General features: G+C 34.9%; 1 protein-coding gene across 1 annotated transcript; it reads right to left on the reverse strand.

Moving 5' to 3' along the window:
- Positions 1-31984: 31984 nt before the first annotated feature.
- LOC107863466 (clathrin heavy chain 1) lies at positions 31985-44623 on the reverse strand. Its single transcript, XM_016709399.2, has 30 exons — positions 44354-44623; positions 43895-44099; positions 42783-42871; positions 42605-42683; positions 42317-42444; positions 41608-41706; positions 41414-41522; positions 41209-41288; positions 40893-41120; positions 40711-40776; positions 40219-40335; positions 39871-40068; positions 39643-39759; positions 39446-39505; positions 39150-39236; positions 38887-38970; positions 38675-38809; positions 38537-38599; positions 38355-38459; positions 37478-37590; positions 37129-37381; positions 36910-37046; positions 36543-36821; positions 35453-36455; positions 34838-35323; positions 34560-34730; positions 34238-34423; positions 33574-33696; positions 32754-32864; positions 31985-32549 (listed from the first exon to the last, which is right to left on the reverse strand). Exons 1-30 carry the CDS (start codon positions 44396-44398, stop codon positions 32406-32408), a joined length of 5100 nt encoding a protein of 1699 aa, XP_016564885.2. The 5' UTR covers positions 44399-44623; the 3' UTR covers positions 31985-32405.
- Positions 44624-72089: the final 27466 nt, after the last annotated feature.

Consider the following 72089-nt stretch of genomic DNA (forward strand, 5'->3'; position numbering starts at 1 on the left):
AGGTTTAGACACTCAGGTTCCTAACCGCACTTAGCCGGATTCATCCAGCAATAGCAAATTTAGCAGTGAGTCCGTATCTATCAAGGATATACTTTTATTTCAGTACTTTAGCTTAGCAGTATTTTAGTAGATGGAGTTAGTTGGGGATTGTCCTATCAACTCCACTTTCAGACATATTCAGTTAGAGGCTTTTCAGACTAGATTTTCAGACATTATTCAGTTTTATAGTTGTTATATTTCATTAATATTTTTGATGTTTTGAACCTTATGGTATTTCAGCCCATTACTCTGCATTTATTTCAGTATTATTGTTCAGTACTCACTGTAGATATTATTCATGGGTTAGCTTGTGGTCCTTTAGGGTCACAAGAACAGTGTGACGACTAGAGGGTAGTCTCAGGTCATTAAAAATCTAGTATCAGAGCCTAAGGTTCAATAGAGTCCTAGGGAGTCTGAAAAGCTGCATCGTGTAGAGTCTTGTGAATGGGTGTATAGCACGCCACACTTATGGACAGGAGGCTATGAGATGTTTTTAGGAAAAGTTTCCATTCTTTCAGTATTCATGTTGTGCAAGTGAGCATGAGCTCAATTTAATCTCTCAGTCCAATCCGCTTCTTTCTTTCATTTACAGAACATGCATCCCAAAAGGACTAATGAAAAAAGAATCGAAAACTAGTCAGCCCTTCAGCCCGTTCAGGCAGATCCCCTAGATGAACATAGCTATCACACAGAATTCAAAGTTGCATTCACTACTCTAGCCAATTTAGTAGTAGCTCAGAATGAATGGCCATCTGCTGTTCCGGTCAACCCAGTGGCCAATACTGCTGCAACCAAAATTCAGGACTTCACCTGGATGAATCCTCCTTTTTTTCTAGGATCCAAGTCAGTAGAGGATCTACAGGAGTTTCTCAATCAGGTTTAGAAAGTCACAACTATCATGGGAGTGACTGCTAGTGAGAGTATTGACTTAGCTATCTATCAGCTACAAGATATAGCCCATACGTGGTTTAAGCAATGGAAAGTAGATAGGGGTATAGATGCAGAACCCATAGAGTGGGAATAGTTTTCTAATGCCTTTCTAGGTAGATTCTTTCCCTTAGAGCTGAGAGAATCCAAAGTGTTAGAGTTCATCAATCTCAGACAAGGTAGTATAAGCATAAAAGAGTATTCCCTCAAGTTTAATTAGTTAGACAGGTACGTTTCCCGTATAGTGGCAGACAATAGGTCCAGAATGAGCAACTTTATATCTGCTGTGTCAGGTAGTATGGTTAAGAAGTGTAGAACAGCGATGTTGATTAAAGAGATGAACATATCTAGGCTTATGGTCCATGCTCAACAGATTGAGGAGCAAAAGCTTGAGAAGAAGAAGAGAGAGAATAAGAGGGCCAGAATAGGTAGCTTTAATTTCAGTCATCCTAAGTCAGAAGGAGGTAACCACTCCCAATTTTATCCAAAGTCTTCAGTCCCAGCTCCGTCTTCAGCTAGTGTATCGATGACCCAGGATAGTGTAAGCAATGGTCGTACTAATTCATTTTACGGAGAGTGTGGTAGGAATCACAAAGGTGTGTACAGAGCTGGTAGTGATGTTTATTTTGAGTGTGGTATGCTAGGCCACAGAGTCAAAGATTGACCTCAGTCAGGTTCTCAGGGTTAGTATAGTCGTCCTTCAGCTCAGCCAGGTCACCCAAATAAACAAGGTGCCTCTTCTAGTGCCACCAGTAGGCAACGCCTAAATAGGTTTTATGCACTTCAGTCTAGACAAGATCAGGAAAGTTCTCCTGACATGGTCACTGGTATGTTATAGATCTCCTATTTACATATTTATGCCTTAATTTCAGATCCCAGATATTCTGTCATGATTTAGTTTGTAGGTGCCCCATGCATCGTCTCATGTTTTTCCTTAGTATCTCAGCCAAGTCAGCATTTTCAAGGGACATAGTATCCCAAGAGGGAGATGCCCTATAATCCCTGATCTATCATGATCCAAACCTTCTATTTTCTCTTCACGTAGCAAATCCAGTTAAAGTAATGGGTCCTTATAGTTGACCCTCAAGTCCCAATCTCAGTAGTATGACCATTCCCCTGTCATGAAACGTATCCAAGGAATCAGTTTAGTTCATGTATATTGATTCAAACTTAGTCATGTCCTCATGTTCCCATTCATGCATATTCAGTCACGTATTAATTAATCCATTCAGACATATACTCTTGCATTAGACATGCATGTTTAGAATATAAGTTCAGTCTATCATACCAGTCACATAATCATGCTTCATTTATGCATGTCTAGTTTATTACATAAACTCAGTCTGTCCGTACTCTCATCTTAACTAGCAACATTTGAGGACGAATATTTCCAAGGAGGAGATATTGTAATACCCCGTAATTCCCTAGCCTAGATTAACCCTCAGTACATAGGTCATACTAAATAAAATTTTTAGAAATACTCAGTTAATTTTCATATTTGAGCCTGCCATTGCATAGGATATTCAATTATCTCTCCAACAATATAAAATTTGCCTAAATCCAACAATCGGGTAAAAAGTTATGGCAATTTTAAGTTTCAGTCTTTAAACATCATTATTTAGGTCAGTACTGCATCACGGAGAGTGTCAAAATAGTAATTTTCAATTTCCAGTGTTGCTTGGTGATATTGGCACATCACACCATAGACCCAGTTCATAATTGTCAATTTCTAGTGTACCAACCCGATTCCACCGCCTCACAGTGCACTTCCAATTCACAACCAAATTGGCAATGCAATACCACCACTTCGCGCCACCATGACATTTCCTAGTTGTTATTTTCCAGTAGCCTGGCGCGATAGTGGCGCATTACCCCATCCAAATAGGGAAAATTTCACGAAAAATTTAAGTTGTGTCCAGGGTTAAAACAGTCTTTTCCCATAATTTTATTCCTCCCAGATGTGGGATTTAAGCCCTAAAAATGTGTAAATCCCTTCATTATTCACTTTTTCCCAAAATTAAAAGGTAGTTCTCTCTCAAGAAAATAAACCCTAGCTCTCAAGAATCAAGGTCAATCCCAAGAATTTCTCCAAGAACTCATCAAATGAAGGTATGTTAAATGTTCATTCATGGATCCTTACCTTCCATGGAGCCCAAGAATCCTTTTTAAATATACATTATGATTTCCATGTTTGAATTTGATAGAATTCATGTTCATGATGTTCTTTGAGTTTTAATCCATGATTTAGATTATGAGTTCCGAGAATTGATTCTAGTATGTGTTGAATTATATGGGATTCATAATAAACCCTTCAACTTGCAAGTTGATTGTTGTAACCATGTTAACCCTAAGTATTTATGATTTAATGACCCAAGTATGTTTCTTATGTGTTTGATAAATAGTCTATGAGAATGAAATAATGTCATTATAGCATGATAACATGTGTTCCCCATTCATATACTAGTTAATGCATTACAAGTGTTAGATGGAATGTCTCTATGAATGAATTATGACCAAGTGAACATTGTTATATTATTTAATATTATGCTTTTTACTTTACATGCTATTGAGTCCTGGGGGTATTTAATACCCAAAAATTTAGTTGCTTACCTAGAGCTAGTGTTAGTTACAGAATATTATCAATCATGTCATGATAAGTAGTACTCTCAGTCCATTATAGAACTCAGTAGGATTCAATCAATTACAGAACTTAGGAAAACTCAGTAATCTCAGTGAATTTAGTCTAGTTCAGTATAGTATGATAGTTTGGTGTCTTTCAGTTGGGAGTAGGATCAGCACCACGTAACCCAAGGATGGGGGCTCACCTGCCAGCAGAAGGTGTGATCCTTTGAAGAAATCCTTGCATTAAAGAACTGCGTAGCCAGCGTAGGGTGAGACATCGCACCTGCCAGTTGAGAGATGATGAGGTTCTCTACCTGCCAGTAAAGAGTACCACCATTCTCGTTTAGTGAACCTACCAGTAGAGGGTTACTCTTAAGCTTGTCTTTACCCATGGCACGGTACTGACACCCTTCCAATTGGGGTTATAGATTAGACCCCAGCTCATTATCTTATCTTATTTGGGGCATGTCGGTAAGATGATTACCTCCCAAAGTTTTAGTGTTGGTCTCAATCTTCTGAATAGATCTTAGTTTAGTTCTATAGAATCAGGACTGTCAGATATAGTCACTCAGTTAACAGTAATTCAGATTATCAGTGATCCTAGCTTATCAGTATATTTAGTTATCAGTTATTAGATTCAGTTTCAGTATACTCAGTCACAGTATGGACAGTATGTTCAGTAGTTACGGATCCTCCATGTATGCTAATCTAGCTCCTTCATATCATTCAGTTAGTTATTAATCATGCATATCAACCCATGCATTCAGCCTTAACTCATTTAGCATACTAGTACACTCCCACGTACTGACCACATACCCATTTTTTATGCTATGATGTTTCATATGATAGGTTCGGATGCTCAGGTTCCTTATCGCGCTTAGCCAGATTTGCACCAATAGTAGCAGATTTAGCAGTAAGTCCTCATCTATCAAGGATATGCTTTTATTTTAGTACTTCATCTTAGCAGTATTTTAGTAGGTGGAGTTAGTTGGGGATTGTCCCATAACTTCACTTTCAAACAGATTCAGTTAGAGGCTTTTCAGACTAGATTCAGTTGTACAGTTGTTATATTTCATCAATATTTTAGATGTTTTGAACCTTATGGAATTTCAACCCATTATTTCGTATTTATTTTAATATTATTGTTCAGTGTTCACAGCAGATATTATTCATGGGTTAGCTTTTGGTCCTTTAGGGTTGCAAGCACCGTGTGATGACTAGGGGGTAGTCTCGGGTCATTACAAACTTGATATCAGAGCCTAAGATTCAATAGAGTCCAAGGGAGTTTGAAAATCCACATTACGTAGAGTCTTATGCATGGGTGTGTAGCGTACCACACTTATGGACAGGAGGTTATGAGATGTTTTTAGGAAAAGTTTCCCTTCTTTTAGTATTCATGTCGTGTGAGTGAGCATGAGCTCAAGTTAATCTCTTAGTCTAATCTGTTTCTTCTTTTCATTTACAGAACATGCCTCCTATAAGGGCTAACGAAAGAAGAACCAAAAACCAGTCAGCCCCTCAGGCCATTCAAGCAGATCCCCTAGACGAACAAGTCTCTCATGCAGAATTCAGAGCTACATTCACTACTCTAGTCAATTTAGTAGTAGCTCAGAATGAATGGCCAGCTGTTGTTCTATCCAACCCAGTGGCCAATACTGCTATAACCAAAATTTAGGACTTCACCCGGATGAATCCTCCTTCCTTTATAGGATCTAAGTCAGAAGAGGGTCCACAGGAGTTCCTTGATCAGGTTCAAAAAGTCATAAATATCATAAGAGTGACTTCCAGTGAGAGTGCTAAGTTAGCCGCCTATCAGCTACAAGATGGACTATACGTGGTTTAAGCAGTGCAAGGTAGCTAGGTATATAGATGTAGAAACCATAGAGTTGGAAGAGTATCTACTACTTTCTTAGATATATTTTTTCCCTTAGAGCTTAGAGAAGCCAAAGTATTAGAGTTCATCAATCTCAGACAAGGTAGTATGAGCGTAAAAGAGTATTTCCTCAAGTTTACTTATTTAGCCAGGTATGCTCCCTATGTAGTGGTAGACAATAGGTCCAGAATGAGCAAGTACATATCTGGGGTGTCAGGTAGTGTGGTTAAGAAGTGCAGAACATCAATGTTGATTAAAGAGATGGGCATATCTAGGCTTATGGTCCATGCTCAACATATTAAGGAGTAGAAGCTTAAGAAGAAGAAGAGAGAGAATAAGAGGGCAAGAATAGGTAGCTTTAATTTCAGTCGGCCTAAGTTAGAAGGTGGTAACCATTCCTAGTTTTGTCCAAAGTCTTTAGTCGTAGCTCTGTCTTCAACAATTGTATCAATGACCTAGGATAGCGTAATCAATGGTTATACTAATCCATTTTGCATAAACTATTGTAAGAATTATAAGGGTGTGTACAAAGCTGGCAGTGATGTTTGTTTGGGTTGTGGTATGCCAGGTCACAAAGTCAGAGATTATCTTCAGTCGGGTTTTAGGGTCAGTATAGTCATCCTTCACCTCAGGTAGGTCGCCCGAATAAACAAGGTGCCACTTCTAGTACCACCAGTGGGCAACGGCTAAACAGGTTTTATGCACTTTAGTCCAGACAAGATGAGGAAAATTATCCTAATATGGTCACTGGTATGTTACAGATCTCCCATTTACATATTTATACCTCAATTTTAGATCCCAGATATTCAGTCATGATTTAGTTCATAGGTTCCCCGTGCATCGTCTTTTTTTTTCTTTAGTATCTCAGCCAAGTCAGCATTTTTTAGGGATATAGTGTCCCAAGGGGGAGATGCACTGTAATCCTTGAGCTATCATGATCCAAACCTTTCATTTTCTCTTTACGTAGCAAATCCAGTTGAAGTAATGGGTCTTTATAGTTGACCCTCAAGTCCCAATCTCAGTCGTATGACTGCTCCCTTATTATGACACGTATCCAAGGAATCAGTTCAGTTCATGTATCAAGATTTAGACTTAGTCATGTCCTTATGTTCCCATTCATGTATATTCAGATACGTATTCATTAATTCGTCCAGACATGTACTCATGCATTAGATATGCATGTTTATAATATAAGTTCAGTCTATCAGACCATTCACATAATCATACTTTAGTTGTGCATGTCTAGTTCAGTACGTAAATTTTATCTATCCGTACTCTCTCATATTAACTAGTCATATTTGAGGATGAATGTTCCCAAGGGGGAGAGGATGAATGTTCCCAAGGGGGAGATATTATAATACTTCGTATTTCCCTATCCTAGATTAACCCTCAGTACATAGGTCATCCTAAATGAAATTTTTATAAATACTCAGCAAATTTCATATTTGATCCTACAATTGCATAGGAAATTTAATTAGCTTTCTAACTATATAAAATTTGCCTAGAACCGACAACAGGGTAAGAAGTTATGGTAATTTTAAGTTTCAGTCGTTAAACATAGTCATTTAGGTCAGTAGCGCGTCGCAGAGTATGTCAAAATAGCAATCGTCAGTCTCTAGTGTTGCTCTATGATATTGGCGTGTCATGCCATAGACCCAGTTCATAATTGTCAATTTCCAGTGCACCAATGCATTCCACCGCATCACGATGCACTTCCAGTTCACAGCCAAATTGACGACGCAATACCACCACGTCGCACCATCATGGAATTTCCTAGTTGTCATTTTCCAGTGGCCTGGCGCAATAGTGTGCATCGCGCCTAGGGTCCAAATAGGGAAAATTTCATGAAAAATTTAAGCTGCGTCCAAGGTTAAAATAGTTTTTTCCCATAATTTTATTCCGCCCAGATGTAGGATTTAAGCCCTAAAAATGTGTAAAACCCTTCATTATTCACTTTTCCCCAAAATCAAAAGGTAGTTCTCTCTCAAGAAAACAAACCCTAGATCTCAAGAATCAAGGTCAATCGCAAGAATTTCTCTAAGAACTCATCAAATTAAGGTATGTTATATGTTCATTCATGAATCCTTACCTTCCATGGATCCTTAGAATCGTTTTTCAATATACAAGATTTATGATTTATGATTTCCATGTTTGAATTAGATTGAATTTATGTTCATGATGTTGTTTGAGGTTTAATCCATGATTTAGATTACGAGTTCCAAGAATTGATTCTAGTATGTGTTGACTTACATGGTATTCATGATAAACTCTTCAATTTGCAAGTTGATTGTTGTAACCATGTTAACCCGATGTGTTTATGATTTAATGAACCAAGTATGCTTCTTATGTGTTTGATATATGGTCTATGAGAATGAAATAATATCATTATAGCATGCTAACATGTATTCCCCATTCATGTACAAGTTAATGCATTACAAGTGTTTGATGGAATGTCTCTATGAATGAATCATGACCAAGTGAACATTTTTATGTTATTCAAGATTATATTTTTCTTTACTTTCATGCTATTAAGTCCTGGGGGTATTTAATACCCGAGATTTTAGCTTTTTACCTAGATCCAGTGTCATTTATAGAATATTATCAGTCATGTCATGATCAATAGTACTCTCAGTCCATTACAGAACTCAATAGGATTTAGTCAGTTACAGAACTTAGGAAAACTCAGTAATCTCAGTGAATTTAGTCCAGTTCAGTCCAGTGTAATAGTTTGGTGTTTTTAAGTTGGTTGTAGGATTCAGCATCGAGTGAACCCAAGGATGGGCTCTCACCTGCCAGCAGAGGGTGTAATCCTTAGAAGTAATCCTTGCGTTCCAGAACTACATAGCCAGTGTAGGGTGAAATATCATACCTACCAGTTGAGGGTTGATGAGGTAATCTACCTACCAATAAAGGGTACCCGCGTTCTTATTTAGGAAATTTACCAATAGAGGATTACTCTTCAGCTTATCTTTACCTATGGTATGATACTGATACCCTTCCAATTAGGGTTACAGATTGGACCCCATCTCAGTTATCTTATCTTATTTGGGGTATGTCCGTTAGATGATTACCTCCCACTATTTTAGTTTCGGTCTCAGTCTTCAGAATAGAACTCAATTTAGTTCTACAAAATTAGGACTGTCAGATACAGTCACTCAGCTAACAGTAATTCAGATTATTAATGATTCCACATTATTAGTATATTTAGTTATTAGTTATCAGGTTCAGTTCCAGTATACTCAGTCATAGTATGCACAGTATTTTTAGTAGTTACAGATCCTCCATGTATGTTAATCCAACTCTTGGATATCATTCAGTTAGTTATTGATCATACATATGAACCCATGCATTCAGCCTTACCACATTTAGTATACCAATATATTCCTACGTACTGAATGTATACCTATTTCTTGTACTATGATGTTTCATATCATAGGTTCGGACGCTTAGGTTCCTGACCGTGCTTAGCCAGATTCAGCCAGCAGCAACAGATTTAGTAGTGAGTCTTCATTTATAAAGGATATGCTTTTATTTTCTAGTCAATTTTAGACTTAGTTGTTTTATTTTGGATGTTTTATTACACCTATAAATATTCCACAAAATAGTTTTTATGTAACTTTTAACAACTTTTGGGGTAGTAACTTGTAAACTTTTTATTAGAGAAAGCTTGGAGCTATTGTGTAGGCCGGAGAGAATTGGTTTCTCCATCTTTATTTATTTTTCTTTGAGAATTCAAGATTCCAAATTTACTCTACTCAATTTGTAAGTTCATAATTGTTATTTTGTCTATGATTTTTAGTTGTGATTTTCAATCCATGAGTATCTAAGCCCACAAATAGGATTATAAGAACCATGATTGATTAACAAAGTAGAGGAAGTTCTAAGTCTTGCTCGATTGATGTTCTTGTGTGTATTGTGATTTTATTCGGTTTTATTGTTTTCTTAACAACTACAGATGTTAATAACTTGTCTGTATTTGACACTTACTTTAAAAGAGAGGTAGAAATTAGAAAAAGAAAATCACAACTATAATTTGAGGCTAACAACCCTCATCTAATTAGCTTGAGACTCAAAAGATAATAGTTAATTTGGGATTAGGACAAGGGTTAGTAAAGCAATACTGAGACTCAAAAGGTAATGAGTGAAATTCACCAAAGGAATTCAAAATACGGTTGGTGATACATAACTTGTAAGATTCTGCATGCAAGGCATTGAGAGAGTTTGACGAAGCACATAAGCCTGCGTAGTTAGGAAGTCAGGGGGAACATAGTCCTAGATAATCATTCTCATTGATTTTCTCAACGTAAACTAATATTTGTTTACTTTTTACTTCAATTTATGAACTATCAACTTGTTCTTTTTAATCTCTCTTTTTGAGAATAATTAATTAATATTCAAAATAACCGCATTGACCTAGGTCCTAATCATATTCCTCATGGGATTGACCTCAACCTATTTTTGTTTTATATTTGTTCGACGATCACTTTATACTTCCTTGCAAGGTGTAATTTTGGTGACATTGGTGGAGTAGGCCTAGAATAACTACGAATAGCCTTAATATTTATTGGGTCCACCAAACCATCCTTGGACACTACGTGCCCCAACAAAGCTACTAACTCAAGCCAGAACTCACACTTAACAACTTGGAACAAAGCCGATGATCTCTCAAAGTGTGGAGCAAAGTCATCAAATATTGCTCGTGCTCCTCCCTACTCCTTGAATATACAAGAATGTCATCAATAAATACTATCATGAAGCTGTGCAAATACTGCCTAAGTACATGGTTCATCAGATTCATAAAATTTGTTGGGCCATTGGTTAACCCAAGAGACATCACCAGGAACTCATAATGACTGTAACGAGTCCTGGAGGCTGTCTTACGAATGTTCATATCCCTAAATCTTAGATGATGGTAAACAAGCCATAAATCTATCTAAGAAAAGATTGGTGCACCCTAAGATGGGGTAAATAAATCATCGATACAAGGCATAGGATGCTTATTATTTACAATCACCTTATTCAACTACCTGTAGTCGATACACATATGCATAGAGACATTTTTTTCTTCACAAATAGAACTGGAGAACCCTATGGTGACACACTCGATCTAATAACTCATAATGACTGTAACGAGTCCTGGAGGCTGTCTTACGAATGTTCATATCCCTAAATCTTAGATGATGGTAAACAAGCCATAAATCTATCTAAGAAAAGATTGGTGCACCCTAAGATGGGGTAAATAAATCATCGATACAAGGCATAGGATGCTTATTATTTACAATCACCTTATTCAACTACCTGTAGTCGATACACATATGCATAGAGACATTTTTTTCTTCACAAATAGAACTGGAGAACCCTATGGTGACACACTCGATCTAATAAAACCCTTACCCAGAAGATCATAAACTTGACTATTTATTTTTTTACCTTACCAGGAGCCATAGAAATAAGTCGGGTTCCTAGATCAAGGTTAATAATAAAGTCTATATCGCACTCAGGATAAAAGTCAGGTAGGTTGGTTGGAAAAATATTAAGAAACTTCCGAACAACTGGACAGAGTCAAGTAGTGGACTCTCAGCACTGACATCCCAAACATAAAAAAGAAATGCCTTGTAACCCCTCAATATCAGTCTCCTAGCCCAAATAAAATAAATAATCCAAATCATCGCGCGGTTAAATAATACTCTACCACACTACCATGGGTATGCCATGCAGGGCTAAGGTAATAGTCTTTGAAAAATATTCCAAGATTGCATGGTAATGAGATAACCAATCTATGCCAAGAATCACATCAAAATCTACCATATCTAGGACAATGATATCAATCTGAGTATCAAACACCTAAACAGTTACCAAACAAGATCTATATACTGGATTTACTATTAAAGAATCACCCACAGGTATATCATACACAGTGGCACAAATAAGGACTTCATACATAAACCCAGCTACGATACAAAATAAGAAAAAACATATGAAAATATAGGATCGGGATCAAATAAAGCAGAAGCTGGCCGATGGTATATTTAAATCATACCTGTGATAACAACATTCAAAGCCTCATCCTCTAATCTACCTGATACAGCATGCAAATGGCCCTGTCCACTACTGCACTAGGTGTTTATCTGGCTACCTATCCTGCCTCTCTGCGGACCACCTCTAGAACCCAGGGGACCACCACAATAATAACATGCCCTGGGAACCCTGCTTTGTCTAGAAGATTTGAGGGATCTAGAATGACCATCCTGACTCGATGATCCTGATTAAACACCTCTCTGTGGCTGACTGCTGCTCTGACCACTGGAATTACTATAACTAGGTTGACCCCTATCTGTTATCTGAAGTGATGCCTTAACTGGCTAACTATATTGACCTTGATGCTGAGAAGGATGTTGTTGGGGATACCTACCATGAAATCCTCAACCTATGAATTATGATCCATGTGGCTCCCATGTAACTACCCTTATAATGAAGTTTCTTGTCGCTTCCCCCTTGGACCTCATGATCCATATCCTTTATAGAATAAGCATTCATTGTTATCTTAAAAAAAGACTTCCCTAAAGTCACCAAACATTGTATATCCCTATGAAGCAATAATCTCAATCCCTTAACAAAGTATCAAATTCGCTCACACTCCGTAGGTAGAATTATAGTGGTGTGTCTAGCTAACTCATAGAATCTTACCTCATTCTAAGCCACAGATATAGAACCCTATCTCAAAGCAGAAAACTCATCCTAAAGATTCGTATACATGCTACGAGGAATATACTTCCCTAAGAAAGTGTCACAGCCTAAAACAAGGCCTGGCCGTGATGGGTATCTCAAGTCCCATGTGGACCAAAGATTACCCCCTTCACCTATCCTAACCAATATATCAACTACAGGTAATGAATGAATTCTATCCAAATAATAAGATAGAGTAATATAAGACAAACAATAACTCATAAAATGTCTAAACCATTCTACACTACCACACACTAAACTATCACACCCGTGTCCACAGTAATCCACAAAGCCTCTACAATCCAAAGTCAATAAATTATTAGGATATACCCCCAATAATAGCCAAAATCTAAGTCTAACAATGCTTGTGACATAGAGTAAAAATACCATAAAATAAATGTCTTCTGAACTATGGAAGCTCACCACTTTAATGTCAAATCACGAGCCACTCAAACACCTGGTCACTGTATAGGAAAAGAAGAAAAAGCTCTGGTCCCTATATCATGTGGGGATACACTGCTCAGAGATGGATAGTGCTTGGAATGCTAGTATGTGACTCGAGGATAGAGGAATAAAGTAATGTCATTATTCAAAATTATGTCAAATCACCATGCATTCACATGTATACACACATATATATATATATAATTTCGGTAGAGGGAACGAGGCTTAGCATAAACTTTGAAAACATTAACCTGGGTTTTGTAGCAAAATGTTCATATAACAGGCACCCACGAGCTATATAGGCCCAACTTTCCTGAAACACCCTGGGTTCTAGTCCTTGGAGATTTCCTAGGTTTTAAGTTTCTGGACATCATATGACTTGAGAGTACTAGTCGTATGATAGGCTATGGTTTAGGAGGGGTCTTGGTCGTATGATAATTAGTGTGTTCTTGGTTGGTTTTTGTCCAAGGACGAATGGACATCAAACTAGTTATATGTTAGGGTATGAGAGGTATGATGCCAAACTGTATGCTATCCTATGTCTAGCCTAGATGATTCTATCTTGGGTATAGTTCTGAGGGTACTTATCGTATGGATGGATATGAGTTGTCCTTAGTGGTCATATGTTGGATATTGTTGGGGTCTAAAGATAGGATTGGGGTACGAGTGGTGGGTACCACTCATATGGTATAGTACAATTTGGGTGGTATGGAGTCGTACCCTCCTACGAAAAATTTATATAGTTTAAGTTGAAGGTAATATGGAAATTTCCTATCTTAACTCCTTAAGATCCTACGACTTAAAACACTATTGGGACTTTATTACCCTAGTATTCTCAATCTAAAACACTTTAAACACTCTCAAATCTCTCTTAAGGCTCTTGGTTCAAGGAAGGCTAAGGTTTCTTCCATACAATCAATCTGGGGCTTACAAGGATAGTTTTACTCCATCTTTTTCATAATATAAGACATTTTACTCAACTCTCATTATTAGTTCAAAATCAAGGCATGTTTTATGAATGGTTTTCATGGAATAAATTGTGATAATATTTGAGTTTTGAAATATATATGTCTTTTACTTATGGTTTTCATGTTATAATGGTGGATTGAACATGTGGTTGCATGGGTATGATTAATTAGTACTTGGTTTTGGTTTTGGAAACTATATTCTCTCGACATATTTGTTAAAATGCCTATGAGAATGGTTTTGTGATATAGTTGGACTTTCATTGAAAACTTTGCATGGTATAATATGGTAATGGAACCTAAACTGGTTTAAATGGTTAATTGGTAAAGCCTTGGTGTCCATGGCTTTATTTGGAAACCTTGTGGGGTACACGGGAATCCCCCAAGTAAACTTAATAGTGTAATGTATGGATACAAGTAAATCCTTAAAAGGTTAGCACAGGACATTGTTTGCAAGCTATAGTCAGTATAAAATACCACTTCTTGTAGCCATGGTTAATAATTAATAAAATTGGTGGTTTGTTTGTGTGTTAATTCTTTTAATTAGGCAATAATGGAGTGTTGTGATAGCTAACTGTGAAGGTGCAAATCTAATGGACGGATACTGGAAACTCATATTTACCGACATAAGGATTGGTCATGGTGACTATATACTTGCAGGACATACAGTAATCCCCTAAGTTATATCCATATATATGTATCATGGAGGGTGAAGGGTATACGGTAGTCACCTGCCCCTATGATATCTATGGTTCGTGCAACCCATGGGTGGTTCTAGGATGATTAAGCTACACATACCTAGTTTAATGATTTTAAAAGCATGCTAAACACCGGTTCCCCTTATCTACATGGATTATATATATATATGGATGTGTATGTGATGAGTGGTGAATTTACCACTCAATTATACTCAACAATCATGCACACTACTATGATTTAAAGATATAAGTGAGACAAATTGGTGATTAAATTTGCTAATTTCCATATTTTGTAGGCATACAGGTTAGGAGAAAGAAAGATGTGGATTTGAGCTGAAATGGACCAAAAAAAGAGAAAAAAGTGCAAATAGAGGACCTGGAGCAGGAACAATCCTCAGATACTGCGATTGTAGTCTGTAGGCCGCAATCGCAGTCAGTAAAGAAGGTCAAAAGACAACAATCATGGTGTCATTACCATGGTCATGGTATCCATGATCGCGAAAAACCTTCTGCGATCATGTCTAAGCGAGAATTTTGCCCATGGCAGTATTTTCATTTCACCCAGCCGAACCCAATTCCTCTTAACCCTTTCTCATTTAGGTATTATAGACTATTGATATATTCTTAATTTGAATTTTAAATCCTAACTTGGGCAAGCATTATAATTTGATTTGGAGACTTTGAATTTAGTATTTGTGAAGAATGGATGCTTTGAACAATCCCTATGGTATATTTTCTCCTTTTTTTCATGAGTAGCTAAATCTTTTAGTCTTGGGATTATGTTGAACTAAGGTGAAATTGTGTTTGGGTGATGATGTGTTTGTGTAATTCTTAGTTATTGATATGGATTCCATTATTTTTGGTCTAAATAGTTGGGATTTATGGGTGAAAACCTCAAATCTCTAAAATGGGTTTGTTGGGTGAAAACCCCAAACTCTTGAAAGCTTTCATTATCATTGAAAAAAAGATGTGGGTGAACTCTTGGGAACCCATAGCTTCCTTAAAAGAGGGCTATATGGGGACAAAGCAATAGTGGACAGTTAAAGATGTAGCTTACTATCTTTTTCCATATTAGAAATAAGGGTAGAGAGAGAGTAGGTTATGTCATAGGCATCTTCCTAGAAAATAAAGATGCCCAATTGAGGTTTTACGTGGCTTTTATTGATACACTCGTTAGGTACTCGAAAGAGTAATGGCATGACATCCTTGAGACCTTGTTGACAAACTAGCCTCAAGGACTTTCAACCTAGCATACCATGTCAACAACGGTTAGAACTTATACCAAGCCATCATGATCCTATGCACAAATTACCCTTAGGTAGACATAATCCCAAGATCCATCCAAAATTGAATTCTAGAATAAAAGTATTATCATTGTGTGTTTCTTGACTCGATATTGACAAAATCCTATTCCAAACTAAACCCCTAATTTTACATTATGTGTTTTACATTGTGTACACTTCGGTTATCTTTTTAGTAATTTTGACACCCATAGAACTTGAAATCTAAATCTCACTCGTGGATTAGACCTCAATAAAAGTTGAGTGTTATCCAAATGATGTCGTTGTTGGGGAGTGAAATTTAGCTTTCACTTGTGCGGTATTGATTTTATCTTAGGGTATACCCGTAGTGGTGTTTATTTTGGTTATTGTTTTTGTTTCCTTGGAAGGTTATTCCCTTAGTGTTCACGGGACTATGAGTGATAATGCAAGTATTGTCGGTTCCTTTGATGGCCCTCTTGCAAAGAACAACTCAATGATATTGGATGCTCAAGTGGCATCTGTATCCCTCCTACTCATGGAAATGGTGTTTTTCATGTCATGAGTTTCATGTTTCATATGCTACAAATAAATAGACTTTTTGGGAGGACGGGCCTATGAGGACCCTAATTTGCATTTCAAGAACTTTATAGAAGTGTGTGTGTACCCTTTGATATTGCACACATAACCCAAGAGTCAATCCGGTTACATCTCTTCCCATTCTCTCTAATGGTGGAGGTGGTATTATGGCTTCGCTCTCTTCTAGCCGTATTGATTACTTCATGGGATGAACTCATTGTGGCCTTCCTTGACCAGTATTTCCCACCCTCCAAGATGCTCAAATTGCATGATTATATCATCAACTTTAGTCAATTAAATAGAGAACCCTTGTACAAAGTTTGGGAAATATTCAATGGAAAACTCATGCAATGTTCCAATCATGAGGTCCCAGAGAAGATGATTCTCCAAATCTTCTACCGGGCTCTTGATCCTCTCAACAAAATCGTGGTAGACAATGCACTGGGGGGTCTCTTGTGATATTGACTTATCAAGCGGCTATAAATTTTCTTGAGGAAGTTACCAAGAAAAACTGGGGGTGGCATACCTGGGACACTGAGGTACCAAAAGGATCTCCTACGACCTATGTGGTTGACAAGGAATAAAGAGAGAGAGATGAGGAGAGAGAGGAGAATATGGAAAAAATGATGACTTAATTAGAGTTTTTGACGAAACATATAATGGGTATGCCCACAAAAGGGGTGAATACCGTGGCATCCAAGGCCTATGATGATGAAGAGGCCATGAAGCTTGATGAGGAGATTCAGTATTTGGCCAATTATCTGGGGGGCTCCCACCCCACCTATCAAAGGCAAGGTGGGAACCAAGGTTTGAACGAAAAGGATAGAGATCGTGACCATGATTGGAGGGATAGAGACCATGACTATGATTTTTATGTGCCTCCTCATGATTGGTAAAAGAATAAAGAAGGTAGCTCTCTCGACCCCGATACATACAAAGTTGAAGATGTCTTGACAAAAATTGATGAAAGTGGAGGGACCGGACAAAATAGTCCGTGAATTAAAAGGTAATTTTTTGCAAGTCAATCAAATGGTTGATTCCCAGTACGCTTCTATCAAACAATTATAAATCTAAATCGGTCAAATCTCCACTCAAATGAATGCAAGAACGAATGGGGGTCTTCCTAGTGACACTATTATGCACCCAAAAAATAAAGCTCAAGTGTTGCCAATAGTCACTTGGAGTGGTAAAACTCTTGGTGATCATTTGAAGGAAGTTGAGACAGAAATTGTGGGTGAAAAAAACCCAACATAGAGCACATGAATGTGAAGAAAAAGGTTGTGGTTGAGCCAAGAGAAGAAACCCCAAAATTTTAAGAACAAAGGGATGAAAACAACTGGTTGAAATTGATGATGATAAGCGAAAAAGTAATGTATTGCTCGCCGTTCTAATCCCTTCTCTATTTCCCCAAAGGCTTAAGAATAAATAGGAAAGTGATAATCATAAGAAATTTATGGCCAATCTTTGCACCCTCTTGATCAATATCCCATTTCTTAAAGATATTCAAGAGATCCCAGGATATACTAAGCTTATGAAGAAGTTCATGTCAATGAACAAACTCATTGAAGGTGACACCATCAAATTCACCCATGGTTGTAGTGCTATCATGAGTATCATAATTGTGGAGAAAAAAAAAGTCCTCAGTGCTTTTACCATCCCTTGAACTATTAGAACACATATGTTTCCTAAAGCTCTATGCGACCTCGATGAGAGTATAAACCTCATGCATTTTTTCATTTATAAAAATCTTGGATTGGACACCCCAACCCCAATATCTATGAGACTTTTAATGGTCGATTGGTCCATTAAAAGACTGTTCAGGGTCTTGTTTGATGTTTTAGTCAACGTGGATAAATTCATACTTTCAGCGGACTTTATCATTCTAGATTGTGAAATGGACCAAGAGGTTCCCATTATTCTTGGTCGACATTTTTTAGCCACCATAAGAGCCCTTGTTAACTTAGAGTTGGGTGAAATGAGGTTTAGAGTTCACGAGGATGAGGTCTCCTTTTGGGTATGTAAGACAAAGAAATAACCCATGGAACTTCAAGTGATATTGGTGATTGCTATTGAAGTCAAGGAGGTAAATGAGGGGCCCTTGAGGACCAAACTTAAGAAACAAGGAATAACTCGTGCCACGATGTAAACTAAGACACTATGTGGGAGGCAACCCACAAATGCCACAAAAGTGGCTCGTATCCTTTATTTTTATTTTTGTAGTGTAGATTTTAGTTTTGTCAATTGAATAACCAATGCATTTATAGCGCTATAGAGTGTGTTGGATAAGCTTGAAATGAGAAAGTGTGAAATTTTTGCATGATGACAAAACATGGGAAAATCTATCCAAATAAGAATTAAGATGAATAAGGGAAAATAGGGGTGCAGAAATGCCCCCAGTTAACGCGATCGTGGGACATTGGTTGTGATTACGGTCACCCATATACCAATAATTGTGGTACCCTAACCACAATCGCGGTCACATCAGTTATATAACTATCCAAATCCCTATTTCCCCCACACTCCCTTCTCAATTTTTATCTTTAATTAGACCCATTTCTAGTAAAATTTTGAGCATTCCAACAGCATCCTTGTATCCCTCTTGCATTATTTATCTTGTAGATGCCTCGAATCCATGCTTTAATATTAAGAACGGGCAATAGAATGCATGCTACAGAGAAGGCCTAAAATTATGATTTTCATGCTTAAATACTTAGTCAATTGTATTTTTGTGGTATTTAGCTGCTAGAATATAGTGTACACCTAAGTGGGGAAGTCTTGAGTACCTATATTGTGTTGGAAATTTAGAAAATGAAGAGCGCATACCAAGTGTTTGATAAATTGCCCAAATGAGTATTTGCTAATGGTTTTTACATTCTAAGGGCACAATCGACTGCCTAGTAGTCTTGTCCAGTGGTTATAGTGTAGATTCCTGTTATCAAACATGCATTGGGCATAAATTTTAAATTTTTGGGGATTGAAAAATTAGTTTGAAATCGGTCTCAGATACCGTAATCGCAGCCATCGAGACTGTGATCGCAACAATGCGGTCACAGCTCTATGGCTCACGATCGTGGTAAGTGAGGATGATTTTATGCCAGGGCCAAAAATTCTGCACTTCAAATTTTTATCCAAACACCACCAAGTACCCACCCCACGAGCTTTATTGGACAATAGAGCATACTTTGTGCATTTAAGATTGATGATTGATATAGTTATGTTGTTTTTCATTTTTCAGGATCATATCATGGAGGACTATGACCAAGTTTGATTTATGGCACCTGAGTGACACACCATCTGCTATAGTGATCTTTCAAGGACAAAGCTACTCCTAGAAAGAGGAATTTTCTCAAAGAAAGTGTCAGAAAAGCTTTTGGCATTTCATGACAGGATTGTAGCCATGGGGTGGCAGTGCTTCACCTTGGATCCTTGTAAGGCTAGTGAGCAATGGGTCCATGAGTTTTATGCTAACCTTAGTGCAGTATTTTTTTTGGACCCATCCAACATAATTATTAAGATCTAGGGAAAAGAGTTGGATTTTGGGGTAAAGCAAATCAATGATATCTACAGGATCCCAAATGAAAATATGTGTGAGTTTGAAGAAAAAGAGTGTGAATCAGGAAGTTGGTTAGTATAAAGACTTTGTCCAGGAATAGGTCTCTTGAACGAAAACTTAGATAAACATATCCATGAATGAATTCACTGTCGAGGCTCGAATTTGGTTGAACATTATGTGTAACTGAGTCTCTCCTTGCACCCACATAATAGCAGTCCAATATTTGTGGGCTCGGATGGTTTCTTACATTCCAGATAGCATTCCTCTGAATGTTGGTCAGCTCATGGTTTCTGACATAAAATTCCTTAAGAATTAGGGTGGTACGCATCTCTTCTTTCCTTTTTTGATTACTGAGCTTGGCAGGAAGGTCGGGGTTGGGCAGTACCTTGGAGAAACTGGGTGTGCCCAAGAACCCCTATCTATCATCTAAAAATTTAAGGTGAGGGCGTACCAGGCAAAAGTAAAAAGATAAAGATTGACTTGGGAAAGTCAACATGTGAGGAGCCTGAGTCTTATTGGCCATCCACCACCAAACCTTTTAAGGATATTGGGGTTAATATTATTGTCATTAGGGATCTTGTGCCAGGTTTTCCCCAGGGGATAGGAGAGCCTTCCACCACTCACCACTCACTACTCATATATGTCCCAGACTGATTATAAGAAGTATAAGGAGTACCAGAAGAAGTAAGTAGCTACCATTGCTAGGCTTGAGAGAGCATACTCATCCTTGGTGGCATCACATCATGATCTCTAGGTCTGACATGAGAAGATGGTAAAAATAGAGAAGCAGATAGACAAGTTCTTTAGCAGGATGTGGAAGGGAGTGAAGGGCCTATGGAAAATCTTAAAACCCCATGATAGACTTCCTTCTTCCCTATTATAAATTGATGATAAGGCCTCAGCTAAGTGGTTCGACCCTGGAGATAATGATGATGATCCAGAGATCGAGAATGATAGCATCTCTTGATTCGATTTTAAGGATCACCCTTATCTCTCTTTTTTTTGATTATTTATGCAGCGAGGATAATGCTACCTTTTTAGTTAGGGGTGGCTATCTCCATATTCATTTAATTTGGACCTGTATTATTGATATTTTTGGATACCTTTCTTTTTTTTGGATGAGTTTTATTTTTATTTGGGTTGTAATATTTGGGCACTCTAATGAATCCCACATTTGCATGGATTAGTTATTTTGTTCTTAGATTTCTAATTTATGTTTATTTTACTTATGACAATATCGGATGAGCTTTTCCGAATGATAGATTGAGTGATGACATTTTTAAGAGAAAAGCATCGTGATTGGGTTTTGAGCCATAAATGCAGGGGAATTCTTAGTACTTGTGGTATCAAGGTCACAAATGCAAGGAAAGTCTGAGTACTTATGGCATTTCAGTTTTGGGATCTCATTTATACCTAGGGAGAAAATTGAGTAGCTATTTGGTTGATTTTCCCATATGAAAGCCACAATGTGAGACAAAGGATTGGATTGGGGCCTTAAATAGCAAATTGTGTGTGGTGCAAATTTAAAGCAAACGCCCCCTTTTGTCCAAAAAATTTCAAAGTTCAAGGGCATGGACGTCCAAAAAATTTCAAAAATCAAGGGCATGGACGTGAGCAACCTTATAACAAAACTTTTTCTCTTTTTGTGACTCCAAAAATTTTGGCTTGTGAAAATTAGCAGATACTCCATTTTTTGTCTTTAGCAACAGGAGCATTTGAGTCCCCTTGGCGAATTTGCATTCCACATGTGGTGAGCTTATTTGTCCAAATCTCATGTGTACATGTACTATCTAGAACTTGCCCCATTAGTCTCTCAAGGTTAATTTTGATTGTACTTGGTCGGTGAGATAAACCTAGGCTATCTTTGTGACATCGGAAGTCCACTTTATCCTAAAAAGCCTACCCTTGCATAGATGTTAGCCCTAGTCACCTATTTTATGCCTTTGGACCTTTCTTTGGTAAACACATTGCAAGCCATGAGTATTTCAATTCTTATCCCTCTTTTGAACCCTATCCTCCTTGAACTAAAAAAATTACAAATTGAGGCTAAAAGCCTAAGTTGGGGGTGGTAAAGATTGAAAGAGGTAACTTTGGACCACGAAGTTGTAAGTGAGTGCCTAAGAGCTTAATCATTGAAAACAAATGAGTAAGGAAAAGAAAGGAGCTAACATAGAAAAGAAATGCATGAAATATGCGAAAGAAAGAAATGAAAAGAAAATGAGTGAACTAAGGAAATAAAAGTAGTCATATTTGTAAAGAAAAGAAGTGGTCCATGGTTAAATATAGGATGCAAGTGTGTGATGTAGATGTTCAAGGAGGGTGTAACCATGTTTTTCCCAAATAATATTCTACCCTACCCCAAACCTACATTACAAGCTCAAAAAGTCCTTTGTTATTTCCAACCAAGTATATTCATTATAGTGACGATTGAAAATAGGGGCAAGCCTATGGCATGGTACTTGTTAGCATCAAGAGTTCTTGAGAGAGAGAGTGATCCGCACTTAAATTCTTTGTTGCATATTTGATAACTTGGTGTATGGAATTTTTCTTCTTATGAGGATGCATGTAAATGAGTTGAGGTGGGTGATTTTGTCATCTCTCAAAAAATGAGGCAAAAGTAGTATAATATAATTTAGGTAAAAAGTGAGTCATTTCCAGAGTATTAGTGATTGTTGTATCATTGCTCTTAGGAGTCTTTTGCATCCTTGAAAATTGCATTTTATGTAGTGAGGTGTCGTTAAAATAGTTTTGCCCATGTGTGAACAGCTATTTGTGGTGGTAATCTAGTTGAAGTCAGTATGATCATTGGGTATTAAAATTTGGGCATACTTATGCAATGTCTCAAGGTAAGAAGTAGTGTTGCCTAAGGACAAGCAAAGTTAAAGTTATGGGTGTTGATGAGTGGTGAATTTACCACTCAATTTCACTCCATAATCGTGCACACTACTATGATTTAAAGATATAAGTGAGACAAATTGGTGATTAAATGTGCTAATTTCTACATTTTGAAGGCATACAGGTTAGGAGAATGAAAGATATGGATTTGAGCTGAAATGGACCCAAAAAGGGGAAAAAAGTGCAGTTGGAGGACCTGGAACAAGAGAAAACCTCAGTTACCGTGATCGTGGTCTGTGGGCTATGATCGCAATCAGTCAAGAAGGTCAAAAGATTACAATCACAGTGTCCTTACAATGGTTCTGCTAGCCGCGATCGGGAACAACTTTCTGCGATCGTGGCTAAGTAGTAATTTTGCCCATGGGCAGTTTTTTTATTTCACCAAGCCTAACCCAATTCCTCTTATAGGATCAAACCCTTTCTCTTTAGGGTATTGCACACTATTGATACATATTTGAATTCAAAGTTTAAACCCTAAATTGGGCAAGCATTTTAATTTGATTTGGAGACTTTGAATTTAGTATTTGTGAAGAATAGATGCTTTGAACAATCCTTATGGTATATTTTTCTCCCTTTTTTTATGAGTAGCTAAATCTTTTAGTCTTGGGATTATGTTGAACTAAGGTACAATTGTGTTTGGATAATGATGTATTTATGTAATTCTTAGTTGTTGATATGGATTCCACTATTGTTTAGTCTAAATAGTTAGGATTTATGGGTGAAAACCTCAAATCTCCAAAATGGGTTTGTTGGGTGAAAACCCCAAACTCTTGAAAACTCCCATCATCATTGTAAGAGGGGTGTGGGTGAACTCTTGGGAACCTATAGCTTCCTTAAAAGAGGGCTATAGGGGGACAAAGCAATAATGGACAATTAAAGATGTAGCTTACTATCTTTTTCCATCTTAGAAATAAAGGTAGATGGAGAGTAGGTTATCTCATGGTCATTTTCCTAGAAAATAGGGATGCCCAATTTAGGTTTTAGGTGGCTTTTATTGATACACTCATTAGGTACTCCAAAGAGTCAAGGAGTGACATCTTTGAGGCCTTGTTGACAAACTAACCTCAAGGACTTTCAACCTAGCCTACCATGTCATCAATGGTTAGAACTTATACCAATCCATCATGATCCTATGCACAAATTACCCTTAGGTAGACATAATCCAAATATCCCTCCTAAATTGAATTCTAAAACAAAAGTGTTATCACAGTTTGTTTCTTGACTCGATATTGACAAAATCCTATTCCAAACCAAAACCCCCATTTTACATTATGTATTTTACATTGTGTATACTTCAGTTATCTTTTTAGTAATTTTGATACTCATAGAACTTGAAATCTAAATCTCGCTCCTCATGGATTTGACCTCAAAAAAAGTTAAGTTATTAACAATGACCTTCCTCTACTATTCTAGATGGCATAGGTGAGTGTTATCAGTATGCATATGGTTGTTTACTTTGTTATTAAGGTTGGAATTATTTTATCCTTATCCTGAGTGCATGTTAGTATTCACTCGCTAACCCGTCTTTAGGCGTTGTATCTCCACGCGATGCAGGAACCAACTATACTTCTCCTGCTCAGTGATCAAATTTAGGATCAGCTTATTTTGGATTGAAGTGGTGAGCTTCCATACACAGTAAGTCTACATTTTATTTCAGGGATATCTTTACATAATTTTGTCACTTCATAGACTTTGATTTATACTATGGTCGGGGGACTGTCGTCCCAATCGACTATTGTTTTAGTTTCAGATAAAGGCTTTATGTGACTTCTATGGGTATATATAGGTGGTGTCAGTATGGGTTTCAGCCTTGGCATTGGTATTGGTATTGGGGATGACACCGTTGGACTATATTTGATTTATGATTGTTCTACTTTATTAGGGTTGACACCATTGGACTATATTTGATTTATGATTTTTGTACTTTATTATGTTAGATATATTCATAATTTAACCAATATTGGATGTAGGGTAGCTATGGTTGGGTATTTGGGGTGGTCTTTGGTCCCAATTGGGCTTGAGTCACTCGACACAACTAGGCCCTAGTTTGGGTCATGTCAGATTAGTATAAGAGCCCTAGGTTCATGGTCAATTAGGAGTCATCAAAGCCGTGTCAAGTAGGGTCTCCTTTAAATGTGTGTATTGTGCCACACTCATAAGAGAGGCTATAAGACATTTAGTATTGTTTTTCTTTCTTGTGTTTTGATTCAAGTTGTAGAATCTATGGTCTTGAACTCTTCTCTAACTCTAATTTGTTTGTTTTTCAGACCATGACTTGACGATCTTATACACACGAAAAATCCTTTGTCCCAACTAGGGACGATGTTATGGGACACGGTCTACTCATGGGATACATACTCGGTCTAGGGGTCCAGTTTTGGATTGTTCTGGAGTCCCCCAGGTTTTCTCTAGTCCTCCTCAGGATGACGTGATAAATGCTAAGTTTCGTCAGTCGATTTATATGATTTCTCAGTTGGTGGCTTCTCAGGTAGAGCGTGGTGCAGCTGCTACTCCATCTTTTGAGTGAGTCTACAAGGGTTGGCCAGTTCATGAGGTTGAGCCCTCTGAATTTTACTGGTGTTAAGGCGGAGGAGGATCCTCAGGGTTTTCTGGATTAGATGGAGATGATTTTTATGGTTATACATTCCATGAATATAGAAGGGGTGGATTTTGCTACCTACCGGCTGAAGGATGTGATATTCCAATGGCATGAGGAATAAGATCAGACGAGAAGTGACATTGATGAGTTATCTCTTTGGGAGACTTTCTCTAATACATTTCTGGACCGCTTCTTTCCTCAGAAGTTGAGGGAAGCGAAAGCAGAGGAGTTTGTTAATCTAAAATAGGGGAAGATGTCAGTCAATGAGTATGCCTTGAAGTTTTACCAGTTTTCTCGATATGCTTTATAGGTGGTGTCTGATATGATAGCCCGAATGAGAAAGTTTTCTTTGGGAATGTCCCGTGAGTTGATCCCTTAAAGAAAGGTTGCCTTGCTGATCAAGGACATGGATATTTCTAGGTTGGTTGTGTATATGAAACAGATGGAGAAGGAGAAGAAAAAGTAGGTTGAGATAGAGGAAAGTCAGGGTAAGAAATTTATGTTCTCTGTGCAGGGTGGTGGCCAACAGCAAAGTGGTAGAGATGGTGGTAAGTGGCCAAAGAAGAAGAAGTCGTCAATATATTTACCCAAATTTTGAGTCGGGGTCGAATCCACGAGGAAAAATGTGAGTGGCTATCAAATTAGCTTGAAACAACGGATACTTGCCCAATTCAAACCTAGAGTACAAGAAGATAAAAATAGGGGTTTGGAAAATATAACAACTAATATTTCTTTTTTTTGGTTTTCAAGTGTTAATTCGGGGATACGAATAACTAGAGTATAATCAATTAGGTACAGACCTTGGGTTTATGTCTTGCAAAGGAAAACTAACATGAGGGTGTTAACAATCAACTACACTTTTAGTAGATTAACTATAGGTAGGTTCAGTTAGGGGTTTTTGTGCTAGCATTTCAACAAAGCACCAAACTATCACCCTTTGATTCCTTTGAATACCAAATGGGTGTGTTCAACAATTGGTAACCAAACCAAAATTCAGGCATCCCTATTTCTAAGATGATGCCTAAGTCATAGCCATTCTGTAATTTATCCTTATTTCTAAGATGATAAAAAGGTAACAACTATAATCTAAGTAATTGTTCTTTCAACCCCTCTTTCAAGGATGGTTGAAGGATTAGGTTACCCACATCCCATTTGTCAAGGATGATGTGGGGATTAGGAAATTTGGTACTTTCACCAACAAATTCCATGTTATCATCAAGCATTTGCAAAACCCATCAACATGAACTACGAACTAAAGCTAACAATAATATTCCACACACATTTTAACCCTATTCATACATAACCCTAAGAAGAAAAAAACTAGCTACTCATTAGATAAATAAGTGAAGATAAACCCAAAATCTCCGTGCATTTGATTTATAAGAGGCTAAGTGAATGTTACTTCAAACTTTGGACTCAAACAAATCTTCAATGGGAGTTTGCTAATTCTCCACTTAGAAGCTACTCCAATGTATTCTTCACCTAAAATTAATACAATATTTTCTTCTCCAAGTATGGAGGCTAAAAACTAGACAAAGTTCCCAAAATTTGGGAATGTAGAATGAATTTCTCAAAGATATAGGGTTTGAGTCTATACGAGGACATTTGATATCAACCACGTGCATTTATGTTCCCTCCCTTGGGCTGCTTTTTCCACTAGGCTGCGATCGCACCAGCTTTGCCGCGGTCGGACTAGCATAATATTACACAATTATCGTAAATAAGTTCAATCTAAAGGTAGGGTAAGTCTAGCCTACCTGGACGCCAAAGCTAAACACCTCTTCGAGAAGTCTCCAAACAGTGTCCCACTAGAACCCGAACTTGAACAAATTGATACAGTTAATTAATTTCTCTCGGAATAAAATATGATATCACAGTATTTCCTGAAGCACTACATCTTCAACGTTGTTAGGTATACATGTTTGATCAGAATATAAAATGTAGTGGTACAAGGATGAAAATGGATGATAAAGTATGTCTTTAGGCAAAAATGAATTTCAGTAAATTGGAGAACTTTTTGTATTTTGTTCATAATGAAAAGTTAGGCAACAACAACATATATGTATATATAGATATATGCATGACTTTAAATGTTAGGCAAACTTTGTATAGGTGGCAGAATGCCACCACTATAAATGCAATTGTTCACACGTAGAAATAGAGGTGACAACATCCACCTCTTAAGTTTTATCCATTAAGCTTATTTTCGGATATTGTATAGGTTCGTGGTAAAATAAATATAATATTTTAAATATACTATAATTAATAAAAATTATTTCTAATAAAACCTCTATTGTGTAATAATAATAATAATAATAATAATAATAATAATAATAATAATAATAATATCTTAATATTTTTAGATTTACTATCTCCACTTAAAATATTAATAGACTATAAAAGCTATTATAAAGTAATATAAATATAGCATAACTTAAAGAATTTTATCAATATCAAAAATATTATAAAAGAGTAATAAATTATATTTCTATCAAATGCTTATTTAAATTAAGTATTCCACAGTATATTTGGTATTACTAAAATTCTCAAACGAACCATCCAAAGATCGAACTATCAGTCCAATATAACTTGAGGCAATTATAGAAAATCTCTAGAGCCCAAAAATGTATGAAAACAAAGAAAATGACCGTGAGGGTCATTACAAATATTCAACCATATTAACAATCGGATTTGCTAAACTGTCAAAATAGCATTAGATTCAATGCTAAAGAAATGTATGACAAATATTTCTTTTTAGATAATATTGAAACTTCTCAAATTTCTAGGCCTCGAGTAGGTGTCCATAATAGAGTAAAATCTCAACTTGATCTTTATTCTTCTAATAATTATGATTTATCTTGACCAGGATGATAATATTAGGAAATAAGGAAGGCATACCATAACTATTGAATTGGTGAGGGTTCGTGGCAATCAATTTTCAAAACTTAGCTAGATGGTGAAGAAAGTGCTAGCTATTAAGGATCATTAGTAGCTTCGTAGGCAACCTATAGTACAGCAACATTTCAAATCGGAGACCTCAGATATTCATTAGCAGAAGACAGCGTGAACATTTCGATGCTGTTTAGATATTGGATCAACTCCGAGCGAAGAAATCTATGGCTTCTAAAATTAGGTAGCCAATAAGAAGATTACTTAGATTCAGTCATTAGATGTAATAGTGACAATGACATGAAAATTCAAAATTGTCAAGAAGCTTTATCAAAACCATCTGTTGATAATGCTCAATCTTTACAAGAGTTAGAAAAAAAATTTATAGGACAATACAACTATTAGTAATATATTTGAGGCTTAGTTGAAACAAAACTCTTCCTAGAATGTGGCTGCGTAAATTAGACGCTATACTAATAGTTGTAAATCATAATACAAATTTGAATAAATTGGATTGGTTTTTATCCTTCTTTTTACTTTTATTTAATGCATTTTTTATTTGTTTTGAGTTTTTAAATTACAAACTTAGATAAAATAGTCAAATAACCCCTCAATCTATTACCCAATTAATAACTACATACCTATACTTTACGGAATTCTATTACCCTCCTGGACTATTTTAAAGTGAAATTAATTTCACCCTGAAATGCTGCACACAAATTTTGAGTGGACGGTGAAATACACGCACCAACCCATATTTAACATGTATATTTACTATTTAAAATTATTTTTTATTTACTTTCTTCCTCATTTTTCTTCTTTTCATCACCTTCCACCATTTTCAACTATTAAAACAACATCAAAGGTTCTACTAATGGCTAGAAATGTAAAAATAGGCCAAATTTCTAAAAATTCTGAATAAGAATCTTCTTTTTGTAATGAATTTGAACAAAAAATATTAATGGGTATTGTTAAAAATATAAATTCATCAAATGGGGTTGAAGTAAAAATCAATCTTTTTTGCATGGGAAAAGCAAGAAATTAGTTTATTTTATTTTCTTCTTCAATTGTAAATTGTGTGTAAACAAAGTTACAGATCTAATATTTATTTTTGGGTTACTTGAAAAAGGATTTGTATGCACGAAAATAGCTATGGATGTTTTTATTTCTAGCCAAGGACACTAGGATTATTTTCATGGATGCATTGTTAAATTGCTCAAATTGGGGCAATGAATACTACTACCTGAAGCATAAATACTAACCTTCATTTTCACATTCATCTCAAAATTACATATGAATTTGTAGAAAATTCAAAAAAAAAAAAAAAAGGTTTAGATTAAAATCGTCAAATTGAGGTTTCGAAGAACAAAGAATAAAATTTGACATTTCAATTGATCTTGTGAGCTGACATTTAAAACAATGATTAACAGCTCCAATAATATCAATAGAGAGTTGGTTTCAAAAATTTCCCCATTCCATGCACAAATTATAGAATCAAAATTTAAGAATTAAGAGAAATCTTAAAATTTCATGGAGAATCTAGTGCGTGGAGATGGTGGCGGTGGCGGTGGCAATGGCAATGGCATGATGGAGGTGGAGAAATTGGTCTATGTTGCTATGAGGAAGAAAGAAAATGCGTGGAGATGGTGGGAGTAGCAATGAAAATGGCAGTAAGAGGTGAAGAAATTGGTCTATGTTGCTATGAGGAAGAAAGAAAATACGTTAGAAAAAATAATTAAAAAATACATATATAAATGAAAAGAAATATTAAAATAAAAATTTAATAATTTATTTTCCGTGCTCACTCTCTCAAAGAGAGTGAATTACACTCACCTTGCCATGTAAGTATTTAGGGAGGTAATAATTTCAATTTTAAACAGTTCAAGGGATCATAAGACTCTCGTAAAATTGAAATGTATAGTTAAAATTTCAAGTATAGGTTGAGGAAGGGGGGAGGGAGAGGGGTTTAGCCCATTTTCTCTACAAACTTATAAACTTCAAATATTATAAACTTAAAAATTTCAAACTTAAAAACTTATAATTTATAAACTGAAAAACTTGGGGAAAAAAATACTTTAACAAAATTAACTTGCAAATTTATAAACTTCAAATATGATAAACTTAAAAAACTCCAAAACTTTTACACGAATAATTATAAATTGAAAAACTTAGAAAAATAAAACTTAAACAAACTTTAACTTATAATTTATAAACTTCAAGTCTTATAAACTTAAATTTCAAATCTTAAAACATTCAACTTATAAATTGAAAAATTTAGAAAAAAATACTTTAAAAATTACAAACTTATAGATTGAAAAACATAGAAGAAAAGAACTTTAATAAACTTAAAGTACTTAACTTACAAACTTAAAAACCTAAAAAAAAATTAAAAAATTAAAACTTAAAAGTTGAAAAACTTTAAAACAAATTCTTGATTCGTAATTCAAAATAAAATTTCTTTTTCCTTAACTTTAAAAAACTAAGATATATTTTTTTAAAAAAAAATTATTCACTGTCCCGTCCCATCTTGATCCGTCTTGGTACTATCCCGGTATATAGTGGAATGGGACAGGATCCATTTTTTTGCCGATTATCCCAGCCCGATACATCCCAGTACAGGTCCCCATCCCGGTCCAGGGATCCTAGTCCGTACCGTTGCCAGTTCATCGTGGTCCGACTGTCCGATCCCGTCCCAACGCCCAGTCTGACTTCAAACTCATTAAATGAAGTATAAATTAGTATGTTTAGGATATGGGAAAGTAATTGCTTTGTTAATGCGTACCCTAGTTTGGTATAATGATGATTTGTTGCTGAAGATGATGAATAATAACTTGGACTATTAAAGTTTGAGTTGATAATTACCATTTCAATAGACTAGAATGTTATAAATGAAACTTATGAGAACAGTTGTGTTGAAACTCAGATTTAAAGGTTGTGTAGTCATAGTTTCAAGTCCTAAATGAATTATGTTCTACCTAATTACATAATTGTTGATATGAATGGGATCAATCGTATAGGTTCTGATTAGACATTAGTTGATGACGCGGGATCATATGGTGGTTGAACTTGGAACACAAAGCGACCCCTCCCATTTTTGTTCCACCCCCACTTCGACCTTTTCCCTTTCATTTTTGTTTTTATCATTGTTTAATATAATTATATTCTATGGGCACTATGTCAAGACAGTTGCCAAGAAAGTATTATAATACTTCTCTTATAAAAGACATTTTTCAACTGTGATTTACAAATTGCATATTTCCAATTTTTCATAACTCAACTAACGATTTTGAAACTGCCAGAACACTAAATATTAAAAATGGAAGGATGTTAAAGTTAAAAGTTAAAAAATGAAAATATTCATAAAAGTTATCTGCATTTGTTTGGCACATGAAAACGTGTATATGAGTAAACACTCTAAGCCTTTTCCACTTCTCTTAATTAATTTGATTAACTTAATGTAGTAGTATTTGACTTCATGGAAACGTTTATACTGTTGTCATTCCAAACCAAGTTCATAGAATGGTATACGAATTATGTTTTTAACGTAATCTTACAACTATTTTGCTACTCAATCTTCATTGACGTTCTTAAATGGAAGATCAGACATACAATTTGCATTATTTGGTCTACTTACAGAAACTACACATTGCTGAAATTGTTGAGCCAAAAGGGCACGCGCTTGCATCAACGTTCTTAAATGGGTTAATTATTTTGCAAGAATCAAAATTTTGTAAAGTTGGGTACTCATCCATATGGGGTACAACGCACGCATGCTCAGAAGTCGAAAACTAATATCAACAAGAAGCAAAAACTTTAAGAAACTGCTAAAAGTATATGAAAAAATGGAACTGACTCAGCAAGACTAGGCTGTTCCTGGAACAATGAAAAATAGAAGAACAAAAAAAAAGTGCAGCTGTTGATAAGATAAAAAGATTTCCCTGAATAAAGCATTAAAATTAAATTTTATCAACAAGACGCCCGTCCTTGAAATACTTACAGAACTTTGGAAATTAATCCTTGACAGAAAATAGTACAAAATGCAATATAATGCATCTCTAAATAGTTCTAGATATTTGTAATATCCTCGATCCTCCATCTGCTACCTAGCTGCAAAAAACTGCCTCTTCTAAAAGAATATTACAAAGGAGATATCAGCACCTTATGACACACAACAGAATGGTTATTTTATCTAGCCTCCATTTCTGCCGATCAGCAATCAACTGCAGCCTGAAAGAATCACGGGAAACAGCCCCAACTCCAACAAAAACGACCAAATTGCATGCTTCACTCTTTTAGTGTTTGTTTGTTTACACCAGTAGCTGAAGTAAAACCTTGAATTAGTAGGGACCCATGGGTGGCATACCAAATGGAGGCATTCCCATTCCACCCATTGGAGGTGGCGAAGGTGGAGCAAAACCTCCTCCCATACCTGGCATTGGTGGAGCAGGCAAAGCCAGAGGTAGCAACTGCGCATACATGTTCTACAACCAAAAGTGAAGAGGTTTAGCGATGGCTTGTTTACACATCAAGCAATTACAGGAATGGCCATTTTACCACATAAAAATGCATGTCTTTAATGTCACACTTCAAAACATTACCAAAAGTTTTTGCAATGGTGGTTATGTTCCTAGCTATTAAGTAGACTGTAGACTACGAAATTACTTGCAATATATATTACAGAATACCTGTTGCTTCATAACGTCCTTCTCTTCATTCTCTTTGGCTTTTGCTTCACTTTGAGCCTCTATTTTATCTTTTATCAGCTCATCAACCTTGCCAGTATATTCTCGAATAAACTACAAGAGAGAGAGAGAGGAATCAGAAAATAGCTGCAGATTACACTAGATATCAACAAGCAACAGAGAATCAGAAAACTAAAGCAGACAACAAAATGATTACTGCATATGAGCAGAAGCTAGGAGGCAACAATGATGCTATGACATGCATGTTCAACAAACCCAGTGAATTCCCACCAAGTGGGGTCTGGGGAGGGTAAAATGTACGCAGTCCATACCGCTACTTCCGAAAAAGTAGAGAGGTTGTTTCCAATAGACCCCCGGCTCAAGATCAAGAATAGTTAACACGGTCATATGGGCATCTTTATATTTTTGAAAAATTGACCATAATCATAGTGAACTATAAACAGGAAATAACCAGAAATAGAATCCAGAAGAGATTCAATAAGAACATCATGTGAAACACACCCAAAGGAAACACAAAACCTTTTTTATTTTTTGGACAAGTAAACAGGTTTTTCCAGAGTAAATCAGATATACTTGCAGCCTTGCTCTGACAAGTACAAACAGGTTTTTCCAGAGCGAATCAGATATCCTTGCAGCCATGGCAAGGCTGAAAGGATGCACTAGCATACACATCCATCAGACAAGGCGTATTAAACGTGGGGCTAAATATCCACAAAGAAAATCAATGCAAAAGAATATTCTCCTTGAAAGAAGACAAGCATGTGAAAATATTGACACGGGGTTAGGGTGGAGAGTCAGTTACCTGTAACAGGTAAGGGAATGCAAAGTCGATCATATTATTCATCCACGCTAGCTCGAGGGTAACATCCGGGCGAATCAAATCATAACAAACAAACAAGCATGACGTGAAGCATTCTTTCTTTCCCTGCAAGAGCACATAGCAAGAATCCAAAGCTTGAATCCATCCATAAATTTCGAATAATATTCAAACTTTACCAAATAACTAACATTTCAGATATCAGTTATTACAAGCTAGACAAGTATAAAGCAATGCAATATAAATGCACTCCAAGTCACATATAGACTTTTCCTGAACAGAAGATCAACTTCCAAGTAAAATATGACTCACTTCTCCCGAGTCTTTCCCAAGCAATAAATACATTTTGTCTGGCACTCCCAAGTTTTATCTCTACTACCATATCCATACCATGAGCTGGTTCTTTCATGTTCTAAGATCTTTACTTTTTGAAGAGATCGTTGGTCTTCTAGGGAATCCTCCAACTTTATACAATTGAAACCCCAATTATGCCAAGATTCTTCACCAACAATACTATTAACTTGGTACATTTTCTGTAGTACTTCTCACTTGCGCTTCTCTTTAGGTTTGTTTATTTGTTTGTTGAGGTGAAGAGGGAGAGAGAGAGGAGGGGGGATGGTATGGGTGATTTTTGAAATTCCACTGATACCTGTTCAATGAAGTAAACAAGCAACTCTTCAGCTAGTTCGCGATCCCCAGATTGTGAGGCAGTTTCCATTGCATCTTTGTAAAGATTATCTTTCTTCGACAGGGCAATGGATTGTTTCCACCGACCAGCCCTTTTATAGATATAAGCAGCAACACGCCTCATCTCAAGAAGCTCGTATTTCTCTATCTGTTTCATTCACACAAGAAAAAACGAACTGTGATCAGATATCTGATAAATACACTTACATGAAAATTATTACTGGGACAAAAAAAAAATATGTGATAGGATACAAGGGAAGGCAATTTGGTGAACTATCTTTTACCTTCTGCGCAAGAACAATCTGATCAAAGTTATCATGCAAATCTACTGATTCACGTAATCTATCATAATCTTCTTCTTCAACATATATCTCATTAAGGGCCTCATTTACAGCAGAAACATTGTTACTCTGAACAGCAATCAAGTAAGGCTTCACTAGGCGAAGATGACCAGCCTGTTATAAATACCAGAAGAAGAAAAAAGGAGAAAAAGAGGGATTAACATCAAACAATCAACATCCAAACAATCCTTTGTAAGTAAAGGCTTCTACAAAAGTAAGACCTTTCTCATTATGTCGACTACACGGGTGTGGTCCACCCTAAGTGCAAGAACATTTAGAAGATCATTGATGAGATCAGGATGTTCTTGCAAATAGAAGTGGACGGCCTTGTAATAAAGCTCCACATTAGCAACTTTGATAGCAATGTCTTTGAACTGCATATGATCCCAAGCAACTGGAGAATGATTCATGACGGTAGTAGCAGCATTATCAAATTCATCATATTGGATATACAAATAAGTGAGTTCTTTCCAGTGTTGCTGCTCGTCACAAACACGAATAAGCTTGGGAATGTTTAGACGGGTGGAAAATAATTTTATGTGTTCCATAAGCTTCCCGTAACGGTATCTGGCATAAAGGACACCAAGTTCTGTGAAGATACCCATATGGGCTCGCTCCAAACCCAGCCCACTCTCCATAAGGGAGATTAATTCATTGAAACATCCTCTGTTTTGGTAATATTCACTCACTTCCTCCAGATCATCCACCTGACAAAGTAAAATAGATACAACCAATCATCAATATTCCAGATATTTTCAATGCAATTTAGATAAGCATGTTGAAACAGAGATATAAACAAGGATCTCCCGGTAGTAACTTATGAAACGCAATGCTACCTGTACTATAATGTTAAGCCCACAAATCTGAGCTAAGCGGAACTCTTCAGCGTCAACACAAGCAAAGCAGACTTCTTTCCACGTTTTTGAACTATTTGCTTTGCGTGCTGCATCAACAGCACCTTGAAATTGATTTAGCTTCACAAGTGTGCTAGCAAGTTTTGCCCAGTTAGAAATAAAAGCAAATATGATCTTTGCAGCCTCATACAAGGCTTCATCATACAACTTGTCACCAACATTCGGTAGATAGGCAACATTTGGCATGAGAATAAACTCTTCAATGTCACTCAATCGATCTATTTTAGCATATGCATAGATTATTTCACTGTCAACCTTGGGCTCCTTTGTCTTTTGCCTCACCATCAGCAGATACTTCACTAAGTCATGGTAAACATCGGCATCCTCTGCAGCACGAATGACATCCAAAAATTGGGTGGCATCATCTGCACGAATAAACGATTCAATAGCATCACTGACTAATCTTTCTCTCAGTTGAGCTTTAGCCACTTGGCTCCAAACAGCATCTTCTTCAACTCGGAATGCAAACTCGACGGCCCGGTTTATATCACGAATGTTATCTAGCAGAACATTGACAGCCTGGACATTTAAATTGAACTTCTTGAAGATTGCAAAAGCTTCTTCATAAAGTTGGGCTTCTACAGCTACCTCCCCTACTGCAGGTCCATCAAAATTATCAAGCCTGTTGATATAATCCATAACTCTAGATGGATCAGCTTTAATGGCTGTTAAGATGAGCAAGTTTTGCAGATTAAAGTTCCCACTGAATGCAGAGTTCTGGAGGACAATCTTTTCAAGAAGCTCAATTAGTTCATGTGGAAGATCGGCAGTCATAAAAGCTTTAACAGCAGCAGAAACTTGTTCTGGGCTTTTGCTCTCAGGCAGAGCAGTGGAGACAACTTGATCAATAAGCTGCCGTCTGAACTCATTTTCAAGGTTAAGAACTTTCTCCCAAAGGTCGCCATCCATCCTCTCAACGACATACCTAGGGACATTAGGAAAATTTGGTTGTTTACCTCTAGAAATCTGATAAATCAGCATTGAAAGAGCAACTACCAAATGAATAACAAACCTGGCTTGCAGTTTGAACAAGGCGTTCTTGTTTGTTACATTAATAAGTTCGTCATCACATTGTCCTCTCCTATATGCAACAACAGAAAGGGTAGGATCGCGCTTCTCACAATATTTACCCACAACACGTGAATCATAATATGGGTTAGTTGTCAGGAAATGCTCTGGGTTGTTGTTGCTATCTATGATGATCTTACCCAGAGCATTGTGTACATGCACATCTTGGCTTCCTTCACTCACGAGATGCTCCAAGAACTGAGTAAGAAGTCGGAGGCGATTCCTGACAATAAAGACGTTACAGCTTAACATGAAAGTTTCCAAGGACCAATTATAAAACAATTGTACCAGATGTATTTATATTAAAAAACCTTTTTTCACATTCATCCACAAGGGGCTCAACCGGTAGCAGAGAACGAACAGAAAGGATCAACCCTTTAATAAAATCCTCAGGACACTCGTCATCCAATAGCTGTCCCACAACTAAAGGAGCATTTCCTGGGTTCACCTATACAATGGCAGATAAAAATTCAGAAGTCATAAAATTGCAAAAAAGTTCAATAAAACAAGTACATTGAAACTGTACCAACCTTTTGGACATAACCTTCAATATACCGTAGCATGTTATTGGTATAGAGGTAGTGTGTGAGATCAGGAACAAAACCAAAACGGTCACAAACATTAATTAGAGGCCGAGCATCAGGAAGTTTGGCTTCCATCAAGAATTTCTTAGTCTTTTCAGGGTCATAAAAGTTTGATTCTCTTGTCACACGCTCAACCTCCTTGATTTGTCCAGTCTTGGCAGCGACCTCAACATACTTGAAGTGAATATCAGGATCCACACTGCAGGAAATAGAAAAAGCCAATTAACCAAGCCAGCCAAATTTTTAAAGAGAAAGCTAGCAAAAATATCAAGTTATCATCTCCATGAGTACATACCTGGAACTCAAATATGATCCTAAGAAGAAGTACAACCCATCATAAGACTTGAATTGCTCAAAAAGCTTTATGCAGGCATCAACACCCAACTGCTCACAATACTCTTTAGCCACCTGCAATACCACATCATAATCAGACATGTTATTGGTATGTCCCGCTGCCCAGAAAATAACTGAACATTACGGAAAAAGATGATGTGATCGCATGATTCAAAAATCTTTAATTTATTGTTGATTTGGCCAAGCTTCTAAAAGCAACTTAGTTGAGAAGCACTTCTATCAAAATAGCTTTTCATAGAAGTACTTGTAGCGAGTAGCAGTTTGTTGTTCAACCAATTCATTTGAGAGGTACTTTTTCAGAATTTGATAAACAGATTGGGTTTGGCCTATCATTCCATAAAGTGTTTCTGGATTTATAATTACGATAAGGATATTATCAAGGTTCATATACAGTTGGTATTATTTACACAAATAATATAAAATATTAATCATGTAAGACTTTACTTAAGTTTTTTCATTTAATTAAAATATAAAACATGAAATAAAAATATGAAATAAAAAAATTATCAAGAAAATAAAGATAAACCAAAAAAGGAAAAGGAGAAGCGGATTGTATTTATATTTGAGAGAGATGAGTTAAATAAGGAGGGATGGTTTGATAATATAATTTTTTTGCAAGATAATATTATTTTCTGCCTTCGTTTCTATTTCTTGAAAGGAGAATTTTCTAGCTTCTTCCCAAAATCAAAATAACTGCTTTTCAAATGCTGTTTTTCCTGTTGGGCCAACACCTCCAATCTTATCAGAAGCTGGCCAAACAGGCTATAATTTCCACCACACATACTCCTGTGCAAGAATATATAACCCAAAATGAGTACCTGAACAATTATTTGAAGGTTGCCTTTAATATTGATCACTAGCAAGTCCTTCATGCACTCAAGAGCCCATTCACGCGAAATAGTCCCAAAGAACTCAACCAGAGCCTGACAAACAATATAGTTAAATACAAGTCTGCTCTCTCGAAAGAGAAAGTCAATGCAATCCATAAGAGCATAACAACCTGAGGCTCAATCGCATGTGTGTTCACAATGACACGCTTGATATCAGGGAGTTCAGTATAGTGCTGCAGAAATTATACACCAATTAACCAATTTGCAATCAGATTAAAATAAATGCAAATGACAGAAAACCATCCAACCTGCAGAGCCCGCACATATAGACCAGCTTTTTCACAAAGTTGAGCAATTCGAGGTCGATCATAGTGACTGAACATTCCGTTTGCTAAAATAGCATCTGCTACATTGGGAAAAGTCACGAGATTGATTTCCAATACCTGTATAATGGAGGCATTACAATCGAAAAACAAAATGCATAAATAGGAAAAATGTCTTTCTACAGGAGAAAAGAAACCTTAGTCTGCAAAACACCATGTTCTGGAAGGTTAGGTTTCAGAACATCCAACAAAAATGCTGTTGCCTCGCGAATCATGTTCCTCTGATGAAAAAAAAGAAAAAAGAGAGAATCTCATCATGTATATGTTGCACACAGCAGAAAATGGTAAATAAACCTTGTAATGCACCTAGTTTAATGCCTTTAACAGAGAAAATATTGGAGTGAACTGTGTCAGTATAATAGTAAACAAGCATTTTGTCATCACTAAGAAGCCAATTAACCTGTAGAAAAAGGTCAGTGATTGTATTATAATCAACTGGACAACCACCTTCCATTTGGGACATCATGAGTGCGAAGTTAACAGCTCCCTGCATATACAGACACAATAGTTCACATCAATCCAGCAACTAAGCACCATAGGAGAAGTTGTATTGATTTTTGCTTCAAGAAAGAAGCAATTTACAAACAGAGCAAAATTTCAAAGGCATGTCAGTAATTGTTCTCTCCAAAACATAGGCGTGTGATATCCGAAACTGTTGAAGATTCAATACTTATAATTAAACCATTTCCAGCATACCTGTGGATCAGATCGAAGAATAGTTTGCAGGAGGAACAGATAGTCAGGCGTATAGCCAACCTATATAAACAAAAAACATTTATAATTACCAACCTCAAATACAGTCACCATAGAAATGCTTGAACTGATTAAAACATACATGTCAGCTCTGAACAAAAACAAATTTACATGATGACCAGCAAAAATGCATATCTAACCTGCTTGGAATATATCAGAATCTTGTCAAACTCCCTGCGCTCAGCGAAAGCAGCAACAACTTTTGGCGTTGCTCTTGCTTTGATGTATATCTTCAAGGCGAGATCATTATCAACAGTCTACAATAAAACGTTTACAGCTACAGTCAGCACCTTAAGCTACGTTAAGAGAGAAATCAATCAAAGTGGTTAACAGAAGAAAAACTAGCAGCATTGAATTCGAAATTTAACCTTCACAAGGTCGCCAAGTTCCTCACTACACTCCAACTTATCCTCCGCTAACCAGTTCTCCAAAAGGTTCTTCTTATTTTGGTTGACAACAAGGCGTGACAGTTCCACTGACTCAAAAGCATTGAGCTTCCTTTTTGTCAGAAGTGTCCCAAAGTACTGTAAAAGAGGAGGTGTTTGCCCTGGTTGAACAGGAACACTCTGCAAATAAGACAAAAAGACACATAAATACAGTGTGCATAACCTTTTGTATAATAAAACTAGAACTGCAATCAGTTTATTCTTGAAACTCAGCCTTGGTGAGCAATAAATATTGTGACGGAAAAATTGTCCAGGTAACAAAATCAATACCTGAAATTTGGCAACAGTATCAGACGTACGGAGTATGCCCTGAGGTGATTCCGCAGCAAGCTCAGCAGCCTCTTTGTACTTGGTTTGAGCAAACAATTCTTGGAAGCGCTGGATAATCTGAGACAAAATTAATAGATGTAAGACCATTGAAGGAGCAGAGAGAAACAAAATTTCCAGATGTCGATTCCATCAGAGTAAACAGCTCTGATAAGATCACCAACTGCTGAACATTGACAATAAAGTAAAAGCGACTAGTCACGTAGAATCTAGTTCTAGCAAATGATCTCAATAACAAACAATCTATTTTAGTACTTCTCAATTTAAAAAAGGAAGAGTTCCAAGACTAATAACCAAGCTGCAGAGAGAACTAGTTACCAGAGTTAGAAAGTTCCACGGGCAAGAGATATCATACACTTAAAAAAAGGGCAGAAATCTCTCCCAGTGCGAAATTATTCAAAACAACGATATACTGAAAAAGATATATCAACTTACCAAATTCTCGGCACCGGGAAGGTTTCCTCTTTTGGCAAGGTTGACAGCAAGCTCCAGATTGTTCAACTGCAACATGTGTAAAAATTTGACAGCTTACAAGAGTTCATCCAACATTTACACTTCCGGAAAAACGAAAAGATTAAAGAAATCAATGGTCACAGAAAACAAAGAAACAGACATACTTGGCCACTGACAAAAGGTATAATAGTTGCTTCATTTACTGTGGCTAGCAACACTTGGCCTCGCCTGTTGATGGCATAGAAACCGCCAATTGACGAAGCTTCAGCTGTCAGGAAAATAGGGTCCGGGCTAATCCTATTTCTGTACACTGCAGTAGCTGTTTCCAGATCATAGACAAAAAGAAGCCCAAGCTTTGTGATGACATAAACTAAACTATACTTAAGAGATATCTGTGAAAGAAACAGAATAGTTGTGTCAGAAGAACTGAATATACAGAAACACATGACAAAGCGACAGAACAAGTAAGGCAACTGATACCTGCATGGAAACTGGGAAATCATCAGCAAAATCTGGAGGGAAGAAAAGATCAGCCTGTTTTTTTGTAAACGAAGGCTTCCCTGCAAACATTTACCATGTTAGAAATTGGACAAAGTTACACCAGGCAATTCTCACCACAGTGTTACTAAGAAAACCTTCAAGGATAAAATAGTGGTGAAAGGAAAATAGGACATGGCATATTAACCTGGCTGGGCTCCCAGCTCAATGACATGCAATTTTGATATAACCTGTCCAGCATTCAAGGATTTCGTGGCAAAAGAAATGAGTATGGAATCCCTATCACTTCCAGGTACCTGAGTAAAGCATACAACAGTTACAGAAGGAAAACATTGAAGCAAAGCTAGCCCCAAAAAAATTATATAGAGGAGCTTTTCTCACTCTGAATGATGCAAATGATGCAGCGTGTGCCTCCAGAGATTGACTTCGCTGCTGATCCACTGAATATAATTGCATATTTCCTTTGACCAGTTGGGGCCTCTAATGACATGAAGGAAAATGGTAAAGTCAAATTACAAAAGAATGTCTTTGTTATACGTTGTAAATTGGAAGAAAACATCAAAATAGTAATGTATCCACCTAGAACACATCTCAATGAACGTTTAAAAAAGCCAGCCGCCTGAGCTTTAGATTTCCTCTCCACTCCTCTTCCCCTCTCTCCCCTGGTGTAGAATTTACCTTGTCAATAACCTAATTTTCAACCCTTCATCAACATCATCTAGTGCATACAACAAATGACCACTTTTGGTCCAGGTTGCTGCAGCTTAAAGTATCTAATATTCAGGCAACAAAAGTATTGCATACAGTACTATGACCAAGCCACTACATGGAATATTCCTTTTACAATTCAAAGATTGAAAACCACCAACAATCAGCATGTTAAAAACAAAAATAAATGAGGGTAGATAGAGGAACAGTAAAACATTACATAATAAAATGTAAAACAACCGTCAAAACCTCACATGACCTTTCCTGGCTTTCCCTCGCTGATTATACTTAGGGAAGGGGTTTAATGATAGAAACAAAATCTGCTCCAAAAATAAAACATCAAAACTAACATTAACAGGACAGGTTTAACAGCATTACATACCTCCGGTGAACCAGGGGCAATACCGATCAAAACCAACCATTTCTCTGAAGGATCACAACGATAATTGATTATTTGATTATTGGCTAGATTGGCTGTTCTATCAAACATCTTTAAAGGCTCAGCATCACCTGAATAAAGACAATAAACTCATCTTAAGGACAGACAACCAACCATCACTTAAAAAAGAATAGCCAGAAAAAGTAATACACCAAAAAGGACCTTTATACACTCAAACAGGAGAAAGAAAAGTTGCTAAACATTATCACAGAAAAAGGGAAAATGTCTTACCATCAATTGGCCAATGATACACTGAGGTTTGTGTGACAATTCCTAAAATCTTTGGGGTAATCCACTTCCAGAATACAACCTAAATATGGCATACACTGAGAGTTATGTCAACACTATCAAAGGCCCAAAGAATGCAATAAACTAATATAAAAGAAAGAATTCGTATGGCTATTTATACCTGCTCCAGCATCTGATGTGACTTCATTTTCTGCTTTGCCTCAATATTGAAAATTTGTAGGTGATCTTGAGTAGTACCTGGTACTTGAGCTTCAAGAGGAGAAAGAAGAGGGTTTTCTTCATCAGAAAACATATTTCAACAAAATCCAAAGTCGAATAGCGGTCCCATCATATTGTATTTTCCTTTTTCCCACTTATAGCATGTATATGGATGACGGGAAACAAGATCCCCAGTCATTCAATGCTTCAGTATTGAATTAACAAATTCTTTGAAGATAATATCAACAATGAACAAAAAAAATCCAGTAAATCATTCGGGCATGGAGGAAAACAAGGTAACAGGGTAGCAGTGATTTGTCCAAACTACAGTCAGCTGGTCCTAATTTAGATGTCACCGTACTAGCGAACCATTAGGTAGGATATATATGTCAGAAACAATCTGCTATTAACATCTGACTTATCACATGAATCACAGATTTTTTCGAGATAAACATGGGTCACCAATTTTTTTCTTTTTGATAACCGTGGTGTCCAGGCCACAGATTTTTGAGAGAATAAAAATCACATAATTGGATGAAGATTCAATTCACAATCTCTCGGTTCTACTTAAGTTAATAACTGCACTGACCACGAGCAGATTGACTGCATATCAATCCAAATGCAATAGTTAGAGACCTTAACATATTCCACAATCGCACTTTTTCCTCAAAAATTTGAGAGTCAAAGCCATTTCTACAGATAAAGTTTCCTCACTCTCATTTGAGAAAAAAAATAATAATATCCCAGAGTCTTCCCCTAGAAGAAAACCATTAGCAGAAGCTACACCACAATGTCCAAACTCACCCTTCGGTGACCCAAGCTTCATATATGCACATTAGAATATATGTCGTTCACTTCTTTACTCGAGCTTCAAATTTCTTTCACATATGTAATAGTGCATACAAAAGTTGACTTCTCCACGTTTAAGTATGAATAACCCAACAAAATACTGAGACAGTTAATACATAGATAGCACCATCACTTCAGGTATCACAATTGCAAACAAATCAATAATTTGATCCAATGGTAGAAACATTCAGTGAGTAATCTAAAAAATCCTTCCTAAAGTTATACCTTTAAGAGCCAAAATTCTGGAATTGGGATTCATAAGAGCAGAGTCAGCAGTAATAGGGCGACGCAAAGGCTGCATTGGCATATTCATATCAATAATCACAACACTATTTTGCGGTGCAGTCTCTCGAACACATATATACTTGTCTGATTCCATGGTTACATTTGTGAACGTGATGAACAGCGGGTTGACCCCTAGACTTGACAACTGCAACACCAAGTCATATAACATCAAAATTCCACCCAAATTTCACATTCGCAACCGAAATGAATTTGGAAAATTCAAAATAATATGATTAGCAGATCCAACAACTAACCAACCATATATCGTAGAAAGACTAGCAAATAAAGCAAGTTCAAAGGAATAGTGGAGTACTATTATGAATTTGGCAATGAGAATAATTAAGGACACAGATAAAATATCCATGCAAAGTGTAAGAAATAAAGAGTACAATTAATTACAGTAAGGGTTTCTTTCATAGTGATGGGAGCATTAGCAGCCGCCATGATGGAGGTCTGCAAAACAAAGACCAATACAATAGGGCAAACGGGCAGGAGATCTCGGACAAAGAAGAAACCCTCCGAGATGAAACATAAAAAATCCAGATAGAGAGGGTAAAGGGTTCTAAAATGCGACTGGGCTTCTCTGTATATATTTTCAAGGGGGCTGCGAGTGTGGATGTGTGTAATATAATGTTCAACGATGGCGAATAGGGAATTCTGGTTGGGGAAAGATTTTGTTGAATTCTAACTACTAGAGTATGTGTCACTGTCGTTGTTATTACTCTCTCCGTTTCACAATAAGTGAATTATTGAGCAACTTTAGTGTTTTGAATGATTCATAAGGTAAATATTGAAAAAAAAAAAAAAAAATTATCCTTTATTAAGTGTGTATTGAAAGTAATGTATTATATGTCTTTATTTTTTGAAGAGGTAAAAATAGAAAAACGTGATAAATTTATATTTTTACTTTTTTTCATAATATATGTGTCAAAATTCAACAATTAACTTCTTGTGGAACAGAGGGAGTACTATAGAAAAAAAATATCTAAAATTAATGTAAAAATGTTCGGTGTTATTACGACAAAAACCTACAGCACACTAATGAAAAGTTAAAAAATACTCCCTCTATTTCGGAATAAGTAAATTGTTGGGGTATTTATTGGTGTTTCAAAATAAGTGAATCATTAAATTTTTTTCAAATTTCACTTATGATTTGACAACCAATTAACTTTTGAAAAGGTATTATAAAATTAGCTTTTTTCTATGAGGGGTAAAAATGAAAAATTATGTTAAATTTATGTCTTTAATATTTTTTTCTTAAAATATATGTCAAAATTCAACAATTCATTTATTATGAAACGGGGGAGTAATATGTAATAAAAAGTTTTATTCTAACCTCAGGATACGACAGAGATCATACTTTATTTGATTTGTTGCTTGGTGTCATTTTGTGATGTATGGTACTATTGTATAATACTAGTAGCATTTTATGAATATTATGTGAAGGTTATATTATATTATTTGTTGTGTGACTTAATAATAACATATATGGTAGTACTTGATTTGATGTACATATCTAAAATTAATATAACAAAAATAATAATAACAACTCTACAAGTAGAGTCTGGTAAAGGTAGGATTTTTGCAGATTTTTTACTTTTATGGAATATAGAGATTGTTTTTGATAAATTATCTGCTCAATAAGAATTAAAATTATAAAAATACTAGTCTATATATCCGTGTGATGGGCGGAGTTAAGTATTATTTTTAATCATATTGAAATATCTTTTTTGAGCATGTTGAATCATATTAGATTGTTTCCGATAAATTATCGGCTCAATAGGAATTAGGATTATAAAAACATATAACAATTAAGTAGCTGATACAAAATATATCATGTTGAATCATATTAAGTTTTTTCTGATAAATTATTGGCTCAATAGGAATTAGGATTATAAAAACATATAACAATTAAATAGCTGATACAAAATATATCAAACAACAAATATTACCATCCCTACAAGAATGAAAGGCTAGCTAAGTACTACTACAATTAAACCCCTCTACAGTGCCAGCGTTTTACTGAAAGTTTCATTATTGCTATAGTGAGGTGGTGTTATATGTATATATTGGTATTTGATTTTTCAATCATATTAGATATTATAAATGAAAGTGTATAAAATTAGAAAGAGAGTGAGCGTAAAATAGGCTAAGATCAGTAATCTTTCCGTGAAGTTATAACACAATTGAATCATTTAAATATAATTTTTTTCTTTTAAATTAGACATTCGTACTTCAAATTTTCTAACGACATCATTTTATTTTATACAAAATATGCACTTTAAAAAATATTATTATAGAATATTTGACTATGGTTATTACAAAAGAGTAATTTTACAAAGAGTATACTTTTGTAATGAATGTTGTTGCTGCTATAGGTAGAATGCTATCATAGACAAATAAAATATAATATGAAAAATCGATTTCGAAAATAATCGGATTGTTATAATGAAATGCTATTATATCGAATGTCAGTTATAGAAAGCTTTGACTATACCAATAATGAAAAAAAAAAAAAAAATGAGGAGGCTCGCCCCCTACTCTCTCTCATAAAGTGTGACAACACCTGGCTACTTATTAACCTTTTACCATATTCCTCGATCTTCAAACCTTCTTATATAGGGTCATCTCTTTAATAAGTTAGAGTTGTGTCAAGTTCTGTCTATTCACCTCCCTAGATTTTTTTTCAGTCTATCTCTACCTCTAATTCTTCCTATAGTTAAATTCTCACACCTCGTAACTGGCATATCCTCGCACCTTTTCTTCTCATGCTTCAATCACCTCAGTCACGCTTTCCTCATCTTATCTGTCATGTAAGTCACTCCCACCTTGCCCGAAATAACTTCATTTCTAATCATATCTCTTCTAATGTGCCCCACATCAATTTAAGGATCCTAATTTTCTTACCTTCATCTTTTGGGTGTGAACTTTCTTAACTAGACAGCACTCTGTCCTACTACTTCGTAGAACTTACTTATATGCCTTGATAACATAGTCTTATCACAAAGTATTCAGGATGTGAGGCTCAAATTCAACCACCTCACACCGATACGATGTATATCAACATCAATCTCCACATCTCCTTGGATAGCAAAAATAAGATACTTAAACTTCCTCTCTTGAGTATGACTTGTGAATCAATCTTCACTTTCATCTGTCCCTTAATGAGTTGCATCTTTGAACATGCGCTCAAATTACAGGGTTTTAAGTTTTGCTTAGCCTAAAACTTTTAGACTCCAAAATCTGTCTTCAATTTTTCAACTAATCATTAACTTCGTCATATGTTTCATCAATTAATACTATATTATTTGTGAATAACACTACAAAAAATGATCCAGTTACCACAAAATAATCCGTTGATAACTTGATTAACTTGGTTGACAAATTGTGTTATCAACAATACCAACTAATGTTAATTCATTCCCAAAAAGACTCGTTAGTAAATTTACCAACCCAATTTAATTAATTGGTAAAAATCACCAACTAAAAATTAGTTGCTAAATACATAAAGATTTTGTTAGTAATTATTGAAATATGATCTCAAAACTTAAGCTGGTAAATTCACTAGGCATGTTGTTGGTATCTTTACTAAGAAAAGAAAAAGAGTTAGTAAATTTGATTCTTCATTATTCGATTTTATTAGTGATTTGTTGGTAAATATAATAACAAAAATAAAATGTTATTGATATTCCGTTAGTAATTATCCAACGGATAACAACGTAATTGGTAAGTTCAATAGTAATTTTTTTAAAATACATTGACAATTGATTAGTAATTTTACTTAAGAAAAAAATGTGTTGATATTTAATTAGTAAGTTACCAATAGATTTTTAGTCCGATTGAAAGTATGACTATCTATAATAGTAACGTACATTACTAATTGGTAATTTTGAAAACACAAAAAGCTTGTTCATAATTTATAAGAAAATTTTCTAATGAATTATTATTTTATTGATAATATATCATTCGTAGTCAATATTAGGTCAATAATTGATAATAAAAATTTAATAGTAAAATTTTATTTTATATATTTATATTGATCAATAACTTTTAAAAATTGTAAAGAGCCCCAAAAAAATGTGTTGATATTTAATTAGTAAGTTACCAATAGATTTTTAGTCCGATTGAAAGTATGACCATCTATAATAGTAACGTATGTTACTAGTTGGTAATTTTGAAAACACAAAAAGCTTGTTCATAATTTTTAAGAAAATTTTCTAATGAATTATTATTTTATTGATAATATATCATTCGTATTCAATATTAGGTCAATAATTGATAATGAAAATTTAATAGTAAAATTTTATTTTATATATTTATATTGATCAATAACTTTTAAAAATTGTAAAGAGCCCAAACATAAAACAAACAAAATTATTTTTTTGTATAAATCCCAACTTGAATAAAATAATGCAAAGTCTAAAATAAAGAGTTTAAAGAAATCTAAATATGTGAACAAACGATGTAAAATCTGCCTAAGATAGAAATTTTGAAACATTTAAATATGATTCACAATTATTTGTTGATGAGTTAAATCAAAACTAATATGTTTTATTAACAGGTGTACCAGCGGACAGTATACCAGTTGGCGATGTAGGCAGATCGCTATGAGGATTGACAAATGCTCTTGAATAATCTTATTTCTAGTATTTATAGTTGCATTTCATCTTTCATTTCTTCACACAATTCATGTCTCATCTCTTCTCACTTCTCAAGCTTCATCTCCTTCATCTCTTGCACACATTTCTTCAGCTGAGCATCAAAATCACAACCTTGAAATTGAGAAGTTGAAGTAGATGATGAACCAACGAACTCATAGAAAATTGCTTGAGCGTCAAGGTCGTAGATGCCTACCTTATTAACCTTCGCTCACTTCATTCATGTAAATTTATGAAAAATCAATTGTTAAGGACCCATTGAATTCATCTACAACCTGATGTTTTGCGGATATATAACTTTTAGAGTCACCATTTAATTTATTTAGAAAAATTAAGAAAACCTTTATAAATTACTTAAATGATTTCAAAACAGAAAAATCATTCAAGTTTAGAAATTCTAGGTAAGCGGTTCTCGTTAACATTTTAGGAAGGTTTTTAGGGCACCTAAAATGTCCGCTAACTTGTGGTTATCCGGACTGTTTGAAAATAATTCTTTTGACCAACTTCTAAAAGAAAAATTGATTGTTGAAAAGAAATTGTTTAAAGAATATTTTTTTGAGTTTTATGCAAAATTAGTTTTTTAACAACCTTGTAGGGAATCCAACTAATTCTAAGTAAATTAAAGTCAACTAGCAAATAAACATAGAAAAAAAATAAGCAATTTAGGCTCTTAAGCCCAAATCTACTAGCACTGTCATAATCTAATTGAGTTTGAGTTTTCGGTCCATCTTCACATGTCCTAATCTAGATATTGGGCTTTGACTCATAACCTATCCTAAACTATCTTTTGGACCTTCTGACCCAAAACCTGTTTCACCTATATTAATTTAGGAATAATTACCTAAATAAGCAACTTATGTTTCTAAACTACTAAAAATTCCCCCATTTCTAAAATATTACTTAAATCCCAACATTTATAATTTTTTGGTAAAGTTAAGATACAAGTTAAAACCTCCTTTTTTTTAGCCGTAACTTTACCAAAACTTAATCCATTTTCTCCCCTTTATACGCCTTAATTCAAGCAGAAGTTTCTATCTAATTTCTCTCTCTAATTCAAAACTTTGAATTAAGGTAAATTTTCTCTCTAAAATCAACTTCAATTTCTTCTATTCTTATTAGAGCACAAGCAGTGAAAATCACACCCATGATTAATAGTTTTGGTGGATCTATCTAGACATATAAAGGTTACAGTGATCAACGAATCAATCATCTTCATCAGTATAATATTGCTAACATAGCGAGAGTAGACCACTGCTTGTCGCAGCACCAGTGCTCTGTGCGCCATGCTTGTTTCCTTCTATTGGGTTTATAAAGTGATTTTTTTCAGTTTTTTTGTTATACAATTTCTTTGATTATCGTTTGTTTAGGCTATATTGTTTTGAATTAACATTATGAATAGAAATTCGGGAATATACTGGGTATGTTGTTGTTGATGTTTATTTCTTCTTTTGCTATTATTTTGAATATATGAATAAGCTGCAAAATCATTTAGGTCCAGTAGTTTGGTAGAATCATGAAAAATAATGTTTATCTAATTTTTGTTTATGCTCACACGTCATTTATCAATTTTTATGAACTTTCAGTTTCGTGCAGCAATCCAACTGCAATTTGATTTTCATAGGGCAATCTACAACCTTGGAACTATTCTGGTAGGTTTACCGTAGTTGCTTCTTCTGGCTTCTGTACTTGGGAGAGTAATGCTCATTTATAACAATCTCTTCCTTTTCAAGTGAAAATTGGAAAAAACTTAAACAATATGAAAGGATAAAGTGAAAGTGATGATAACCTTTTTTTTGCACCGTTCTTTTGCAGTATGGGTTAGCGGAGGACATGTCAAGAACAGGGGGGAGCTGTTAATACTAAAGAGATTTCTCCTGATGAGTTGTACAACCAGGCTGCGATTTATATTGGAACTTTAATTTGATGAGAAATAATGAACTTTCAGCGTTTTAAGAAGGTCTGTTCTTTCAAAGTTATTGACATGTTTAGATCTGGTAAATATTAGGCCGAGATACATATTTAGACATGGATGATACGTTTAAAAATTCATTGTTTATTTGATTCTTTGTTGTCAATTTTATATATATCTTGTATTTTTTATGTGTTATTGAAATTAATATAACAAAAGATACAAGTTTATAAATACATAGATACATGTTGTGTTAACTTATATCTGTGAGTTACTGTTAATGCTTTGATATGTATTAAGTGTTGATTTAATTTTATTGAAAAATTGTATTACAAAAGATACAAGTTTATAAGTTCATAGATACACGTTGCATTAACTAGTATCTATGAGTTACTGTTAATGCTTTGAAATGTACTTAGTATTGTTTAAATTTTATTGAAATTCGTATTACAACAGATACAAGTTTATAAGTTCATAGATACATGTTGTGTTAACTAGTATCTGTGAGTTGCTGTTAATGCTTTGAAATGTATCTAGTGCTGTTTAAATTTTATTGAAAGTCGTATTACAAAAGATACAAGTTTATACTTCATAGATACATGTTGTGTTAACTTATATCTGTGAGTTACTATTTATGCTTTGACATGTATCTAGTGTTGTTTAAATTTTATTGAAAGTCGTATTATAAAAAATACATGTTTTTCTTCTAAGATACATGTTTTTAAGCTTAAATATACATTTTGTATTATTTTGTATCTAAATTATGATGTTCTTAGAGTTTTTGTATATATTGTATTGTCTTAATATAGATTTGTTGCATCTCATTTTTTTTCTTTTGGGGACTGAGTTACATTATAAAGGAAATTCCACCTCATCCTCTTAGTTTTGTAAGTTCATGCAATTTAAGAAGCAAGTATGTAGTTGATATGAAACCTTATTGCTTCGAGTTTTACTACCCTGAAATATTAAGGAAGACATATGAAGAAGAATCAATGTTTTCAATACCCGACAGAAGGACTGGATTGTGCCACAAGAAGTTATGGACGAAGTTGTGTTACCACCAAAATACAAACGTCTACCAAGAAGGCCAAAAAAAAATAGACACAAGAAATCAAGTGAAACAATGACATCGAGCAGTAATTATTGTGGGAGATGTGCTTATGAAGGTCATAACAGGCATACTTGCAACTTCTTTCCAAAGGAGGAGTGACAATGTAGTTAACTGAAATGCATATAGTAATGAAAATCTATTTTAACAATGTTTATAGGAAAAGTGAAGGTATTTGAAAGATTAATAATTGAATAAGATACATATTAATATATGATGATACATCTTTTGTTATTATGTATCTAATACAACATAAGAACAGAATAAAAAATCCAAGAATACTGCAGCAAATAATCAAAATTGGCAGAAACAAGTTGCTTTGCATGATTTTTCGATTAAAGATATTATCTAATTTATGCAGTCAATCTAACGAATCAACAACGGACAGGCATTTCTTTCAACAATGTAACGAGCCTTAATTTTTTCTAATTTTGTTTATTTTCAGTTCCCTGACAATTGTCAAAATCAGTTTTTCGTAAGTTACATGTTCACTGATTACAGTACCATTGCTTTTATATCCCACATAGTTGATTTTGTTAATCGAAACACCGGAATGACCTAACAATACTACATATTTAGTAGTTGTTTATTTGCTTGCTAGTTGGATATTAAAATCATTGATTATGTTATAAACTTTGATGATGTTTTGATGATGTTAGTAATGTTTAGATAAACGTACATTATGTTTCTTTAATGATTAAAAACTTCTACTTTGTCATCTATTTTAACGCAATGCTGAAGCATTTAAAGATATAATTATGTTTCGATATACGTTTTTCTTACACTTTACAAAAATATTGTGTTAGATACATATTTTACAATATTTTACAATTGTATGTATCTAGAATAATGAAACATATAATACAATATAATCGTAGAAAACAACACAACACTGCATTATTATGTATCTGTAACCCTTTTTTGTTCCTACTAAGACATGTTGTCTCTAAAGTGCATAACAAATTATAGCAAAGCTTAATAGATCTAACTCTTAAAACAATTAACATATTAGATTTTACAAGTGATACAAGTTATTTAAACTTGTATCTAAAAATTTATATGAGATACATATTACTAAATTGTATGTATCTAGTATAAGGAAACATATTTTACTATATAATGATAGTAAGCAACACAACGTTGCATTATTATGTATCTGTAACAGTTTTTTGTTAATCCGAATACATGTTTGTCTCTAACCTGCATAACAAAAAGTATAAGAACTTATAGTACCAAATCTTAATAATATTGACAAATTATATTTTACATTAGATACAAATTTTGCAAACTTGTAGCTATAAATTTATGGTAGATACATCCTATAAAAATGTTTCTTTTTTCAATTATTTACAATGGCAGAACTACTAATATACAATTCACTAACATTGTCAGTTCAATGTATATTAGTTTCTATATGATGTGTCACGACAATGAGCCTATGAAAACATATATAACTAATTAACAAAGGTACAAAACAACAATTTATTTTGGTAACTATTTTTCTTAAAATTCTTAAAAACCAACAATATCATCAATTAAAATGTTGAATTAAAGAGTTAAAAAAAACCAGCAACATGCTGAGAAATTATTCAACATTATTCTTCAGTCAACTACATTGTCACTCCTCTTTTGGAAAAAAGTTACAAGTACGTCTGTTGTGACCTTCAGAACCATATCTCCCGCAATAATTATTGCTCGATGTCATTGTTTCACTTGATTTCTTGTGCCTGTTTTTTTTTAGTCCTAACACAATCCTCCGAACGACATCGTAGGACATAGTTGAATCAATGAAAATAAAACTTCAACTTATTTTTCTTCAGTTACTGCCCCAAAACAGATTACTAGATACATTAACTGCAAAAACATGTACAACATATATCTAAAACAAAACTTTTATGTTTGTTTCGTATGTTGTTATAGATAAAACTAAAACAAAATGAGATACATAATTAATCAAAATTATATAAACTCAGATACAAGATGAGCAAAATGTATCATTAGCATTAAAAATGTATCTCGACTTATTAACATAAGAACAAAAAATTACTGTAAAACAATATCCAAGGTATGATCTCTTCCATCATCAAGCAACGAATAACAATCCAACTTCAATCTCTTCAACTTCAAAGACCTAACATCGATACTACAAAAACCCTCAACAAAACACAGTTCCATAGTTTCCAATGCAAGACAATCCGACAACTCATTCACAATATGTTCATCCCCTACCCCACAGACCTTAAATATATGCTTTTCCAACACCTCTACGATACAACCATGTCATGTTCAAAGCATTAACTTAAAAAAACTAAAATTATCAAAGATGAACAAGTGCAGAAAGATTCAGGCAACATGTAATCTCCATTCTCTTCATCTGAACATAATATATGTTCTACATTTTTTTTTTCAATAGCCAAACTAAGCCATTTACCCATTTTTTTATCGTGTGTATCATTAGGTACTGGAAAGTAATATCCATATGACGAAGTACAATCGAGTAAAAATTTTTGAATTTTAGGAGAAAGCGAAATGAGTTAATACATAGTCAACAAAGGATGCAATTATGTTGGACGTCTGAATATTTTGAACAAGTCGTATGAAGTTTTTGCAATTTCAAAACAGATTATGTTGATGGTTTTTGATTAAAATGGTGGAATAACAAAATAATTGCCATAATTCATGGGATTTTATTTTATTTTAACCATAATTAGTTAGATTAATTATTGTTTTAATGCTAATTTATCGTTACATCCCTTAAAACGTGCTAGTTAGTTTAATTTAAACATGTATCCCTAATATGTATTTAAGTTAATTAACATGTATCATCAATGGCCAAAAGTTGAGATTTTATGAGGTTTTGAAAAAAATTGAGATTTTTAATAAATACTAGTAAACATGTCGTTATATATGTATTTTTTACATTAATTTACAACTTTGGGGTTCGAGACCCAAATGAATGACTTACATAAATAGATAAATAAATAAATAAAATACAATAATGACAAAAATCAAGTGATTTCAATAATGGGTTTCGCCTTTGGATTTTCTTCGAAACCGACTTGGAACTATATCGGCCTCATTGGCCCATTCTAAATGCAAGGAAAAAGAGTCCATTTGGACTCCCAGACGGGTTCATGCAAAACAAAAAAATGAAGAGATTAACGTCTATTCAAGAAACCACGTGATATATTTCAAAGCAAAAGAAAATATCAAAAGCTAGTTTTTTGAATGAGCACACTTAAACACATATGATAAAAATAAGAGTCAACAAATGAGATGCAAAACAAAAACACCCATTTTCATGCTTTATGTTTTGTACTCGAGCCAAGATAAACGAAAGAAAAAGGCATGGTCGCTGAATTAATGCAGGATCAAATAATCTAAGATTTCGAGAGTAAAAAGAAGACGATACAAAAAAGCAAAACATATTTTCTTAACATAACATAAACATTAACTCATGTGGCAAGGAAGAAGATGGGAGCTAACTTTAATTAAGAGAATCATCAAGTTTCAACTAAGACAACATTAGTGGTGATTCAACATTCAAATTGTAGCAATAAAGAGACATGACAAGAAAAGATTGACAAGATAAATAAATAGGGCAACAAATAAGAAAAATATAAAAGAAAGGGAAAAGTTAGATCACAGACAAAGGGATACTGGAAAAGAAAATCATAATTGAAGAAATAAATTTGAAAAATTTCTCAATCAAATAAAGATAAAATTTTAACAACCAAATAAACACAAAGGTCTAACAAAGTGATAAAACTGAATCAAGGAAAATTCCACCAAAGTTAAGAGAAGACATTAACCAAGAAGGTAAATCATGAGTATTAAGTCAACACAAACTTCTTAGTTCGACATGAACAATAAATTATTTCAAGATTAGAATCTCATAGCCTAATAGGATTTTTAAAGAAGCTACTCAAACAAATTATCGGATGATTTAGGTAAAAAGAAACCACTTTTATTCTTCTATCTGATTAAACGTAATAGAGAAATGGACAAACTATTTTCTAGCACGTAATCACTTAGATAAAAACGGAGACATTTAGGTAAAGCATAAGCAAATATTTGAATGAAAACTTTCATCACACTATGACAAACTGGAGCTGGCCAACTTATACAACGCTTCTAAAAAAAATGAGAAATAATATGAAAACAGAAGATGAAATAATTCACTGTAAAAATAAGACCTTGATACAGATAAGGCAGAAAGAAAGCATTGTTATAGGGGTTTTCGATGGAGATTAAACCATATCAAGCATTTTCATTTATATACACAGATTTGAAGTAGATGATTAAAGAATACATCAACCATCAACTGGATCTTAACAACCATGTCAACCGTGAGACAATAGACTCAAAGCAACAAAAATCAACAAAACACTAAATCGATAGTAAAACAAATGTTGCGAATATCCAACCAGTAAAACAACATAACAATTATTATACACAAGTTCTATGGCTATCGCAGCCATCTACAGCAAACACCCAGCAACGAAAAAAGTCTACATTACATTACGATAACAAAGACGAAGCAGAATTGCAAGAAAAGTAAAGTGTCGAAAAGTTTACCTCTTTCGGAGAAGCAAAATAAGACTACAAACTTTGTCGGAATCAACCACCATCGAAAAACGTCGCCGTCAACTCAAAAACTCAAAAATTTTGAGAAGCCAACCAATTTTTATGAAATAAATCTTTTACCAAAAAAATACAATTATTTTGCTCAAAAGGGTTTTCCACCTCTCAAGCCCTCCCAAATTTGCTCCCAGATGAGCTATTTATAGAGAGGGTGGAGGGTCACTCTTTGTTTTTCTACCAATGCGGGACAAAATGTAAAAGATGCTTTGGGTTCTTTTGAGAGAAACTTCCAATGGGAGTGAATGAGCTGAAAATAGTACTGTGTTAATACCAATTTGAATTTCAAATTACATAAAAACAAAAAGTTGAGTTGTTCATTGTCGTATGGATGAGGTTGAGTTTGCTGATACGGGTTGGAGACGGATTGGTTTGGCTAGTTGTGGGTGCTAGGTTTGGGTTGTCGTTGTTGTTTGCTGTACGTGTTGTTGGAAACAAAAAACAGGTCAATGTGTTGAAGTTGTTGTTGTCGTTTGTCGAAGGAAATAAAAAATGGGTCGGGTCAAGTTTATGTGGGTTGATGGAGTTGTTGTTTGATGTTTGGGTAGGGTGTTGCAATTGGGCTATGGGGTGTTGGTTAGATTTCAGTAGCAATAAATCAACGTCAATAAGGTACACTTCCAAGAAACACCATATAAAATCTCAAGAACAATGGCCATTGCTTAGTGATTACTAGTAGGAGTGATAAGATAACAGTTGATATACCTATGCCCTTAGTTATTGTGATTGATATGGAGTGGGTAATTGATAATGATAAGAAAGTAGCCGAATCTAAAAATCTAGTTAATAATGTGAATGTATCTAAAAAGCCTTCAGTTGCTGAAAAAGAGGCTCTGGCTTAAAAAAGGAAAAGAAGGTCCCATAAGTATTGACTCCCATTCAATGACTTTCTCCTTCTTTCCATAAAAAGTTAAAAAGAGAGCTAAAGAGGGAAAGTATAACTTCATCTCCATATAAAAAAAATTATCGATGAATATCCCTCTAGTTAAGGAACTTTAGTAAATATCGAGTTACATAAAGTTCATGAAGGATTTGGTACCAAAGAAGAGGATCGTGAGTTTTAACCCCATTGATGATGCACACAATTATAGTGGAATAACTTTCTAATCTCTAGTTGCGAAGAAGGAAGATCCTAGATCTTTTAGGATTTTATGCACCTTTGGGTCTTTCAAATTTGCTTACATTTTGTATGACTTGGGTGCTAGAATTTACTTGATACTGCTAGAAGTTTATAAACAGTTGAAGTTGGGGTTACCCAAACCGACTTGATGAGACTTCTTATGGCGAGTCGCACTATGAAGAAGATTGCGGGAATTTTTTTTAATGTTTAGATATAGGTTATATCCTTTATTTTTCTAGATAATTTTATCATCCTTGTTTGTGAGGTTAATTTTAAGGTTTCTATTATCTTGGGGAGGTCATTCTTACAACTGGAATAAAATAGGTTTATATGGTGAGTAGGTATATAAAGTTTTGGTTAAATCCCCAAAAAGTGAAATATAATGTACACCAATTCATGAAGCAGCCAAAAGACATATGCGTGATATCTATGATTGATACAATCGATGAGCATACATTAGAGGCTCCTATTAAGGTTAGGTTAGAAATCGAAGAAATTAGAATAGTTATCATAAATTTCAAGGGTAATAACATTGATGGTTATAATGAGATAGTAAGCGCACTTGCTGGTTCGGGTTCTTACACTTTTGCACCAAAGAAGTTCGATCTTGATTTGAAGAATAAAGTGACTCCACCAGTTAGGCCTTCTGTTTAAGAGTCTCCTATTTTAGAGCTCAAAGCTCTTCCATTCCATATTCGTTATGCATTTTAGGAGCCAACAACACCTTGCCGATTATTATTGCAATTGATTTGGTTGAGTATTAGGTTGAGGCTTTATTTCTATTTTGCAAAAGTTCAAAAGGGCCATTAGATGGTTCATTGCTAATATCATTGGAATTCTGCTTAGAATTTGCAAACATGAAATCCAACTTGAGCCTGAATGTGGTCCTAATATTGAGCGCCAACGAAGACTTAATTTGCCTATGCAAGATGTGGTTAAGAAGGAAATTATGAAGTGGTTAGATATTATGTGGTTTACCTTATTACCGATAGAAAATGTATGAGCTCGATTTAATATATGCCGAGAAAGAGTGAAATCATTGTGGTTACAAACAAGAAGAATAAGCTTATTTCTATAAGGCTGACCACTGGTTGAACAGTATGCATGAACTATAGGAAGTTGAACACATGGACTAAAAATATTCATTTTTTGATGCCTTTTATGGATTAGATGTTAGACCTTCTTGTTGGTAGATGATGGTATTACTTTCTTCATTATTATTTGAGTTACAATCAAATTTTCATTGCTCCTAAAGAACAAGAGAAGACCACTTTCACTTATCCGTATGAGACATTCACATATAAGAAAATATCTTTCAGTTTATATAATGCGCCAACAACCTTTCAGTGTTACATAATGTTTATCTTTTTTGACAAGAAGGAGGACACTATTGAGGTATTTATGGATGACGATTTGTTTTTTATGATTTGTTAAAAGATTACTTGGCCCATGTAACTAGTGTCTTAAAGAGATATGAAGATTGCAACTTGGTACTGAGTTAGAAAAAGTACCACTTCATGGTCAAATAAGGAATAGTGCTTGATCACAAGATTTTAAAGAAAGGGATTAAGGTTGACAAGGCGAAGATTAAGGCGATTAGAAAATTGCCTCCATTAATTTTTATGAAAGGTATTTGGAGCTTCTTAGGGCTTGCTGAGTTTTATCGTAGATTCATTAAGGACTTCTCAAAAATTGCACATCCTTTGTGTAAATTGTTACAGAAAGAGGCGAAGTTTGTTTTTGATGATGTGTGCCTTAAAACATTTGAGTGTCAGAAAAAAAAGTTGATTTCAGTTGCTATTATTGCATCACCTGATTAGTCTATGCCATTTGAGGTTGTGTGTGATGCTAGTGGTGTAGCTCTAGTGGCAGTCCCTAGGCCAAAGGCAAGAGAAGATTCTATATCTGATTTATTATACTTGCAAAGTACTTAATTCTACTCAGAAAATAATACTGTGACTGAAAAAGAGTTGCTTGTTGTGGTGTTTGCTTTTGATAAATTTTGATCATATTTCTTTGGCATAAAAGTGATTATGCAGACTGACTAAACAACTTTTAGGTACTTATGGTGAAGAAGGATGCTAAGCTAAGGTTGGTTCGTTGGGTATTTCTATTATAGAAATTTAACATTGCGGTCAAGGATCTAAAGAATAGTGAAAATTAAGTGGTTGCCCACTTGTCACGACTTAAAAAAAGGTAATGCTAAAATTGAAGAATGAGCTTGAGATAGATGATACATTCCTAGAAGAGCAGGTTTTGGCCAAATCCCAAGACTTGATTCCATGGTTTGCAGATTTTGCCTATTATTTGGTAAGTAATGTTGTGCCTGAGGATTTATCATTCCAGCAGCGTAAGAAGTTTATGCATGATGCGTAGAAATTCTTCTGGGATGAGTCATACTTGTTCTAAAGTTTTTTAGATAGATTGATTTGTAGATATGTTCCTGATGTAGAGAAATGAGTATTCCATAGGCATGCCGTTCATTACCAATTAAGGGTTATCATGGTGGCGTGTAGACTGCTTATAAGAGTCTTGTAATGTGGGTAATATTGATCCACCATTCAAAGAGATGCATATGACTATGTAATGGCTTGTGATCAATGTCAAAGACAAGGAAATATATCACGAAGGCAAGAGCTCCCAATGACTACAATAATAGAGATTGAGCTATTTGATATTTAGGGCATTGATTTTATGGGCTCTTTGTGATCTCATATTGTATGAAGTATATCTTGGTTGTAGTGGATTATGCTTCAAAATGGGTAGAAGTAGTAGCACTTCAAAATAATAAAGGGAAGAATATGACTGTATTTTGAGGAAGAATATATTTCATAGATTTGGTACTCTAAGGTGGAGGCTCACATTTTGTGATCGTCTATTTAAAGTGATGGTTGAAAAATATGGTGTGAAACATAGTGTGGCAACACTCTACTATCCTTAGACAAATGGATAAGTTGAGGTCTCAAATCATGAGATCAAGTCTATTTTGGCAAAGACTGTGAATGCCAATAGAATGGCTTGGGCTAGAAAGTTTTCAAAACCCATACTGGGGATTTTCTATATTAGCTTGTGTATGGAAAGGTTTGCTACTTTCCTGTTGAACTTGATCGTCAGGCATTATGGGTATTGAAAAGGCTAAATCTAGAGTAGAATGATGCTACAAAGCTGATACTCGAGAAGTTGTCCGAGAAGATGATTTTTTTCTTAAAGCATATAAAAGTTCAGCTTTGTATAAAGAAAAGACGAAGTCATATCATGACTGGAAGATAAGAAAGAGAGAGTTCACCACTGGTGATATGGTTTTGTTGTTCGTGTCCACACTTTTCTTATTTCCTGGAAAGTTTAAGTTAAAATAATCGGGGGTGGATTAAGTGGTGACAATGTTTTCATATGGTGCAATTGAGCTTGAAAATAGTGAGGGCCTAAAGTTTAAAGTAAATGGACAAAGGTTAAAGCATTATTTCGGTGATGTTGAAGAGTTCAAGGTAGTATGTGACGTGGGTCTTGATGGTGCCTAAGTAATCAAGCATACCCAAGTTGTGTCGTGGTTTTAAATTAGGCGCTTCATGGGAGGCAACCCATGGGTTAGTTTGGTGAAGTTTGAGTAACCAAACTAGCTAAGTCAACTGCTGCTTGGGAGGCAACCCAAAGATTTTGCATTGGCGTTTCTTTTGTTTGTGATATAGTGTAATATGTGCTAAGTATGCTAGGACAATGCAGAAAAGAACTTAGGACCTAAAACAAAAATAGAAACCACAAAAGTATTGAATGATCATTGGAAGTTCCAAAGATCGTGGTTTTGGTCATCTGCAAGAAAGTCTAGAGAATTGATTTCCAAGATTGGTCCAACGATTGAGCACCAACTGTAATACCCCATATTTTTCCTGGTCTCTGGACCACTTACAGCTCATCCCTCAAATCGTAAGGACTCTTATAAGTCGTATTAGCAAGTCGTACCCATGACAGTGTAGAATGATTTGAGTTCTGTTCAAGTTTTGAGTAGACCCTAGAAGTCGTCATGTAAGGTATGATTAGTATGAAGATAAGTCATATTATCAGCAGTATAAGTTCCCTAAGTTCTGTCCAGCTTACGAGTAGTAGCTACAAGTCGTATAGACATGTTACAAGTCATAAGATCTGACTAGTACCCTGACCAGTAGATAATCCATAAATCAGGCCTCATGTTTTGATAGCTTTATAAGTTACTTGGACATATTGTAATGCCTCAAAAATGGTCCCGAGACATCACAGGGTGCTTAAGACTACAAGTGATCCCAAGCTAACCCTTCTACTGATATAACTCATAAGCAACTGAATAAAATACATAAATCTGATCAAAATAAGTGAAAGATAACTCTTTTCTGAATCTGATCAATACAGAACTAAATTAAGATGTTTACAACTCCACTTTTACAAATCAACACTAGAATCAAATACATTAACTCTAACGTCTATCAATGAAGCCTCTACTAGTATTGACTATAGGTAGCTGGGACATGACCCCCATCTATCCCAAATCAATATGACTAAATCAAGAAAAATGAAATACTACTCAAACTACATAACTAACTGGAGCCCTTTAATCAAGAGGACTCATCACCTGCTGACTGAAAGCTACAATCTATTTGAATATGGTATGTGTGCTACAACTAAACTGATACCTACATTATGAGACAATGTATCACATAAACATATATGTGGATCAATACTTTGAGGATGTACTGAGTATATGGGTGTGAATGAAATAAGTAAGCAATATTATCATAATTTATAAAATCATGCATGATAAATGTAAATGATTTACATAGGCTTGAGTAATTTGAAATCTGAAGATCATAAATCATGAATAGTAAAGCATATAATACAATTCTTGTGAGTCACAACACTTAGTTCTGAAATTTGTATTTTGTTTTTATTCTTAAATCATATAGGCTAAGTGAAAAGGGCTCACCTTTTTTTGTCTGAAAACTAAAAGCTGTAATTCTGTAACTAAAATCTTAAGTAAAGTAATATCTGATTAAGTTTGTGAGCCATTACACTTAGTTTCTAAAATCTGAAAAATACTTTATCTTAGGGAGGTTCTCTTAACTGGGATAAAATATGTGAGAATTCATCGAGTCCAACGTCTCATCTTTCTAAGGAAGAATCCTCATACTGGGGAGAGGAGTCATACTCTATCAAGAGAGTATAACCTATCTAGGTGATCACATATCTGTCATCCACATAAAAGTGGGAATAATCTAAATCCTACGTTGACACGTAGTTCTGGGGTATGAAACCGTAGTAACGTACCCATCTCGGTGCTAAATACAACTCCCATTAAATCTATATGCTCATTCTGGTGGAAATCCACTTTTAAGATAGTCTAATGGTTTATAATGAAAACCAACTGTATATCTATAAAGCTAGATCTTTAATCTGAATCTGTAAAGTGAATTTCATATCTATTCTGAACGAAAAGGTCAAATCTTTATCAATAATCTGAAAGAAATCTAGTCATAGGGTGCTTATAACATAACAATTCTTGAAATAACAATCTTTAATTAGGGCTTGATGACCCATGTATCAATCTCACATTAAAACATCAAAATATTCATGCTTGGTAATGTAAACATTGATAATTCAATTTAAAATCTTAAAATTTCTGCAATATGCATGAAAATATGAACATAATCATGTAATTCAACTTCTAAATCATTTGAAATCTCATAAGCTTGTAAATAACATTAATGGATGTAAACCCTAACTTCAATTTCATGGGAAATCATATAAAATTTAGTAAATTCATAATTAAAATAGGTTTTGGGCACAAGGATGAAAGAAGTATCCTTGTTCATAACCCCACATACCTTAGTTGATGATCTTAGATGCTAAAACTTGAATCTTGGATCTCTATTGGTGCTTTAGAGATGAATTCTTAGAGTTCTTGTATTGGAAATCCTTAATCTTGAATTTCTTTGGTGAATTAATGGAGGAATTTGAATTTCTTGGAGAAGGAGCTTTGATTATCTAGGGTTTTCTATTGAAAGAAAAGTGATGAAATAAGTATAAAGTGCTTTGGTTTAAGCTTAATAATATGCTTTGGATGGATTGGGGGATGGGTAATTTACCAAAATACCCTTTTTAAACTCCCAAACGGAACTGAAAAAATGACCAAAAATCCCAATTTACTGGGCCACCGCGATGCACCACTATCGCGGTGGCTTACTGGAAAAGGATGAACGGGAACTAGGCACTCACAGCGATGCGCCACAATTGTGGTGCCCCTTGGATTGCCATTTTTGCCCTTGGCGCGACACGTCAGCATCGCGGAGTCTCACTGGAATGGGAAAATTGGGAAAATGGGCTTCTTTGCGATGCGGGGCTATCGTGGAGGGCCACTGGAATTTGACAATTACGGATTTTGCCTTCTCCGCGATGCGCTAAGTGCCAAGGTGGCACACTGTCAACTTAAAATGCCATAACTCATTCACCAAGTGTCACACACAATGAAAAGTTGAAATCTTAAAAATTTCACATGGAATAAATATTATTCATTTTGGAAACTATCCCTTAACATTCTAGAAGTGAATTTAAGCTAGGAAAAATAGGGGGTATTATACACGTATGAAGTCCTCAAATAGCTCCTAGCTCATGAACAAGTCAAAACTTCCCTTAGCAATTAAATTCTTGGGATATACATAGCTATAGTCATCTTTAAATGATTATAACTTTTGTTAGACTAAGAATTTTTTATCTCAAGACCTACCAACAGATAGATAATTGAATTGTCTTTCCAATTATACCAATTTTTCCTTAATCCGATATTGGGGTGAAAAGTTATAGCCAAAATATTGAAGCACTGTCAAAGTTGTATCCCACACTGGTCAATATACGGGTTGCTAGTCTAACTCGTACCCAAACCATACGAGTCGTATGGTAGACCTATAAAGACTATCGAGAATTTTCTGTAGAGTTTAACTTAAGGGATTTTTGATCTTTTCCCTTCTTGTAACCCCCAAACACGACTTATAACCCTCCAATAAGCATTATTTTCCTCTTCTTTTCAATAGATTAACAACACTTGCCTCCTCCCATTATCAAGAACATCAAATTAGAGTTCCTCACCCAAAATTCATCCTTTAAGTCACAAGATTCAAATTCAAGAATATCAAGATTAAGGTTTCTCTCACTAATTCATCCTTTAAGTCTCAATGTTTAAAATCTCTTCCCAAGATTAATAAATTCAAGCTTTCTTCCTCAAGAAATTCAAGAACTCAAGTTTCAATCTTAAGTTTTCTTTAAGAAGTCATCTAATTAAGGTATGATTTTCAAGTTGAATTTACATGTTTTAAGTTAGGGTCCAGTCCCAAATCCCCATGTGTTGAAAGCATTGCATTATCATGCGATTTAAGGGCTAAAGAGCATAATAGTTGTACTTATTCATGTTTTAAACTACAAGTTTGATGTTTTGTCTTGAATTTCGTTATTTTGATATGAAATTATTATTCTCTTAAGTTTGATACATCCCCATGCTTAAATACATGTATTCTACTCATGTATTAAACTATCCAATGTTTTGAGTCTCTAAATTATGACTTCATATTACTGTTTTAAGAGTTGTTATTATATTTTGAACATCATTCGGTGCTAGAGTATTGTGAACACCCGATACCTATGTGTTTACTTATTATTTCAAACTTTTCAAATTACAAGTCAAGTCAACCCATAATGTTATTGTTAAACTCATTTTGTTATGCTCATGACGAGCACTATCAGTTTATATATTTATAATTACTTTAGAATATGTATGCACTATTGTTTTTAAAATAACATGACCTGAGCTTATCAGTTATCAGTGCATGAACCAATTTGTGTTTCAGATTCTTTTAGTTGGGAATATGATTTAGCACTGAGTGGGAAGTGTGGGTTCAACGCACACTACTTCCCCAGAAACTATGTGCCACCGTAGGTTTAGGGGCCTCGCTAGAGAGTGTTTCCCCTTGCCTAATATGGACTCAGTTTAGTGATCACTCTAGTTCATGGTTCTACTTTGATGGCAGGGATAGAACAACCCTCCCCAATATGGGTTATATGTTAGACTCCATGATAGCTCATATAGTTTATGACGGTTACATAATACCTCCCACAATTTTAATCAGTATCAGTGTATCCCAGATTAGGTTTTCTTGACCGAGTGCAAAGATTTCAGTTGTTCAGTTATACAGATTTCAGTCTTTCAAATTATAGATTATTTCAGAAAACATGTTTATGTTTGGTCTTGTATTCTTAGTTCCACATGTTCATGTTTTCATGCTCAGTAACTATACATGACCCGCAGTTCAGTTTTACAACATGTTCAACTTTCCATGAGATTTACATATAATATTTATGTTTTATCGCCTCCTGGCTTATAGAACTGTTTTTAGTTCATGATTTATAAATCTTATTAGTACTTACAGTTTTCCATTATACCCAAGTTTTTAATGTATGCTTCATCAAATAACTCACATCCTCAGTTTTAGAGCATGTTTTAAATATTTCCATGATTTAGTGCATGTCTCCATATACTCAGTACATTCCAAAGTACTGATCCACATATATATCTATGGGCTACATTGTCTCATAATATAGGTACCATTTGTAGCCCACTCATCATAATCAAAGAGTTTGCAGCTTCTAGCTAGCAGGTGATGAGTTCTCTTATTTTTGGGACTTCAGTCAGTTTTAGTTCATGTACTTTATTTTGATTATTCATATGTAATGATTGGTGGTAGTTAGAGGCATGTACCAGCTATCTATAGTTAGTATAGTAGAGGCTTCATAGATGGTCAGTCAGAGTCATTTATGTAATTTAAGTTCTTCCTTCAGTTTTATCATGTTGTAAACCTTATCAGTATTACATTTAGTGAAACTCTCTCATGATCATGTTTCTGCTCAGTAAATTTAGTTTTTATATAGTTTAAATCAGTTGCTCAAGTAATATGCCAAATTATGGGTTAGCTTGGGATCACTTGTTGTTCTAGCACCGTGTTACGACTAGAGAGTAGTCTCGAGTTGTGAGACCAATGATCATTCTATGATAGAATAATCATGGAATCCACCATCTAACTAATTTCCAATAAATCAACTTTTATCTATCGAAACTAATAGGTTTTAGGAATGATCGTTGAAATATACAATGACCGTCCTTAAGTATCATTGGTTCTGGTAGGTTTTCTTCTTCTCCTAGGGATGAGTTATATGTTGGGTCATAATATAAGGTTTAAACTTTTACCCACCCATGCTGTCTCATTAATTAAATCCCTAATCATATATCAAAGACTTGATAGACACCCATTCAAACTCAAATTCACATCACATTGTATGATTAAAGCGCAAAAACTTCAATCTACCCTTAGAGTTTGGCATGATTTCAAATGCTCTTACGTGTTTACTCCCTCAATCTCTTGAAATCCTCATAATTCAAGACATTTGCACTAAGTGTAAAGTATGTTATTTTCTCATGCACTAAAATTGTTTATTTGGTTGAAATTTAAGGAGAACATAATTCATACATATACTGCCAAGTTAATGCTAGAATAAGTTTAGCGAGAGTTGAGCACCTAAAACTAATTGTATAATATTCATTGTAAAGTTGTTGTTTGAAAGGGTGTGCAGGAGGAAAGTTTGAGTACCCCCTTAATGTTCAAAGTAGGGTTAAGAACTTGAATTAAAACTTCTTTTATATTAGTGCTATCTCAATAACACATCCAATGATTATTATATCTTTGAATAATTGTTTTGGGTTCTAAACTTTGAGGTTGCTGGAAGTCCATCAGACGATAGCTTCCAATGATCATCACATATAAGAACAATTGTTGGTAGTAGTCGTCTAATAGGAATACTTCTCATGAAAATTGGATAAGGACTTCCAAAAATTAAAAGAATGATCATCTTTTCTTTCAATGATCTTTCTATTAGTCATCTTTAGAAGCTTCTGAGTACTTGTTTCTAGTCTAATTTGAGACTAGCTATTTTTTGTACTAATACTATGGCACCCAAAGTGAGCCATAAAAAGCAGGATGAGGCACTTTGCCAAGAAATAGCCAAAAATTAGGCACCAAAAGACATGACTTTAGCCTTGGAGATCGAATTTGAAGGGTCTAGCAGTTTGGATGTTAAATACTCCACTAGTAAAGATGATGAGCAACATTTTCCTCAAATCACTAAATCCAAATATGCTAAGGCCAAGGCTATGAAATCTATAGGATTAGTGCTTGCAACCATACCCATTAAGTCTTCCCAGTTTAAAGAGGGAGGGCAAGCTCCGAACTCGAATAGGGGTCAGATAGAGGATGAGATGAGTTTATTTGAGGAGGTTGAGTATGCAGGCAATTTTGAGAGTGCTAATCCAGAATCCTCTAACAGAGCTATTGCTATAAGTCTACCTTTAAGAGAGGCAAATCCTTGGAGATAGAGTGTTCCTCAATTGAGAAAGTATTATAATAATAGAGTTTCTTTCAACAATAAAAGAAACATAAAGAGAAGCATTCAAAAAGAACCCTATATGGTACCTTGGGAACTCCAAAGGGTGTCAAAGCTACACCAACTATTTAAAAAATACAAGTTGCTCTAGATGACAAATACCTCAGGGAATTATGATGTATAAGACAACTATTCAGCCATATTGAAAAATTTGACTTCTTTAAGAAAGAAGAAGGACGAGAAAATGACAATAATTAGATGTGTTAATCGGTCAGGGTACGAATGTTGATATCTCTAAAAAAGTAATATCCAATGTGTATTTTTGGGATGAGTTTGAGCCGACAATGGAAATGCTAAAGTTTGACTATTTTATGACTGATTTGAAGAAGGTTAAGCAACTTAGCTTGCAGGATAAGTTGATGTATTATATGTGGTTGGCCGGATATATAGGAGAGGCTAAGGAGGAAGCAAAATAGGTTAATGGAGCGACAATATGAAAATATACACTAAACTTTTTTGTTAAAGCATGAAGGTCAATAGCTAGACACCATATAGAACCAACAAGTAATGATAATATGCTTAGTGATGGCAAAATCGAGGTAGAGACAGAATTTTTATCAAAGATGGAGCTAAATGTCCTGCAAATGATTGTGAAGGAGATTTCGGAAAAGGCCTTCATATTTTACACATACCTACCTTTTCCTAGCTTGGTGACCAAGATATGTTGGAACTCTAGTATGCCATCCATACCCGTTGTTGATAGATTTACTTGACCAACCAATACCATGAACATAGATTTGATCAAGGAATACATGAACCTAGTGGCTTGATCTCGGGGTCCTTTTCTAGACTTGGCCCCATAGGAAACAGATGGGGCTACCCATGCTATAGAGATTCCAACTTCCAAAGTTGATACTATTTTTTATCTACGTAGCAGCCCATAACACGTTTGGGTGCACTTTAGTATATGCCTACGGGCTATACATTGGTACCTATAACTTTTTATAAAAATAAATAAAAAAGATGGTAGTCTCTGAGGTGAGGATAGAGATATTAGAGGAAGAGGCCAAACCATATGTGGAGGATGACATTAGGGTGGATATATGGGGTATACAGACGCAATTTAATAGGTTTGAGAGCCAAATAATAGAAAGGTTGAAGAGTGTCAAGGCTCTTGATTTGAGCATAATCACAGCTGAGCTGGACACATTGAAAATTACAGTGAAGGATGTTTTCGAGCTATAATTCCTTATTAGGAAGCCTCCACCCCCTTTATTATTGAGTATTTTGACATTGAGGCATCGAATATCTACACCCATGCCCTGACAGATAGGGTAAGTATAGGGAAGTAGATGGGTTGATAGATTAGATGGGTGATGATACACTACCTTGTAAGAAAAGAAAAAGGAAGGACAAACATAGAAAAAAAATCAGCCACCTAGAGTGAGCGGATGTCTGATATTCATATGTTGGAGAGGAGTAAGGTCCCAACTGATATTGATGCTGCTCCTGGAGTTGAGAGTGGAAGAGCTATAGAGATATCCCCTACGATATACTCATTGAATGTACCACCTCTATTGGTGCCAACGTGAGTATGAGTGCCATAGATACTAGCAAGGCTACTGGATTTGGAGATATTAGAGGAGTTACACCTATGATCTTAACTAAATAGTCCACAACAGGTGTCTGCCCCAGTTTTTTGTTCTTACTGCTTTAGTTTATTTAGGATATTGCATTGTCTCTTAGTTAAGGGTGGTGTTATACCAATAGTCAAGGGTTTTAATTATTATGTTTCTTTTTCGCCAGATACTATATCTAGTTAGAACGAGCATGTTTAGGATTTTAATTTTTTTGTATGATTTTTGTGTTGTTTGTGTAACCAAGAGAGAAACTGGAGGACTTGGCACAGTCAGAATAAATAAAGCATGCAATTATTTTTGATTAAATTTTGTGTTTAAATAATACCCCTCCATACAAACCTTTGATGTTTTAGCTGTGTTGTGAGTTTACTGTGAACTATGAACTATGTAGATCTCCTTATGACATTAGGATTATGATATGATAACCATATCCTAACTATGCATTAGCTAGATAGGTAGTAACTTGTTTTGTATCCCTAAGATGTGTGTTGTGAGGTACTTACCTAGTCGACGTGTGTGTGATTAAGAACTCACCAATTAGTCTCACCAAAGTTGTAGGATATGAGGTTAGTAAAGGATCATATGTCATTCTTGAATAGTCCTATATAAGCCTAAAATTAAACCAAATGAAATATAATGTCCCTTGATCTCGAACATTGAGCCTGAATAGACCTTTGCCTTGAACTAACCTATTCACCTTTCCAATTTGATTACAACCAACCTCCTTTAGCACTGGTCCTTCCTTTGATATTGTGCACCTCAACTCAAGAAAATTGCATAAGTTGAGGGTGGCTATCATGGGGATGCATACAAAATTAGGTATTGACGTGTTATGGACTTGCAATACTTTTGACACTTAAAACTATGGATATTTGCAAGTACAAAAGTACTTTTAAGTGAGTATGAGGTATTTTTGTGATATTTGTAGGTCAAATAGGTCCATATAAGGAAACTGGAAATTTTTGGACTTAAAAGCATCAGTTCAAAGCATTTTATGACTGTGGTATCTGACCGTGTTCGTACCATAATGATCGTAGGATAAATCTGAGGAATGACCCTTAGGTCTCATACAGACAAAGACATCCCAAAATTATACCTAGATGTCATGATCATACTAAGCAACATAGGAAGGAAGTTCAGAATTGATGTTTATAGATGTTAGGTGTAAAAAGGATTGGATGAGTACATTGTACAATCCTGGGATGAAGCCACACACTCATATTGAAGATCGTGAAATAACTATATTACAAAGTGGAAATTAGAGAAAGATAAGATGAGAGGGAAAAATGATTGTACCTAGAAGTCAGGAGTTCATACTGAGCATTATGGCAACTATGACCTGAAAAATGCAAGAGTCAAGAGCTAACCTACAACAACCAAGGACGATCGTGGGATGTAACCACGATCATACCTTCCTTTGTTCGAAGAATCAATTTAGCAAATCCCTGTGTATTTTGGATAGGTTTTTAGTTTGTCTGTAAATGCTCCTATTGGGTCTTTTATACCCATTAAGCTTTATTAAATTGTTGTAAGGTTTCAAGGAGTGTTTTTGCTTTGAAATTACAAACATCAATTTTTAGAATTTTACTTAAAAGTGAGATTTTGGAGTTTTAATATTATTCTTGTAAATTCATAATTTTGATTTCTTCCATGAATTCTTCTTGCATTCTTACAATTATCAGTAGCTAAACACCACAACTATGGTTATGGGAATCATGAAGGATCAACAAAGTAGTGTTCATAGTATAAGGTGATTCTCAAAGGATGTTTGGGCATGTAATGTTATTCTCTGTGATTTGATTTTTTTTAATGATTGTAGATGTTAGAACTTGTATTATCTTTACTCAGGACGAAAGGATGAGGACAAATGGAGAAAGAAAATCAACAATGAAACTTGGATCCATCAACTCCATCAAATTAGCCTTGAGTCGATAAATGGGATAGACTAATATGAGATCAATTATGGGGGGTAGTAATGTAAAACCCATGAAACATGAACCTTCATGATTTAGCATAGTTGTCTAATATGGGCACAAAGTCATTTAGATGAATATAACTTATTGATTCTGCATGCCAAGCACCATAAATTATCACTAAGTTATGAGGAACCTATTAAGTTAACCAATTCTAGTATCTCTCTCATACTGGTTACAAATCAAACAAAATCAACAATTGTTACCATTATAATTCTGATTTACAAGACCCTCATTTTTACTGGAGATTATTATTAATTACTTATACAGACATCTTGATAGATATTTTGACCTATTCCCTGTTGGATCAACCCCAACCTAGTTGGGTTCTATATTTGATCATCAATTATTTTATACTTTATTTAGAGGTATAATTTAGACGACATACAATTTTGGTACTGCTATTAGGGAATACGATTATAGATTTGATTGAGTGTGTTTGTTAGGCTATTGGTTTTTGATTCCTAATTTTACTTTTCTATTATTTGTGGAGCACACACCAGTGCATGGCCAACACTCAGAGTCAAAGCAATCCCCTGATTACACTTGATATAGGATTTGAGATAACTTTGAGATCTAATAGAAGGTAGTAAAAGACAAAGTTCATAATCGAGGAGTTCATGATGAGGAAGTTGTTGAT

The sequence above is a fragment of the Capsicum annuum genome, chromosome 3 (genome assembly GCF_002878395.1).
Source record: "Capsicum annuum cultivar UCD-10X-F1 chromosome 3, UCD10Xv1.1, whole genome shotgun sequence".
NCBI lineage: Eukaryota > Viridiplantae > Streptophyta > Magnoliopsida > Solanales > Solanaceae > Capsicum > Capsicum annuum.

Bases quoted from the DNA above. Each gene is read 5' to 3' on its own strand.
- LOC107863466 (XM_016709399.2), bottom strand. From the start codon at position 44,398: ATGGCGGCTGCTAATGCTCCCATCACTATGAAAGAAACCCTTACT. The intron at 36,456-36,542 runs GTTTGTTATTCA...TAATGTCCCTAG, and splicing joins TTGTTCAAACTGCAAGCCAG to GTATGTCGTTGAGAGGATGG. The intron at 34,731-34,837 runs GTCTTACTTTTG...TATTTATAACAG, and splicing joins TAGTCGACATAATGAGAAAG to GCTGGTCATCTTCGCCTAGT.